Source organism: Miscanthus floridulus, chromosome 8, assembly GCF_019320115.1.
Source record: "Miscanthus floridulus cultivar M001 chromosome 8, ASM1932011v1, whole genome shotgun sequence".
In the NCBI taxonomy this organism is placed as follows: Eukaryota; Viridiplantae; Streptophyta; class Magnoliopsida; order Poales; family Poaceae; genus Miscanthus; species Miscanthus floridulus.
The window spans coordinates 158,545,446-158,603,846 of record NC_089587.1 but is presented as its reverse complement, the minus strand read 5'-3'; the positions used below and the strand labels follow the sequence as shown (position 1 = coordinate 158,603,846).

General features: G+C 45.2%; 2 protein-coding genes across 3 annotated transcripts; both read left to right on the top strand.

The window, feature by feature from the left end:
- Positions 1-18,220: 18,220 nt before the first annotated feature.
- Positions 18,221-42,269, top strand: LOC136477429 (sm-like protein LSM2). 2 transcript variants are annotated; one of them, XM_066475586.1, is made up of 6 exons: positions 18,221-18,340; positions 18,419-18,536; positions 18,642-18,730; positions 23,996-24,037; positions 24,125-24,283; positions 41,910-42,269. In XM_066475586.1, exons 4-6 carry the CDS (start codon positions 24,035-24,037, stop codon positions 42,027-42,029), a joined length of 282 nt encoding a protein of 93 aa, XP_066331683.1. In that variant the 5' UTR covers positions 18,221-18,340; positions 18,419-18,536; positions 18,642-18,730; positions 23,996-24,034; the 3' UTR covers positions 42,030-42,269. The 2 variants fall into 2 exon arrangements, with proteins under 2 accessions (XP_066331683.1, XP_066331684.1); XM_066475587.1 differs by lacking the exons at positions 18,419-18,536; positions 18,642-18,730 and having other exon boundaries at positions 18,291-18,340.
- A 1,645-nt stretch (positions 42,270-43,914) lies between these two features.
- Positions 43,915-52,350, top strand: LOC136477428 (uncharacterized). The gene is made up of 8 exons (XM_066475585.1): positions 43,915-44,445; positions 44,526-44,598; positions 46,111-46,253; positions 46,344-46,546; positions 47,851-47,955; positions 48,035-50,304; positions 51,767-51,839; positions 51,922-52,350. Exons 3-8 carry the CDS (start codon positions 46,160-46,162, stop codon positions 52,069-52,071), a joined length of 2,895 nt encoding a protein of 964 aa, XP_066331682.1. The 5' UTR covers positions 43,915-44,445; positions 44,526-44,598; positions 46,111-46,159; the 3' UTR covers positions 52,072-52,350.
- The last annotated feature ends 6,051 nt before the right edge of the window (positions 52,351-58,401 follow it).

Genomic DNA, 58,401 nt, shown 5'->3' with positions numbered 1-58,401 from the left:
TCTGATAGTAAGCGGTCATCGGGTTCGAGTTCTTCTGGGGCTCCGGTACCGGTCGCACCGCTCCTATCGTAGGGTGGTGGTGATGTTTTTGCCGCTGTGGTTCCCCCTACGAGGTCTTCTTTTGGTTTTATGAAGAAGATAGCTGAGTGAGTGAATTCTGGTTTTATTTCTTGGCTTCTGTTCCCCTTTTTTCTTATTCTTATCGGCGAGTTTCCTTGTCAACTTTCAGGCCTTCGTCTTCTCTAAACCCTCAGTCGACTTCTTGTCAGCCCTCTGGTGCGCCCTTATGTACTAAGTCTTAGGACTTGGAACACGCGGTCGTCGAGGTGGCTGTGGGGGTGACAGAGTATGCAACTGCTGATTTGCTGACTCCTAAGGTGACTGTGGCCATGGTGGTGGGTTCATCTGAGGGATTGGCCATGGCTTCCTAGGAGATTGCCCTGGTCATGCCTTCTTTGCCTTGATCGGCTTCTCCCTCTCCTCTTCTTGCTTCCGGTGGTCCGCCTTTGGCTGATGACATGGTGCAGCAATTTGATGCCACTCATTGATTGTCGGAGCTGATTGCTGCCTGGGGAAACTTGGCGACCTTCGCGACTTCTTTCGAGGAAAAGATCTAGGTAAGTTTTTCTAAAGTTCTTTCTTTGGATGTTCGTTTTTCTCCTATCCTTATGTCTTGTTTTCCTCTCTCTCTCTTTTTTTACTCAGTCTTTTTCTCATGATCATACCGGCTTCTTTTTCTCATCTAAAACTGAGAAAAGTTGTCTTCTGAGGTGAGCACCCTAAAGGCAGAGCTTGACCTCTGTCGGGCCGAGTTGGAGACCGAGCGTCAGACACATCAGAAGGAGGAGAAGGCTCTCCGTGCCCGGGTGGCTGAGGTAGAAAAGCAGAGGGATGCAGCTGCCTAGGAGGCCTTGAAAAATGTGGAGGCCATGAAGAAAGAGTGCCATGGTATCGTGAGTTCTTTTTCGCTTCCCTTTGTATTCAAATTTGCCTTTCTACTGACTTGTCTTTTGTTGCTTGGTCTAGCTCTCCGAGTTGAAAAGCAGAAGCTCTCGGAGGGTATCAAGGAGATGAAGACACTTGTTCGTACTAGCCATAATAAGGCTAAGGAGGTAATTACTCAAGCTGGAGAAGAACTCGTGCTTGCTAAGTTGATTAGGCGTAGAGCTGATAGAGATCTTGTGCAGGCCCAAAAAACCGTTGAGGACTTGAGTGGTAAGTTGGCAACGGTTATTGAGAACTGGAAAGCTTTATGGAAGTCTTTTCGATCAGTAGCCGACCTTCTCTGGACTTTAGCAGATGATGGTCATTCTTGGGCTCAGTTCATTCCCCAAGTGCCAACCCGTTTCCAGGAGTTCGTGAAGAGGTGTGCCCATCTGTGTACCAGGAATGTTCTTGCCCAGGTCTAGGTTCTTTCTCCGGAGTTTCCTTTGTCCAAGGTTGCTGATGAAGCCGAGAGTCAAGAGTATCTGGATGCTGTTGAGAAGTTAGAGCCTGAGGTCGATGATTTAGTCAGGAAGATTGTAAATAATCTTAACATTGATATTTCTTCTCCTGATGACAATGCTTGATGTAATCGACCTTTGTATTCCAGCTTCTGTAATAAAACACTATACTTGAAGACTGAATGGAGATTCTTTATTTTTTGTTGATGTCTTCTTTGTCTGTATTTCTTTGTCTCGTAAACAACCCGGCTTAGGTAAATCATTGTCTTGACAAACTTTCTTGATCTGTCGAGTGCTTTTCTGGCTTTAGTTTGTGCCTTGTAAACAACTCGGTATATGTAGATTGTTGTTTTGACAGACTTCCTTGATTTGTCGAGTGCTTGTCTGGCTTTTGTCTGTGACTTGTAAACAACTCAGTATAGATCGTTGTCTCGACAAACTTTATGTTCTTGTTAGTACTGAAAAGACTTGGGACATCCATAGCTTCTTTTCGGCTTAACTCAGAGTGTGGTCAACATCTGGTCCTATCTCTAGTTGCAAAAACATCCTAGGATCGACAAGCCCCCGAGCACTTCATGGTTGAGTTCTGGAAGCCTTGTCTTATTCCTTCAAGTCTTGTTGAGCAGGAACAAGCGTCGTCCGAGTGCTTTCTTGAGCGAAACCGTGTAGCGCTTCTTGGGATCTTCTGAGTGTAGCCCTCGAGCCATTTGGAACAAGGAGCTGGAGGGTCTTGTCTTGAAATTGCTCTGATTTATGCTCAGACTTAGTTTCAGTCATTTTGCTTTTTGGTTCGGGTGTTAGCTTATTAGCTACCCTCATCGGCGGGCTCAAGCATCTTTTCGGCTCATTTGCTCTCGGCCGGTATGCTCAGGCGTATTTTCAGCCATTTTGCTTTTTGGTTCGGGTGTTAGCTTGTTAGCTACCCTCATCGGCGGGCTCAAGCATCTTTTCAGCTCTTTTGCTCTCAGCCAATATGCTCAGGCGTCTTTTCAGCCATTTTGCTTTTTTGTTCGAGTGTTAGCTTATTAGCTACCCTCATCGGCGGGCTCAAGCATCTTTTCAGCTCTTTTGCTCTCGGCCGTTATGCTCAGGCATCTTTTGAGCCATTTTACTTTTTGGTTCAGGTGTTAGCTTATTAGCTGCCCTCATCGGCGGACTCAAGCATCTTTTTAGCTCTTTTGCTCTCGGCCGATATGCTCAGGTGTCTTTTCAGCCATTTTGCTTTTTGGTTCGGGTGTTAGCTTATTAGCTACCCTCATCGGCGGGCTCAAGCATCTTTTCAGCTCTTTTGCTCTCGGCCCATATGCTCAGACGTCTTTTCAGCCATTTTGCTTTTTGGTTCAGGTGTTAGCTTGCTAGCTACCCTCATCGGCGGGCTCAAGCATCTTTTCAGCTCTTTTGCTCTCGGTCGGTATGCTCAGGCGTCTTTTTAGCCATTTTGCTTTTTGGTTGGGCTCCTTGGAAACAACTCAGGGAAAGCCCTAATAAGACATATGTTGTCTAGAAAGAACCATCTTTATTGATCATGAACATTGATAAGTCATAATAGTACATATGTTGTCGATGAGCACCATCTTTATTGATCATGAACATTGATCTCTTGTGACTTGTATATATATTTTCCCTTGAGTTGTTTTCATGTGTAGAATCTTCTTAGCTGACTGATGTGCCATGTATTGTTGACTTTTTTTCGTCTTCGGTTATCAACTTGTATGTGCCTGGTCCGGTGACTTTTATGACGATAAAAGAACCTTCCCATGGACTGAGTAGTTTATGGCGCCCATCAATTTTTTGTATTCTTCTTAGTACTAGGTCTCCGACTTGTAGTGATCGATGCTGGGTATTCTTGTTGTAGTGGCATCTTAGTCCTTGGAGGTATCTTGCTGATTGAAGGGTAGCGTTTACTCTGACTTCTTCTGTACTATCGAGTTCTAATCTTCGGGTGTGTTCTGCTTCTCCTTCGTCGTATTGTTCTATCCTTGGTGACGTCCAGATCAAGTCGGCAGGTAGTACGGCTTCTGATCCATAAACTAGGAAGAAAGGTAAGTATCTGGTTGCTCTGCTTATTTGAGTTTGTAGCTCCCATACGACTTTGGGTAATTCTTCAATCCATTTTGATCCATTGTCCACTAGTTCTTCATACAATCTTGGTTTTAATCTGGCTAGTATGAGTCCATTAGCCCTTTCTACTTGTCCATTGGCCTCTGGATGCGCGACTGATGCATAATCTATGCTGAAGCCGCAGTCCTATGCCCAACTTTGGAATTCAGTGGCTGTGAAGGGAGAACCCAAATCTGTGATGATTCGATTGGGCATGCCAAAGCGGTGCATAATGTCTTGGATGAACTCGACTGCTTTGGCTACGCTGTATTTTGCGAGTGGTTTGTATTCAATCCACTTGGTGAACTTGTCAATTGCTATGAAGATGTACGCGAAACCGCCTTTTGCTTTCTTGAGTGGTCCTACTTGATCCAGCCCCCAGCAGGAGAAATACCAAGCGGGTGGGATGTAGATGAGGTTGTGAGCTGGCACATGAGCTTGTCTTGCAAACATTTGACAACCTTTGCATCTTTTGACGAGTTCTTCTACGTATTTCAAAGCGGCTGGCCAGTACAAACCGGTGCGGAATGCTTTGCCAACTAGTGTTCTTAAAGCGGCATGATTTCCACAGCAACCCGAGTGTATTTCGTCTAGGATATCCTTGCCCTCTTCAAATGAGACACATTTTAGGAGTACTCCTGATGATGCGGCTCTTCTGTAAAGCTTGTCTCCTACTAGGACGTAATTCTTGCTTCTGCGAACAACTCGGGTAGCTTCCTCTTTTTCCGCTGGCAACTTATTCTCTTTGATGTAATCAATAAAAACCTAGGTCCATGAGGTGGTGATTACTAAGATCTAGGTACCTTTAGCTAAGATTTCAGGGGTTATCTCACCGGGTTGTTTGATAGAGGGAGTTGATAACTCCTCTATGAATACACCGGGTGGGACCTTCGCCCTGTTTGATCCAAGCTTGGTGAGGACGTCTGCCGCGACATTAGAATCGCGCAGGACGTGTAGAATTTCTAATTCTTGAAAATGTTTTTTGAGCTTTCGTATTTCAGCATATTAGGCGCCCATGTTTTCTTTGGTGCAGTCCCAATCTTTGTTGACTTGATTGATGACTACTACTGAATGCCGCATACGAGTAAATGCTTGATTCCGAGGGTAATTGCCACTCGTTGCCCGTGGATGAGGGCTTCGTATTCTGCTTCATTGTTTGTAGCTTGCCATAATATCTGAAGGACGTACTTGAGTTGTTTTCCGTCTAGAGAAATGAGGAGAATGCCTACACCGGCTCTGCCTAGCTTGAGTGATCCATTAAAGTACATCTTCCAATGATCAAGGATGGTATTTGATATAGGTTGTTGAATTTCTGTCCACTCGACAACAAAATCAGCCAGGGCTTGAGATTTAATTACCTTCCATGGGGTGAAATTGATATTGAGAGCACCAAGTTCAACTGCCCACTTAGATATGCGCCCTGTTGCATCTCTGTTGTGTAGGATGTCTCCGAGTGGGAAATCTATCACTACGGTAATCTTGTGGCTTTCAAAATAGTGGCGAAGCTTGCGTGAAGTGATCAGGAGGGCATATAGTAGTTTTTGCACATGTGTGTACCAGATTTTTTATTTTGATAGTACTTCGCTGATGTAGTATATGGGGCGTTGTACTTTATATACATGCCCTTCTTCTTCTCTTTCTTCGACAATCGCTGTATTGATCACAGTAGAAGTTGCCGCAATGTACAACATCATGTCTTTGTATTTCTTCGGAGGTGTGAGAACGGGTGAGAAGGTGAGGTATGCCTTGAGCTTTTTGAAAGCTCCGTTGGCTTCTTTTGTCCACTTGAACTTGTCTATCTTCTTTAGCAATTTAAAGAAATGTAACCCTTTTTCGCCCAGTCTTGATATGAAATGATTGAGGGCCGCCATGCAGCCTGTTAGTTTCTGCACATCTTTGACACTTCGAGGAGGGCCCATCTCTATTATGGCTTGAATTTACTTGGCGCTTGCTTCGATTCCATGATGACTGAGCAAGAATCCAAGTAGTTATCCTGAAGGAACTTCAAATACACACTTGTTTGGGTTCAATTTCCACCTCCATCTTTTTAGGTTTTTGAAGGTTTGCTTTAAGTCTTCAATTCGTGTATCCGGGTTCTTTGTCTTTACTACTATGTCATCCACGTATGCTTCTACGTTTTCGCCGATCTGATCACCGAGGCATGTTTGGATAGCTCTTTGGTAAGTGGCTCCAGCATTCTTGAGTCCAAATGACATGGTTTTGTAGCAGTAGGCACCGAATGGAGTGATGAAAGATGTCTTGCTCTGGTCTTGTTCCTTTAATGCGATCTGGTGATATCCTGAATAGCAATCAAGGAATGATAATAGGGCAGATCCTGCTGTTGAATCAACTATCTGATCAATGCGTGGTAGCCCGAACGGATCTTTCGGGCAATGTTTGTTAAGATCTGTGTAGTCGACACACATGTGCCACTCGTCTGTATTCTTTTTCTATACTAGAACTGGGTTTGCTAGCCAATCTGGATGGAGGATTTCTCAGATGAATCTGGCTACCATTAGTTTTGTAATTTCTTTTTTAATTGTTGCCTTCTTGTCGGGTGAGAATCATCGTAGTCATTGCTTCATAGGCTTGGAGCCTTCATTGATATCAATTCTGTGCTCAGCCAACTCTCTTGGGACCCCTGGCATGTCGTCCGGCTTCCAAGCGAAGATATCTTTGTTGTTCCGAAGAAAGTTGGTGAGCGCGAGTTCCTATTTTGCCGATAGGTGAGCACTGATGGTTGTCATTTTGGAGGGATCACCGGTGCCCAGGTCGATTTGCTTGACGTCGGCTTCTTTTGGTGGTGCTAGGATGCTGGTTTTTTAGTTGGTATCACTAGCTCTTCTGGGCTCATTTCTGCTGCAACAGTAGCTATTTCTTTTCTTCCATCGGTGGCCTGTGCTTTTGCTGTAATTTGGATTGCCTGAACATCACAGTCAAAAGCGCGCTTCAAATCACTTCAAAGAGAAAGGACACCGTTAGGCCCTGGCATCTTAAGCAACAGGTACGGATAATGCGGTATTGCCATGAATTTTGCTAGTGCTAGGCGTCTGAGGATTGCGTGATATGATGAATCGAAGTCCGCAACTTCAAACTTGATGAACTATGTATGGTAGCTCGAGGGAGTCCCAAAAGTAACTGGTAGAGTGATTTGTCCAAGTGGCATTGCTGTCTTGCCGGGTACTATGCCATAAAAAGGCGTGCTTATTGGTGTAATCATCCCGACGAGTTGTAGTCCCATCTTCCTTAGAGTTTCTAAAAAAATGATGTTGAGTCCAGCTCCCCCGTCAATTAATACTTTCGTAACAGTCATACCGGCAATAGTTGGATCCAAAACCAGTGGGTAATGGCCTGCGTTTCCTATGCTAGTCCATTAGTCTTCTCTTGAAAATTGGATTGGATACTGTGACTAATTGAGATATCTTGGTGTAGCTAGTTCTGCTGCCATGATGGTTCGTAACGCTAGCTTTTCTTGATGTTTGCTTCTAGAATCTGGAACCCCGGGAAAGATTACTGCTATTGTCCCCCTAGATTTTTGGAATCCCTTGTCTTCATGGTTGTATTCTTCTTTTTTCTGATTGCCTTCTTTGGTATTCTCCTTACTATCTTTCCTTGTGTATCGATCTTTAAAGGTGTAGCAATCTCCGATGGTGTGATTTCCTTTGGGGTGCAAGATGCAACGCATGTTTTCAATGTCGTCATACCTCCTGGGCTTGGAAAACTTCCTTGATTTGTCAGTCACTGCTACGGTATTGTCTGGTCCACGTTTTCTTTCCTGATGTCTGTTGTTTCAAAGATTTTGCCTGTCCAAGTTGTCTCGGTTGTTTCTATCCAGGAATCTTTCTCGTGTCTTTTCCTCTGCGGTAATCATCTTTTCCACTGTTCGTCTGAATTCTTCATTGTTTCTTGGGTTTTCTTTGCAGAAGTGTTGAAATTGCCACCTAGCCATGATTCCATGAGAGAAAGCTTCGATTACTTCTCGTTGGGTGATGTCATGTACTTGAGCTCGTAGTTCGCCAAATCGTCGATAGTAATTTCTGAGACTTTCACCTCCTTTCTGCTTGAGTCCTTTTAACTCTGCGTGGGTGATTGGGTGTGTAATAATACCCACAAAATTTTCATAGAAAGCTCTTTGCAAGTCCTCCCAATTTCTGATTGATCCTGGATTCAATTTGTCAAACCACTAAAGGGGCATGGTTTCTAGGGCCATGGGAAAGAACAAGGTCTTGATGTCATTGTCTCCTCCAGCTAATTCAATCGATTGCAAGTAAATCATGAGCCACTGCCTTGGTTCGGTCTTGCCATCATATTTGGAGTGGTTGGACGGCTTGAACTTGTGAGGCAGTCATATTGAAGTAAGTCTGTTTGCAAAACAGGGGAATCTATCGTGCGTTCTGGCTTCTGTGTATTCTGATTCAGCGCCTCCTTCTTGCCAACTATTGTCTTGGTGAGAGTAGTTTTGCGTGGCTGTCCGAGTAGGTGCTTTGCTTCTAGCCTTTCTTGGTTGTTTGACTCAGTCATTTTGACTATGATTTCTTCTACTTTCTCTATTGTGACTTCCACTTGGTCCAAGTCTCTCGAAAGCGGACTTCCTTTGATTTTGATCTTCCTATTCATGAGATGTTGACCTATCAGGTAGTCTTGAGCGGGCCCTTCTATCGTGCGTCCTTAGGACTGTTGATCAGAGGAAGTCCTGGAGCTATTCTTGTTTTTCATTGGGATGTGAAGTCGCCCTGAGTTCTTCTAGTGCTTCTCAGATCTTATCGTAGGGTGTATTCGCTGCTCGTCCTTCTTCGACCTCTTGCTCTGATTTTCTTCTATTATACCTAGCTAGGTCTGACTCATATTTGATCCAAGCTTCCTTACGCTGCTTAGCACGGTGTTGACGTCCTTGTTTCAATTTGTTCTTTCTCTCTCTGGCTTGCCTCTGACTCTCGGTCTCACCATCGTGCCCCTAGGTAAATGGTGATATGTTGGATTCAGATTCATCTGAAGACCTGATGTCGGGTGCTTCTAGGGGGACCAATGGTGATCGAGGATGGCAAATCATGAATACTTCTCGAGCGTGAGTTGTTCTGTCATCGGCGTTTGTTTCCATACTGTCAGAGTTGTTGATAACTTCAGTAGAGGCTTCAAGGCCGTAGATCGAGTCTCCTTGGTAGGGTAGAGCTGTTGTCGTTTTGTCTGTTAGTTGGGTGCCACAATCCTCGGGAATGGAACCTGGCCAGTGGACGATGCAGTCTTGAGATGTTATAGTTAACATGAGACCATCCTGGGCTCCTTTTAGTGGCATTCTAAGCACTAGATTAAGAGACCTTTCGAGCTGTGCCTGATAAGACGTTCCCATGTTGTGGAGATCAAACAGAAAAGGACATGTCTTCTTTAGAGTATTCTGAGTGTACCCCGAGTTGTATTCTTGATAGGTTGATGTCGTGTTCCGGAGCCTTGTCGGAAAAGAACTTGGTTTTCCGACAGAACTCGGATAAAACTTCGCCTCAAAAGCGAAGCCCGAGTTTGAATCGGATGCGTGAAGTCACGAAATCTGAGTTGAATTGGACATCATGAGCTGTGCGAATCTTCTGGCAAGTTGATCTGTCGTTATTGCTGAAATGGAAAAGTCCTGATGATGATCTGAATCTTCGAGGAGACGGCCTTGGAGCTTGCCATCGTTGCCTGCCTCATAGATCCATGAACCGAAGATGAAGGTTGAATCCTTCGAGAAGATCATGTTGTCAAGGTCCATCGAGCTCTTGGGTGCAAATTCACCGAAAACCCCTACCTGGCGCGCCAGCTGTCGATGTTTGACCACCGATAGCCTACCACGGGGGTACCCGAGGCAGTATGTTTGGGCTTCAGCGTATGCAGAACTCAATGGTTAATGCAAGAGACAGTCGATTTATCCTGGTTCGGACCCTCGATCTTTGATCGAGTAATAGCCCTACGTCCAGTCGACGTTAGCCTTTGCATTGGATTAATTGTGAAGTGTTGTATTGCGTTATCTCCAAAATCACATCCCTAGGAACCTTGCCCTCCTTTATATAGTCAGGAGGTCAGAATCCTAGTTGGTTTACAATGAGAGTTCCTAGTAGAATTACAGAATAATACTACTACTAAGATTACAGGGGAAGAATCCTAGCTAGACTAGATCTTCTCCCTTCCTTGCGGGGTATCCCATGGGTCCCGCACCGACAAAGGTACATTAAATAATCAAGGCAAGTGAATCACGAAAAGTCAGAAGCAATTAATTTCTAGAGTGGCCATTTTCAACTAAGAAACGGATACATGCAGACGTTATCTAGGCACCCCTAATTGCTAAGCAGTCTTTGCATGAAGATTCTAAATCTATCAAAAACGCGGGAGAGATACCTCTTGTTAAATATTTTAGTTACATGCCACAGCCAGATTAAAATTTTCAAACCTATGGATTCTAGAGCTATCATATAAATGGGTGGTCCTGAGATGCAAGAGGATTGCGCTTACATCCCAACTACAAGTACTGTGCTACTGGCCATAGTTTGTAAGCATGCTACAATGGCAAGTGTTCAAAATGATGGATATCTTTGTGTTCATAACTTCTTATATATATATATATTTCATTAGGCTATGAAGCTAATAATGATGGTACAGAGTTAGCATAACCAAAAAATCATGGATGTAGAATAGATAAATATCAGCAGACATTTTTTTCCTTTTGCCTGTGTTAAGGAAAAGATGTGAGCTATGTCCAAATGTGGATCACTTACATACACACTACTACGAATTAAAGAAGATAGGGATGGGAGCAAACCTCAGTGCCAACTGGGAAAGCAGATAACCAGAGATCCTCCTGAACATAGCAACAAATCATTAGTCGGGACCAAAACACTACTCGAGGATACCAAAAACCTAACCCGAGCTAGGCCATCCTAGAAAACAAACTCACCAGGTTTCTCTTCTCGGGGAAGTAGTCCGTCTTGGGTTTTGGCTTGGGCTTGGGCTTGGGAGCAGGGACGCTGGGCGCACCAGCATCGGGGCCACCGATGGAGGGAGCGCGGACACTGGAGCGCACGGCGGGTACCAGAGCCATCGTGGTGGGAGCAGGGATGCCAGGACGCATTGGCATCAGGGCTGTCGACGGAGGGAGAGCGCATGGGCACTAGGGCCACTGGGGGGAGGGAGCACGGGCACCGGCAGTGGAAACCCTAACCACCATGGGAGGGGGAACGGTGGCAGAAACCCTAGCCGCTAGGGGGGATGGTGGCACGTAGGGCAAGAGACAGACCGTGGGTTGGAGGTGGATCAGGGGAGGTAGGGCGCGGTAGAGGTAGGGCACGGAGGCATAAACCCTAGCCACCGGGGGGGCGGCGGTGCGTAGGGCAGGAGACGGACTTGTGACTTGTTTTTAAGAAGCGCCGGTTCCTTAGGTAAACTATCTTCTTAGATGTATTCAGGAACACCCATGTAGTACCATCCAAGCAAACTAAGCATCCCGTCTTCCCTTTGATCTATCCAGACAAAGCAAAAAACACAGGGTAATCATTGGTAGTAACAAATATTATTGCTCTACATATGAAGTCCTCCTTTCAGAACGCATCATACATCGGCTCCCCATGCCCCATAGCCTCTCCATTTCTTGCATCAAAGCCTCAAGGAACACGGCTATATCAATGCCTAGTTGTTTAGGGCCAGAAATAAGAATAGTGAGAAGAAGATACTTTCTCTTCTGACACAACCACGTTGGGATGTTGTATAAGGTCAAGATCACTGGCCAAGTGTTGTGGTCTCTCATCCTCTCATTGAAGGGATTCATTCCATCGGTGCTTAAGCCAAACCGTATATTCCTTCGTTGAATTCTTTGTGCTTCTCATCGATCCTTTGTCACTGACTACAATCAGCCAGGTGTGCAATCTTATCATCATCCACCTTGCGCTCATCATCCCACCATGTCATGAGTGTGGCTTCTTTAGGGTTTAGGAAGATACGTCTCAAGTGGTCGGTCACTAGCAGGTATCACATTACCAAGGCAGGAATTTTTCCCAGCTTTGCATTGTTGCCTAATGGAGTGTCCTCTAGGGGATGAGATTCTTATACCACATTTTTCGTACCATTCTTATTTCTCTTTTTCCCCATAGAGGATTCATCCCCACCATAAAGGTCATTGTTCTTGTACCAGCTGGCCCCACATCTGGAACATTTATCCAGTGACTTGAATGTTTCGCCACGAAAAAGGATATAGTGGTTGGGGCATGTATGGATTTTTTCAACCCCTATTGTCAATGCACTTATGATCTTCGCTTGGTATGTGTTGGCGGGAATTGAGTTTGGTTGTGGCAGCACCCATGATAGGAGACGCAATAGATCATTAAAACTACAGTCTGATCGGTCGTACTTAGCCTTCAAGATGAGTAGCACAAGCACAAAACGTAGCAATGTCCAGTGTATCGGACAACCTTTTTAAACACAATACAAAGTCTTCTGCGATGCTTTTTTTTACCATTTTATAATTTTCTAGACCTTTCGAGCTCTTTAGTAAAATCTCTGGTCCAAGGGCTTGAATCATATCCTCCAAATCATCTTCATCCTCGACACGTGCACCACCATCATTATTGGCGCCACCTTCGTCGTTACCATCCCATCCACCAGCATCACCACCTTGTTCATTGCCAAACTCGGGATCCATTCGTGCATCAAGCTCTGCTGAATATTGAGACAGGGATTCTAGGGTTTCGTCATTATATTTTTCCTCATCCTCGTCGTTAACAATAACTGTTTTACCATGATGAATCAATACTGTGTAGTCCTCAATAAATTCTCGTATAATCAAATGTGATCTGATGATAGTCACATCTGTCCATGTCATACAGTTCTTGTAATCTTTACAGGGACAAATAATTGTATCTTTATTCTTTGTCACGTCGTTGCATGTTTCTCTGCGGCTTCAATAAATTTATCCACCTCTTCACAGAAACCTGCCTTGAACCTTAACGAACCATACATCCAAGAGTTTCTGTACTCCATCTTTTACAACAACAACAAAACAAACATTAAAGGACTATTTATTCAGATATATATAAATAAATCAAATTAATAATTACTTAAGAATAATTGTATATACTTCAGATATATATGAATATAAATCAAATATAATTACATGAAGCATACAAACACACCATGGTAGAGAGAAATTAATTAATGGCCTATTTATCCATAAATAATTAAAATACATATTTGTTGATTACAATAAACAATTTCAAAGTCAACAATTAGCAACAATTATATTTTACCCAATATCTTTCATGCAAACCCTAGTCCAATTTCACCAAACATAAATTTACAAAAACAAAATTAATAAAAGAACCAAACTCTAGATCTAGATCTAGATCTACGTGCACATGAAACATCCATAAAATTAACTAATTATTCACTAAAATCAAGAAACATGGACCAAATAAGGGTATGATCTTGTTCCCCTACCTAATTTACCCTAGTACATTCAAAACTTGGGTCTAATTTAATTCATAAATAGGTCAAGCACCATAGAAGAGAGAGAAAATTAAAACTCTAATTATTCACTAACCAACTATTAAAACTTAAAAAAGTGTGGAATAACATTTTTTTACCTTCTACAACCTCTCCACCAAAGAATTTAAGACCAAAATCTTCCCTTTTAGTAGAGCAATTTTTGGAAGGTGCCCAAGGCCTCCCAAACCTTTTTCTTGGGTAAGTGTGAGTGATCCAAGGAGAAAGAAGGGGGTTGCAGCCATTTATACAACAGACATTTGTAGGGACGACTGGTGATTGAGCTGCCCCTATAAATTGAACAGTAGTGGCGGCTGGTGAGTGAGCCGTCTCTACAAATCTACCTATTTGTAGGGGCGGCTCGTATCACCAGCCGCTTCTACTGTTAGATTTATAGGGGCGGCTGCAATCGTGGGACCCGAACTCACTTATTGTAGAGGCGGTTGGTGGTGGAGCCGCCTCTAGAAAAAATATGTTGCTAAAAATCGTTTTTTAGTAGTGGCTTGGGATCCGAGCGATAAGCACGCAACCACACGTCTCTAGTCTTTCCCGGAGTCTAGCTAGATTAACAAATGAGGCCGGGGCCGTGCTGGGGCTGGCCGGCCACCTCTCCGCCAAGATGTACAGCAGCACTGTGCGCAAACGAGCTAGGCAGCGATGGCGACTTAATTAACATCATATCGACCCATTGCATCCGGCCGATCGACTTCAGCTGATCCATTATAGATCGCGCCGTTGTTCTGACTTTTGGGTCGTGTGTTGGATATCGGTCGGTTTTAAAAACTCTCGAGCGATGCAGATATGCATGCATGGCACGCTTGTTGTTTTCCTGCGACTACGATGCTCATGCTACCTGTTCGCGCCTACTAGCTTTCTCCACGAAATCTAGTGGATATATAGATCACTGTGGACTGCCAGCTGCAAGTAACTAAGCGCACGGCTTTAAACGACAGTGGACATATATGGTGTCATGATACTAAATTACAGTATTATTACTGTACTATCTAGCTAGTCTCTAGTCAACACCCAACAGTACTGATTTGGCTTGTGCTGATGCGCACTTATGCTGATTTGTGTCCGTTCACTCGCTGAAAAATACTACTGAAGTAGTGTTGTAGAACATGACCTGCCAGTATGTATGCTTCGGCTGCAATTTGAAGATTGGATATATATAGTGTTCTAACGCTTCTTTTCTTTCTGCACAATTAAAGTGGAGAGTAGTAGTAGTAGTACGTGTGTTCACACTCTGCTGATGTGTATATTTTTAGATCAAAGCAGGCTGCAGTGCGCTCAGTTATTAACTTATTATATAGAAATCAATCACACCATCTTACAAGGTTAAGGCACCGGCCAACACAAAGTGACATCAAAGCTAACAACCTCACTGTAACTCTTGCTCAAACCTTGAGGCCACAAATTAAGGAAAAAATTCAGCTTAAATTTGATAGGAGTAGTTGAAAAGAGAAAATACAACTCTCTCATGTGTCGGATGCATATATACATAGACTCGTGTGAATCATAACAGGTGCCCACGGCACATCCACTACTTCAAAACAGTCAAATTAAAAACACTACTGACTAATAAACCTAGCCATAAACGGTTTTTAGAGCCAACAACAAGCAATTGACAGTGGAAAACACTACTACAGCATTTTTTACCGAGGCGGGCAAAAACGTTTAACCGAACCGCCTCGGTGGATAGGTCACGGTAAATGTGACATTTTTCGAGGCGGTTCCATGCCCGCCACGGTAAATTGGACAAAAAAAACGAAAAAACCCATATCCAGGCTCTGTTACTGCTGGAACTGGGCTGGCTCTGCAGCCCCTGCGCGCCGCCGCCGCTGGGGGAGCCGTGACCGCCACTTTCCGCGTCCACGGGGAGGAGAAGGAGCGCCGCCTTGGGGAGGCTGGATTTGGCCTCCATGCCACCAGATCCGGCCTCCACGCTGTCGTCTGAGTTGAAGGGGGAGGAACGCCGCTGTGGGGAGAGCGCCCCCGCCCCAGAGTGGATGAGGGGCACCGCCGCCGCCGCCTCGCCCACTCCCGGATCCGGCGGCGAGGGCGAGGAGGACCGCCGGATATGGGCTCCCCGCCTGCGTCGCCTAAGGGAGAGAGGGAAGGGAGAGGGACGCCACTGCCAGAGGAGGAGGAGGCGGCTTCGCGCGCCCCGCCGGAGGAGGAGGAGGCAGTCGTGCGCGCTCGCCTTGAAGGGCCTCCCCGCGCATGTCCTGGATCCATTGGAGGAGGAGAAGGAGGAGGGGGCCAGGGGCCACGCCACCGCCTAGGAGCGTGCATCGCTCTGAGATAGGAGGAGGAGAGGGAGAGGGTACGGGCCTGCGGGAGAGGGAGAGGGTGAGCACCTCTCTTGGTCTGGGAGAGGCGGAAGAGGATGCGGGGCTGTGGGTCTTGGGAGAGGGAGAGGAAGAGAGATGTGCTTTCTGAGAGTGAAAACACTAAGTCTGGTATATATATGTGAGTTCGGAACTGGGCAACTTAGGCCAGGGGCTGGCCCTGATTTACCGAGGCGGTTGAATTATAATGCCCGCCTCGGTTAATGGTTTACCGAGGCAGTTGCTGGCCCGGCTGTCCTGCCTTGAATAACCTAGGCGGGCAACCAGGCCACCCGCCTCCGAGGGCATTTGGTAAACGTCGGCCAACGGAATTTGTGTAGTAGTGAGAGTTGGATAGCAATGCTAGGTAAATAACCACCGGTGTTGCCCATTTCCAAAAGAAAAAAAGCTCCATCAGCTACCACCATCATCGACCATAGCTCCGACCGCTGCGGCCGCCACCACTAGCAGGGGCAAAACTAGCACAAAATTTTGAATGGTGACCTTTTACTGATGGACCACTATAACTACACGAAAGAATGCATATTTTCTTTGGAAACACAAAATTTGAGTGGGGGCACATGCCCCTGCTCCTTGTGTACTAGGTTCGCCCCTGACCATTGGAACCGTGAGCTTGTAGCTAGCGCCGTTGCCTCCACTAGACCCGTACCCCTTGCGTGTGCCACTGCGGCTGCACCGGTCGACGTTGTTCGCACGTCGTTGTCGCAGCGTGCTCTCATATTTCCACCCCGCACGCCTCTGTGCCACTGCCACCGAGCCCTATATAGCTCCTTGCGCGCACCATTGCCACCATACCGACTGACGCTGCTCGCACACGGTTGCCGTCATCGGGCCCACCACCCTACACCTCTTGCACCCACTACCACAAAAGCGATTTAGGAAATAACCTCTCTGATTGATAGAGGCGAGCACTTCTAGCGGCAGTTTCAAAAATGGTCTCTGGCGGCCTCTAGGAAAATGCTTGCCTCTGAAAAATATTTACAGAGGCGGATAACCTAAGGTGACTACCTCTTATCAAAACCATCAATTAACACAGACATCGCCTTAGGACCCGTGTCTTTGTAAATTGATTTTCAAAGGTGGGCATCTTAAGATGTCCGTCTTTGAAAATCGCTATTAACAAAGGAAGCCATTCTAAATGTTTGTCTCTAAAATTGGATTTTCAGCAGAGGTGTACATCATAAGATGTTCGTCTCTATAAATAGCTGCATCAAAAATAATTCATCACTTTTTCGTATAAACTCGGATGAAGATAAATTTTATATCAAAATTGTAACCCTTGAGGCAATCTACACATTTGTAGTTGAATTTTTTTTTATTTAAAACTGTTTATAGTCCAAAATATTGTTTTCAGTTCACAGATTTTAAAATTTAAAATTTAAAATTTCCGAACAACTTTGTATGTTGACATGATCTATACCACAGTTGTACTTACAACTTTGTAGTTGAAAAGTTTATAGTTTGAAGTCATTTAGAGCCACAAATATACGTTTTAAGCTCATTAATGAAATTCAAAATTTTGAATTTCTAAATGACCTTGAATGTTCACATAGTTAATACCAAAGTAATAGCACTATTCGTCTAAACGGTCGTTTAGCCCATTTAAACACCATGTAAACGCTACACGGTGGTGCGTCGTTTCCGTTTAATCACCCGTTTACCCCATTTAATTGGCCGTTTAGCCCGTTTAATGGGACGTTTTGCCCGAATAATGGCTAAACGGTAGGTGACCGACTGTTTACCGTTTAGCGTTTAGGAAAACACTGAGTAATAGTGGACAACGTAATCTATATTTTTTCTGTTGATAAGTTTTTTATTTAAAGTTGTTTATTGTCTCAATAAATTCGTATATTTTGATTTTTTTAAACAATCTCATATGGAGGCTGATCCTATATCAGTTGTAGCGCTTGACAAAATATAAAACTTTGCCATTAAAACTATCAAAATTAGAGTTTATTTTGTAGTCAAATATTCAATATAAAATTATGGAATATTTGTACAAATGATAGAATCAAGTGATCGTGTGGTGCTCTGCTAAGGATGTGTTAGTGCTAAATTGTAGGTTGTAGGTTTGGTTTTTTGCGTCCTATCCTGTAGCACTATTTTAGCAGAGCAAACAAACAATATTTTCCTCTCACATAAAATCAGTGTAAGCATCAGGATAAGCCAAATTTCAGTGAAACAAACATGGGTTTATCTTTAGGAAAATGTCCACATTACCTACCTCAACTTTCGCAAAAGTCCACTTTTCCTCCCCAAACTTCAAAACTGGGCAAAACACCTCCCTCAATTTTTAAAACCGTTCATCTTACCTCTCTGGCTCTGTTATAAGCGGTTTTGAAAGCGGTTTTGTCTTTTTCTTTTTTATTTATTTCGTCTGAATTTTTTTAAAAATCATAGTAAATCACAGAAAAATCATAAAATAAAAAATCTAATTTTGTTGGACTCTACATGAGTAGATCTACACAGTTAACGTATAATATGGTATTCTTTAGTACAAAGTTTTTGCTTTGTCTTTAGATTTTTGCTTTTCTGTAATTAAATGGAATAATTCATAGCTGCAGTTTCTATGGTCCAATTATGGTGAAATTTTTATGGTGGGCTAATTATTATATGTTTAAATTGTAGTAAAAAATTTATATTCATTGGATCATGTATAACTTAGTTATATATTTTATTTAGGTTTATGTTTGTTAAATATAAATAAGTCTATAACTAAGCCGTGGTGGTGGGCTGGCTAGTTGGGCTTAAAGCCTGCTCGTCTATTCTTCCTCCCGTTTACGGATAGAAGTGCCCTGTACTTTCCTCGGAAAAAAAAAAGATACACATCCCTGTACTCTCTCTCGTGGTCTTGTACTCTGTTTCCTGGCGGTGACGGCTGGTCGAGCGGCTCCGCCCTTGGCTGGGTCTTCGTTTGGTCCTTCGCCGGCGACGAGCGTCCATCTGGTACGCCTCTTCCTTCCTCTCCGCTTCCCGGTGCTGTTTGGTTCGTGCCGTAATCCATCGCAGCGGGATCGGTTACAGCCCTGTGGAATGCCGATACCGATCCTCCTCCGCTCCTCTCCTCTCGACTCCGCAATCTGTGCTCGCCAGGAACCTTCACCAGCCGGCGACTCCAGTAGCTAGAGCCGCATCCTTACCGGTGAGGGCCACCGGCCACCCCTCCCCTTCGCGACCCCAATCTTTTCTGAAAAACCCTAACCTTGGGTGCCCTTGTCCATGTTCTTGGTTTTGATCTGATTTCCAGTGAAAAACAAGCTTGGTGGATCGCGAGAGTGGCTCGGGGAGTAGGCGACCTTACATCAGTTGGATCGGATAGGATCAAATCAGATTAAGGTGCGTGTGTTCTAGTCATTTCCTTTGTTCCCAGCCAAACAGTGTAAAGGGAATGAAAAACGATTCCCTCTTTGGATCACAGGATAGGAAGCATGCATGTATAGGAAAATCATAGGAATTGAGGTGCTATGGTTCTCCAATCCTATAGGGTTACAAAACACAGGAATGTAAATGAGAGGCCCTTTGGCAACACCATAGGAAAAATAAAGGAATTCTGTATCTTGACAAGCATCTGTAGTCTCACGTTCGTCGTCAGCATGAACAAGCATATTTCAGTTGAGTAGTACCTCAGCACAGCATTGTTTCCCTTACATGAAAAATAAAATCTATATTAGACAAAAATAAGGCATGTTCAAGGGTTGATAAAATCTATTACAAATAAATCAGAAAATTAATTTCACAAAATAGTGTTGAGATCCAAATACCAGGTGTTAATTCAAGTGAAAAAAATTGAACATGGGTAAGTGATTCATAGAATCGTAGCTCCGAATCTTACCAGATAGATAGGATATGCATTCTCAGATTGGAAAAAAAGTGCATGCCTAGGATGCGCATCTTCCCAGATGAAAGATAGAATGTGCATTGTCAGATTGGGGGGAAACGGTGCGCGGCTCAGATTGGGGAAAAAAGACATTGTGTGGAAGATAGATAGAAGCTTACGGATAATTTGCAAGATGTAGTGCCTCCGTGCAACCTTTGCTGGATCCATGGTTGACGATGTGGATTGGGGAGGGTGGCGCCACTGGGATGGGGCCGACGTCGCGTGGTTGGCGAAGGGAGGGTCGCGTCGCCAGCCAGCGCACATGGTTACGGCGCCGGCGCCACTGCTGCTGCCGCTGGAGCACTGCCGCGCCGCCACTCGGGTTCCAGACCTCGCCTCCGCCACCGCCTTCTCGCCATCCTAGTCGTGGTCCTCAGACCTCGGCTTGCGCCTGGCTCGCCGCCGCACACTGCCCCCCCGGGTCTCCAGCCCGCGCTTCCTGGAAGGTCCGCGGGAGAGGGGAAGGGCGTCGAGGGTAGGCCAGGAAGGTGCACGGCCGAGGGGAAGGGCGTCATGGCTAGCGTGCCGGCTGCTAGCCCCGCGCCCGACAAGCCCTCTCTCCCTCCCCCGCTACTCTCCCCAGGAATCCGACGCCGCCGGCCATGGAGACCTGAGGGTCCGATTTGGATGTCATCTAAAATCAAAGCATTATAGAAAACAATTCTGAGACGGGGATCCAGAAGATGGGAAATCGTAGATGGGGAATCAAGAAGCTACATGACAGAAAGGGGAAAATCCAATGACCTGCACGCCGTGGGTGACTGCTTCGTGTGGTCAGCGTTGGGGGAGGACGGCAAAATTGGCACGAGGGGGCGTCAGCAGCGCGCGCAAGCCTTTCTCTTCGCGCCAGGAAAGTTACCAAGAGGTCTGAGCTCTTGGTTTGTTTCCTGTGAAATCGGCATCTGGAATGCCATCCTATGGAATTATTCCCATGACTTTCCTGTGAACCAAAGGGCATACATAGGAAAAAATCCATAGGAATGAAACCCTTAATAAATCCTGTGTTTCTCCTTCAATCCGGAGGGGGAATAAGGGAGCAACCAAACAAAATCTGTTTTCCTTTACATAGTGTAACAGGTAGCACCGACATTAACGTTGCCTTTGCCAGCATTGAACCAAACAGCACCTATCCCATCCCTTCACGGTCTGCTAAACCGAGCACCCTTAAGCCCTAGAGTAAGCTATTTGTGTCCTGATCTGAACCAATTTACATGCACATAATATGTATTATACCCACCAGCTTCAAAAATTTTTTTTGCAAGAAAATTATCGCGTGTACATATTCATGCGCATAACTCCGTCTATGGTGGGGCGCCTTTGGTGTCCCAGCATAGCAGGTCCCAAACCCTGGTAAAGGAGGAGGGTTGTGTTAGGTGTGGCTAGCCAATGTAAAAACTTAGCCACTTTAATGGAGATGAAACCCGAAAGAAAATCGTTGGGGCGTAATCCTCTTAGCGACGCGCCATATCGGAACCCGGGTATGGTGTTAAATAGGCAAGGGCCGGGTCGTCACCCCCGTGACGCGCCGTGTCGTGATCTGGACATGGTGTCAAGTGAGCAAGGATCGGGTCGTCGCTTCCTTAGTGGCGCGCTACATCGGCGCCCGGGTGTAGTGAAAAATGAACAAAGGTCTTCGCATCTGAGTCGACGGGTGCGAAGGGTAAGGAAGCTAGTCGAACCAACTAGGATCCGTTTAGGTAGTTGGAATGTAGGGTCACTTACAGGTAAGTTAAGAGAATTAGTTGATACCGCGACTAGGAGGCATGTAAATATATTATGCGTTCAAGAGACTAAATGGAAGGGTCAGAAGGCAAAGGAGGTGAACAATACAGGTTTCAAGCTTTGGTACACAGGGACAATCGCGAATAGAAATAGAGTATGAGTTTTGATTGATAAGAGCCTCAAGAATGGTGTGGTGGGAGTGAGAAGGCAAGGAGATAGGATTATCTTAGTCAAGCTTGTCGTTGGTGATATGGTTTTGAACGTAATTAGTGCATATGCCCCCCAAGTAGGCCTCGATGAGAGTGCTAAGAGACAGTTCTAGGAAGACTTAGATGGCCTGGTTAGAGCTATACCTAGTAGTGAGAGGCTTTTTATAGGAGGAGATCTTAATGGGCATGTAGGTACTACAAGTGCAGGTTTCGAGGCAGTTCATGGAGGTTTTGGGTATGGTAGTAGGAATCAAGAGGGGGAGAAAGTTCTGGACTTTGCGGTAGCTTTTGACCTGATGATAGCCAACACTTTCTTTAGAAAGAGAGAATCTCATCTAGTGACCTTTAGTAGCGGACAACACAGTAGCCAAATTGACTTTGTCCTCATAAGAAGAAAGGACAAACGAGCATGCTTGGATTGCAAGGTGATACCAGGGGAGTATGTTGTTTCTCAACATAAACTTTTGGTGGTAGATTTTCGTTTTCAGGTGCGTGCCCGTAGGGATAAACAAGCTAAGATTGAAAGAACAAAGTAGTGGAAACTGAAAGAGGAGGCGTCAGAGGTATTCAGGGAAAGGATTATCAAAGAGGTTTATTGGAAGGAAGAAGACGACATAAACAACATGTGGGAGAAGATGGCAACCAACATTCGGAAGGTGGCCTCAGAGGTGTGTGGAGTAACCAAATGAAGTGTAGGCGAGGCTAAAGATACTTGGTGGTGGAACGAGGAAGTTCAAAGGGCTATTAAGGAGAAGAAAGAATGCTATAGACGCTTGTACCATGACAGGAGTGTGGACAACATAGAGAAGTACAAGGTGGCAAAGAAGACTGTAAAGCGAGCTGTAAGTGTGGCAAAGGATAAAGCGTACGAGGATCTTTATCAACATTTGAGTACGAAGGAAGGAGAGAAGGATATTTATAGGATGGCTAGGGTTCGTGAGAGAAAGACACGGGACTTCAACCAAGTTAAGTGCATTAAGGATGAAAAGGAGCATCTCTTGATGAAGGAGGATGAGATTCGACATCGATGGCAAGAGTATTTTGACAAATTGTTCAATGGTGAGAATATGGACACAACCTTTCAGTTGGATGACTCTTTTGATGACACCAATAGGCGCTTTGTGCGGAGAATCCAAGAATTTGAGGTCAGAGAGGCATTGAAAATGATGAAAGGAGGTAAGGCGATGGGACCGGATGGTATCCCAATCGAGGTGTGGAGATGCCTCGGGGACATAGCTATAGTATGGCTAATCAAGTTGTTCAACCATATTTTTCGATCGAACAAGATGCCTGATGAGTGGAGGAGAAGTATATTGGTACCGATCTACAAGAATAAAGGGGATATTCAAAGTTGTACTAATTACCGGGGAATTAAGTTGATGAGCCATACTATGAAGCTATGGCAGAGAGTTATCGAGCATCGCTTGAGAGCAATAACGCGAGTCTCTATGAACCAATTTGGTTTCATGCCCGGAAGGTCAACCATGGAAGCTATTTTCTTAATAAGACAAATTATGGAGCGGTATAGGGAGAAGAAGAAGGACCTACACATGGTTTTTATTGATTTGGAGAAGGCTTATGATAAAATACCAAGGAATGTTATGTGGTGGGCTTTGGATAAACATAAAGTCCCAACGAAGTACGTCGGGCTTATTAAGGACATGTACAACAATATTATGACTAGAGTTCGAACAAGTGGAGACACGGATGACTTTCCGATTAGGATAGGACTACATCAAGGGTCAGCTTTGAGCCCTAATTTGTTTGCTTTAGTGATGGATGAGGTCACAAGGGACATACAAGGGGACATCCCTTGGTGTATGCCTTTCGTGGACGATGTAGTGCTAGTTGATGAAAGCCGGACAGGAGTGAATCAGAAACTGGAGTTATGGCGGGAGACTTTGGAGTCCAAAGGTTTTAGACTCAGTACAACTAAAACTGAGTATATGAGATGTGACTTCGGCACTACTACTTGGGAGGAGGAAGATGTTAGTTTGGAAGGTCAAGTAGTGCCTAGGAAGGATACCTTTCGATATTTAGGATCAATGCTACAGAGGGACGGGATATTGATGAAGATGTTAGCCATAGAATTAAAGCAGGGTGGATGAAGTGGCGGCAGGCGTCTGATGTCCTATGTGACAAAAGGGTACCACAGACGCTAAAAGGCAAGTTTTATAGGACGGCGATTAGGCCTGCTATGTTGTATGGTGCAGAATGTTGGCCTACGAAAAGACAACATGTTCAATAGCTAAGTGTCGCGGAAATACGTATGTTGCGTTGGATTTGCGATCATATAAGAAGGGATCGAGTTCGGAATGATGATATACGTGATAGATTAGGGGTAACGCCAATTGAAGAAAAGCTTGTCCAACACCAGTTGAGATGGTTTGGACATGTGCAACGGAGACCTCCAGAGGCACCGGTACGTAGTGGAATCATAAGCCAGGATAGTAACGTGAAGAGAGGCAGAGGAAGACCGAAGTTGACTTGGGTAGAGGCAATAAAAGGAGACTTGAAAGGATGAAATATACCCAAAGACTTAGCCTTAGATAGGAGTGTTTGGAAGACAGCTATTCATGTGCCTGAACCTTGATTGCTTCTGATGGGTTTCAACTCTAGCCTACCCCAACTTGTTTAGGACTTAAAGGCTTTGTTGTTGTTGTATACATATTCATGTGCATATCCTATACCAGATCCGTCTACCCGTGTCATCTAGTTGAGAGAATGAGGGGCGAACAGACTTTTGCTCTGGTCGGGAATTTGGGTGCTAATTTTGTTGTACTGATTTCCAAGGGTCGACTGAACTGAGCACAGGCAGTAGCAAGAGCTACTATGGTAATATTTCCTTGTGTATGTACTGATGATTTGCTTCTTGCTAGAGCTGTGCCAGAGTTCTATTGATGCACCTTTCTTCTGGTGCAGTTGTTCTTCTCCTACTTCAAGGAGCTCGTGGGGAAGGAGGTGATAGTGGAGCTCAAGAATGACCTGGCAATACGTGGGACGCTCCACTCTGTTGACCAGTACCTCAACATCAAGCTCGAGAACACATGTGTTGTTGATCAGGACAAGTATCCCCACATGGTATGCCTGTTGTTGTGTCTAATTGTTGTGCTAGCACAGAATTCATGCCCTTCATCTTAATCCTATCGGTTAGAGCTTGTAGGCTACTATATTGTTGCTCCTTGGTTGTTTAATGTTCATCCTTGTTTGATATCAACTTGGTGGGGAACTACACGGAAAGTGTAGAGACACACCTCACACCCAATATGGGGGGTTGACCTTCATATATATAGCCAATATGGTTGGGTATGTAAGGAATACAATCAAGTATACATAGAAGGTGCTAATCATGGCTAGTCACACATAGACTTGCCTAATACCCGCCCGTAGTCTAAGCGGGAGGATCCCGGATGCAAAGACTGGACCTAAACTCAGTAAATAGTTGTACAGGAAGGCCCTTGGTCATGATGTCTGCGAACTGGTGAGAGGACGGCACATGAAGGACCCGAACTTGGCCCAAGGCGACCTTCTCACGGACGAAGTGAATATCAATCTCAATGTGCTTCGTGCGACGATGATGAACGGGATTGGTTGTCATGTAGACAACGCTGACATTGTCGCAGTAGACAACCATCGCCGAAGCAATAGGAACATGGAGCTCCTGCAGGAGCTGGCGTAGCCAGCAACACTCGGCCACCACATGAGCAACAACATGCTACTCTGCTTCGGCACTGGAGCAGGAGACTGTGGTCTGACGCTTGGAGGACCAAGAAATCACATTGTCGCCGAGGTAGACACAATAGCCAGAGGTGGAGCGTCGAGAGTCGGGGCAGCCAGCCCAGTCAACATCGGAATAGGTGACTAGTGACTGAACAGGACCGACACCAATGTGGAGGCTGGAGGAGAGAGTGCCCTTCAGGTAGCGTAGAATCCGCTTGATCATCGAGAGATGCGGCTCGCGGGGATCATGCTTGAAGAGGCACACCTGTTGGACGGCGTATGCCAAGTCAGGACGGGTCAGCGTGAAGTACTGCAGTGCACCAACAAGGCTCCGGTACGCGGATGGATCAGCAACAGGGGCACCAGTGGTGGCAGAAAGCTTGGCATGAGTGTCAACAGGTGTCGTCGTAGAGTGACACTCAGCCATGCCGGTGCGTTGAAGGAGCTCAACGGCGAACTGTCGCTGTGATAAGAACAACCTGTCGACGGAGCGAGTGACGGAGATGCTGAGAAAGTGATGGAGTGCACCCAGGTCCGTCATGGCAAACTCAAAGAGGAGGCGCCCAATGATCTGTTGTAGCAATGCCGTCGAGGACGTAGTGAGGGCGATGTCGTCGACGTACAAAAGAAGGTAGGCGATACTGGTCCCGTCTTTGTAGACAAAGAGGGAGGTGTCGGAAGCCGAGGCAACGAAGCCGAGCTGGCGAATGTATGTCGCAAATCGCTGGTACCAGGCTCGGGGAGCCTGCTTCAGGCTATAGAGGGAGCGCTGCAACAGACACACTGTTTACACCGGAATTTGGAAGAAGGATTTCAGAAGCTCGGGAGCTTCCAAGATCATGACAGCAGGGGATCAGTTGCGTGCAGATCGAAACCAGCTGATTCAGATGCAACGCCAGAATCGACTTTCTTCAGATAGCGCTAGCAGATAATGACAGAGGCTATGATTGGCGCTGAGACGAGACATGCTGGACTCTACAAAAAGGGAAAGATTAGAGTCCAAGTTATCTTAAATTAGGAATATTTTCATTATGTCAGATTGTATTGAGTCGAACTTGAGTAGGGTTCGTTTTTAGACTCCGGGTAAAAATACCAAACCCCGGCTATTGTAAAGAATTAATCAATTAAATACAAGTCAATTACTTTTTTCGGCTCCGGCCACCTCTTAGTAGTAGGAGTAGAGTAGATCTTGGTGAGTTCTTCGGCAAGTACGACTACATCGATCTGGTCGACCTCCACTGCTTGTTGTAAGTACCGTCATGGTTTATACCTTTGTTCGTATGGCTGCATTGATCCGGTCGACCCTCACCGCGGCTCTGGTATAAGCTAGTTATTGACTCTTGCCTAATTCAAGTATGGCTTGTGTGATTCTGCCTCACACCTCACTGCTTGAATTGGATCAAGATCAAGTTATCGGCTCTATCTTTGAGTGACAGTCTTTGGTAGATTCATTAAATTATCGATATTGCTTATTGCTTTCATTGTTTATCTAATTACAGTAATATCACTATGCCCGATTGAGATTGATCTAGATCGGCCTTATATCTTGTTTAACTCATCGTTTGCTAATCTAGAACTGATCTAATCTACATCTTAAGCGATGAGTTATGTTTTTATTGACTGTTTTGCGTCAATCTTAATTGTGCACAGCGTGCGGTTAAGGCATGTTCAATCTTGAGTAGATCTATCGGTTAGCGAGAACCGTTTCATGGCCCGTCATCACGGCATGTGGGATTCTACCTCTCACCCCACTGTTGGCATCGTAGAGTGGGGATCGTTGGTTGATAGACCCGTTCCTGAGAAGACATGACCTTAATTGTGCGCTATGCCTGAATCGGCTGTTTAGCCGATATCGAATGCTTTTACGAATAGTTCACATTACGAGATCGTTGAAGTAGAGATAAATTGAAAGATGTGTTAGCCCCATGATCTTATTATTGTATTACGGCCTGCATAATTCTGCCTCATGCCCCACTGATATTAGTAATGAGTTAGGGTCGTCGAGTCTATTGTTATTTCTACGGGCTGCATGATTCTGCCTCATGCCCCATTGGTCATGGTGATAGATGAGATCTAACATGTTCATTAGATTTATCTTTATTAAATGATTAAGTGATGATGAATTATTTCTCTATATAAAAAGGAGTTCGGTTACTCGCAATCATTGGCTCAGCATGGACCGATCATTATTGATATCTTATTGGCGTTGATTAATATTCGTTTAAATGATGTTTATCCTGAATGATAACCGATTCTCTTCACACGACCCCAAGAACTCTAACTGACTTATTCTCATGAATATACTGGAATCGGCTATTTTACCGATTTCCTTTCATATCGGCTCTCACAGCTATACATTCGGGACTGTCTGGTAACACCGGCAAGTTTCGTCCTTAATTACTGATGAACTTTCTCTCCTTATCAATTGCAGGGTCAAATTGACTAGCACGCCTCGAGAGGATTGCGCGGGATCGACCACCCCTGCGCTGAAGCTAGGCGGATCTGCTCCATCGAGCGGACCCTTCCGGTTTGCTGCGTGTGTCCTCGGTACGGGACGAAATTCTGTGTCGACACATGTTCCTGGCACGTTCGGTGGGACCCCACAATCGTCATGGCGGTTCACAACAACGACAACATCCTTATGGTACATTATGAAGACCTGTCTGATGATGATAAGGATACCATCAATAAAGCTACGAAAGAATTTCAGAAGAAGTGTTTGTTGTCCTACACTAAAACATGTGACAGCACAATTATTCAGAAATTTTCACTATCAAGAGTTCTACTACATAGGCAGACAGATACGGTCGAAGCTGAAGACAGGCGTTTCTTTACGGAAGCCATAGACAAGTCTGTTCGTGATGCCATATCAAGCCGCAATGAAGCTTTCGTTGACGCGTTTCACAACGCCATGAAAGAGGCGATTCATGGAATTCCAGTTGCTCAGGTTGGATCGACTTGTTATAATATTCCAGATCCATTGATTCAAGGGACTAATCAAGTCGGTACCAGCCATCAAGAAGTAGCACTAGCTGGTAATGATGACGTCCAAACACTTCAAGGTTTATCTGAACAAACTCTGCGTACTGCTACAAATTAGATACAGTACAATCCTGGACCGTCAGTACAGTATGTGCAGCAGCCGGCGGGGCAAAGTCAGAACTAGATAATCAATTTTGGCACATCATGCCACATACCGTCGTTGGCTCAGAAGATAGCACCATCAATTCAAAGGATCCGTAGAGATATAGATCCTAATGTCTATAATCAGAGACTTCAAGCAGCAAGCCAGCAAAGGACCCAATAGATTGAGATTCCGCAAGGCTATTATTATGGCACGGATTATAACACCCTCCACATGATACCAAATCCAGGATATTAAGGCACGCGGAATTTCAATCCACAGATGGGTCAGCAAGTACTGAGAAATCTAAATCCGCAAGTTGACGAGTTGCTGCTCAAGGTGACCGAGATGATGAAGAATCAGTTCGGTTTAAAGTCAAAATAAATGATTTTTTCGTGCAAACGCCCATATCCAGAATGGTATGATTTGGTCGCTCTTCCTGCAAATTACAGGCTCCTAGAATTCGTCAAGTTCACTAGTCAAGATGGTATAAGCACCATAGAACATGTCAGTCGGTATCTTACACAATTGGGCGAAGCATCAGTTGAGGATGCCGATCGAGTTTGTTTCTTCTCCTTGTCCCTATCAGGGCCGACCTTCACTTGGTTCTCGTTATTATCAGTCAACTCCATTGCCAATTGGGCCGACCTAGAGAAGAAGTTTCATACATATTTTTACACTGAGAATGGAGAGAAGAAAATAACCGATTTGACAACCATGAGACAGAGGACTAATGAATCGGACACTGAGTTTCTTTAGAGATTCCGAGAGACTAAGAATATGTGTTTCTCATTGAGCTTGACCGATGATCAGCTAGCTGCTTTAACCGTTCAAGGAATGGTATCGATGTGGAAAGAGAAACTGCTGGGACAGTCGATCCTGAAATGCAAATATCGGCTGATGAGTACAGAGAAATTAGAAGACGTCGTGCTGAACAAAAGAGCCGATACGAGCAGAGGAAGATGTCGAAAGCAGAGACGTCAAAGCCGTGGGTCACATCTCGGATTCTGTTGAATAAATGGCAGCGGCAGAAGGAAAATGATTATCAATGTTGGTTAAAAGATCAAGCATACCAGCATCAATTAGAAGAAAAGAGGTATGAAAGGGAACAAGCTGAATTACATTGGAATTGTCCCTTCTTTAGGCATTGCTGGAATGAAGGTTTGAAGTTGCCTACTAGATACGACTGTCCAGAATATAGCAATCAATATTGGGAGTATAAGCAATCTCGAACCAACCGTCGGTCTATCCATGCTCAAGATGCATATCATCATAACAACATGGATCGGTGTTTAAAAAATGAAAGTGTTCATGATCGGTTGGGAAAAAGAGTCATTGAACAGGACTGGGCTGATCATGAAGAGGAAGGCACTGAAAGAAGATACACGTGGCAGGAAGGCCAATGGTGCCCCAGAGGACTAACAAGGAGCCAGAAGAGAAGGGTGCAGCGCCTAAGGAATAAGGAGTTAGAATAGGCTCAGGTATCCGGTAAACTCCAAGTATGGCGTGCAAAGCAAACAGCCGATAGAGGGCAACCATCAGCTAATATCCAAATGGTTTTTCTATTGCCACCCGAATTCAGAGCTCCGGCAGATCAGGAAGTTTATTCAGACTTCGACGAGTCAGAGTATGAAGAGATGGTTGTCAAGTTAACGGTTGTGCAGTAATCAATATTTGATAAGCCAGTCAAGCATCGGCACTTAAAGGTTTTATATATGAAAGGTTTTGTTGATGAGAAGCCGATGAACAAGATATTGGTGGAAAGAGGTGCTTCTGTCAATCTTATGCCATACACCACTTTCCGTAAGCTTGGCAAGGGACCAGGTGGTTTGCTTGAGACCGACATGATGCTTAGAGACTTCAGAGGAAATACATCCAAGACCTGGGGGGCAATAAACGTCGAACTGACAATTGGGAGTAAAACTCTGCTTACCACGTTCTTTGTCATTGATGGGAAAGGATCATACAGTTTATTCCTCGGTCGTGATTGGATTCATGCGAATTGCTGCATACCGTCGACCATGCATCAGTGTTTGATTCAATGGCATGGAGATGATGTCGAACTGGTTTGTGCTGATGAGTCCGTAAGCATCACAACAGTCGATCCAGTCTTTTGGGAACTAGGAGATTTCGAGCGTTTTTCTGCAAAAACATGGGAAGGAGGCTTTATTAAAATCAGCAATAAAAGCCAACAGCCGATGTAGGCGACCGACTCTGAGAGTTTGTTTTAGTAGAAAAGTCACAGCTTCACGTCGGCCGTTGGATCAAAGGAAAAATGAGTATTAAGTCTTGGAGATGGGTTTAGGCTGACGTATGTGAAGGCTGATTTAAAGTATGAGTACGATTCAGAGTTAATGGATTTTTTAAGAAAAGTTCTGTTTCGCTTAATAGGACGCTTGACCTGGGATGATTACTCGTCTGACATTTTATATTGAAAGTTCCGCGGGGCGTTATCCTAGCATCTGATCAACATTTGGTAGCCGATTCATTCTCGGCTCTAATAGCCGATGCCAGGAGGGTATCGTCTCTAGTTCAGTAAACATCTTCAAAGACAGTAATAGCCGATACGATATGTATCGCCTATAGAGCAAAGGAACAGTTGCGGATGGAGATGTGTTCGAGGCGAAAGACATTGGCTGGTATTTGAAGACATGAAGCGAAGGGACAGACGCCTCAGGACGCGCAAAAGGCAACCGCAATTAATAGGAGGCGAAGCGCCGCTTCACCAGTGTCGAAGAAAATACGGCACCAGATGACTGAGGATAGAAGATCGAGGGTCTCCCTTAATGAAGGCCATGTTTTTAGACTTGAGTGGGATTAAGATCGGAAGTCTGGAATCGGCTATTCTCAAAGGATTGGCTCTTTAGCCGAAGCGGGCGTACTCAGTCGACTATAGTGGTTCTTTAAACCTCTTGCCTGTTCAAGTGACCCATGGCCGAAAAGGGAGACGAGACTATAAGGAGGGCTGAGAATAGGTCGCCCTGGGTGACCAAGAGCGAAGGAGCTAATGTGATCGCCTTATGAACTTGTGCATGGACACAACGCAGTCTTTCTTTGGGAAGTTCAAACTGGATCAAGGCGTGTCACGTCGCAAAAGGATTTATCAAGCCGAAGTCTACCAGAATTTTGTGATGGATGACTTTGAAGACTTGGGTTGCCTTCGGCTGCATGCTCTTGAAAAATATTGAAGCCAATAAACTGAGAATTGCAAGATATTACGATTAAGAGGTCAGGGTTAAGCAATTTTCTGAAGGAGACTTAGTCTGGAAAGTAAAATCGCAGATCGGGTCAGGGAACAGCAGGTTCGGCGAAAGGTCACCCAACTAGGAAAGACCTTATCGGATCAAATATGCGCTTGGCAATACTTGTATTTTGGAGGTACTAAGAAGAGAAGGACAATTCGGCAGAGCAATCAAACGGGGAATATTTGAAGGAGTATTACCCTAGAATTTGGATTGATACTTAACAACCGATTTGCTCGGTCGTTAGCTCTAATGGCCGATACCGGGAGGGTATCGTCGCTAGCGCAAAAGTAGACCCGAAAGGGTGAAAGCCGGTACAATGCGTATCGATTATACAGACAGAGCGATACGTATGGTATGAAGCACAAAAACAAAAGGGAAATCGCTCAAGACGAAGAATTTTTTTTGCTAAATGTCGCCTATTACAAGTCATGGGCCGGAAAACACTTTGCCTACTATGTCATCGGTCAAAGTATTGAAAGTTACAGAATTGACGGTGCTAGAGAATTCCACAGTCAAACACTCATGATCCCTGGGGGGGCACTGCATCCGGGAAACCATGAGGAAGAAGCTGAAGATTGTGGCCAGAGCGGACTTATGCAGTAGCCAACGCTGTGGCAGCGCCATGACAAACACCATGGAGAGCAACCTCCCTGACACGGTTTGGAATGTCATGCAAACGGATTGCCAGAACAGCGCCCCTGGCATTGACAAACCACGCCGCCTGATCTGTGGCTGATCGAAGGCTTTCCAACTGAGCAGTTAGATCTAAAAATTCAAAGGAAGGGATGATCAGAAATTCTCGAAAGCAAAAGTTAAGAAAAGCTAAGAAGATTGTGGTATCCTTCTCACCTGTGATTCTGGCTTCAGCCTCGGCCAGCCGTTCCCTCAGGTCGGCCTCGGAGGACGATCGAATTTGAATCATGGCCAGAGCCGATTCCGCGAGGGAAAGGCAGTTGGATAGACTCTGATCAGTCCGATCGATGGAAGCGATTAGATCGACATTATCGATCTACCGCCTCGAATAACTAGGGAGCTGGCGATGAATCAGTGTTGAGGATGATCCAGACGGCTGAGCCGGGTTGACCCTATGCTCCGGAACGATGGGGACATCCCGAGTGGCACCTTCCCGGCGATGAAGGCGCTGGCGTGATGATGCGGGCTCGTTAAGAGCCTCCTCGGCAGGTCTCTTGCTGTTCTCCATGATCTCAAACCTACAGAAGAGCAGAAACTATCCTAAGGACGGAGAAGGTTTGAAACAAGACAGGTAGCGTTCTAAGCCTCAGCCATGGTCCGTATATATAGCCCGAGGAGGCAAAGAGATGGATTTCACCGAGGATGTGAAAACTGAAAACAGATACGGAAACGGATCGGCATTCTAGGAATTCAGGGGACGGATAATGGAAGGGTAACAAATTCGAACTTATTGTTTCCCCAAATTACGAAGCATCGTGAGATGGATACAAAGAATCTACATTGACTAGAGATCTACCCATCGAGGCTTCTTTGGATTGAAGGAAGTACGGATCCCCATAAGGCCGAGGGTCATCGTGAACCAAATCACATCGGCCCATTGATAAGATTGTGCAAGAGAAAGGGAAGAGCCGTCTACCTAACAGATACCCAGCTAATTCCTCGGTGACTGAGACCGCTGGAAAGAAGCTTGTGGCTTTCTCGGTAGGCATTTGATGGAACAAACAAGAGAAAAGTGTCCACACATTCTAGCCCTTGCAAACACTAGAACAGCTCTGCGAGCCTGGTGAGAAGACACAGGCGACATCACAAGACTTCTTCTAGCCGCAACAGCTGATTCTCTTGCTCGACAAGGTGCTAGAATGAGCGACACAATCACCCTACGCATAAGAATTCTTCTAACTACTCAAGATCTTTATCGCAAAGATATAGGCCATGGAGGGTCCAGCGGAGTTGGCATCACTCGGAAAGACGGATGGAAGAGAAACATGACTGAAACGGTGAGTTGCTCTCGTTAGGGGCGGGTAAGCGTTTTATAGCCGGCCCGGGAAGATAAATCCAAATGCCCGTGAAACAGAGGTACTCTTGAAAAAGTTTTGAGGCACAGACTCGTGAATGGACGCATGTGGCGACAAACGGTGGACCCCAGATCAAGGTTCTCTACCTGTGACTGTGGACCAATCAGGGATGCGGACAGGATAATTTTGGAATAAAATTATTTTTATCCTAAAATTGGGGGCATGTGTTTACACCGGAATTTAGAAGAAGGATTTCAGAAGCTCAGGAGCTCCCAAGATCATGACAGCAGGGGATCAATTGCGTGCAGATCGAAACCAGCTGATTCAGATGCAACGCCAGAATCGGGTTTCTTTAGATAGCGTCAGCAGATAACGACAGAGGCTATGATTGACGCTGAGACAAGACATTCTAGACTCTACAAAAAGGGAAAGATTAGAGTCCAAGTTATCTTAAATTAGGAATGTTTTCATTATGTCAAAGATTGTATTGAGTCGTACTCGAGTAGGGTTTGTTTTTAGACTCCAAGTATAAATATCAAACCCCAGCTATCGTAAAGAATCAATCAATCAATTAAATACAAGTCAATTACTTTTTTCGGCTCCGGCCACCCCTTAAGAGTAGGAGTAGAGTAGATCTCGGCGAGTTTTTTGGCAAGTACGGCTGCATCGATCCGGTTGACCTCCACTGCTTGTTGTAAGTACCGTCATGGTTTATACCTCTGTTCGTATGGCTGCATCGATCCGGTCGACCCCCACTGCGGCTCTGGTATAAGCTAGTTATCGACTCTTGCCTAATTCAAGTATGGCCTGTGTGATTCTGCCTCACACCCCACTGCTTGAATTGGATCAAGGTTAAGTTATCGGCTCTATCTTAGAGTGGCGGTTTTTGATAGATTCCTTAAGTTACTGATATTGTTTATTGCTTTCATTGTTTATCTAATTACAACAATATCACTCTGCCCGATTGAGATTGATCTGGATCGGCCTTATATCTGGTTTAACTCATCGTTTGCTAGTCTAGAACTGATCTAATCTACATCTTAAGCGATGAGTTATGTTTTTATCGGCTGTTTTGCGTCAATCTTAATTGTGCACAGCGTGTGGTTAAGGCATGTTCGATCTTGAATAGATCTATCGGTTAGCGAGAACCGTTTCATGGCCCGTCATCACGGCCTGTGGGATTCTGCCTCTCACTCCACTGTTGGCACCGTGAAGTGGGGATCGTTGGTTGATAGACCCATTCCTGAGAAGACATGACCTTAACTGTGCGCTATGCCTGAATTGGCTGTTTAGCCGATATCGAATGCTTTCACGAACAGTTCACATCACGAGATCGTTGAAGTAGAGATAAGTTGAAAGATGTATTAGCCCCATGATCTTGTTATTGTATTACGGCCTGCATGATTCTGCCTCATGCCCCACTGATATTAGTAATGAGTTAGGGTCGTCGAGTCTATTGTTGTTTCTACGGCCTGCATGATTCTGTCTCATGTCCCACTGGTCATAGCGATAGATGAGATCTAACATGTTCATTAGATTTATCTTTATTAAATGATTAAGTGATGATAAATTGTTTCTTTATATAAAAAGGAGTTCGGTTACTCGTAATCATTGGCTCAGCATGGACCGATCATCATTGATATCTTATTTTCATTGATTAATATTCGTTTAAATGATGTTTATCCTGAATGATAACCGATTCTCTTCACACGACCCCATGAGCTCTAACTGACTTATTCTCATGAATATACTGGAATCGGCTATTTAGCCGATTTCCTTTCATATCGGCTCTCACAGCCATACATTCGGGACTGTCTGGTAACACTGGTAAGTTCCGCCCTTAATTACTGATGAACTTTCTCTCCTTGTCAATTGTAGGGTCAAATTGACTGGCACACCTCGGGAGGATTGCGCATGATCGACCACCCCTGCGCTGAAGCTAGGCAGATTTGCTCCATCGTGCGGACCCTTTCGGCTTGCTGCGTGTGTCCTCGGCACGGGACGAAATTCTGTGTCGACACACACATGATCAGGAAAATCAGGATCGACGAAGCCTGGGGGTTGCTGGCAGTAGACGGTCTCCTCCCGATGTCCATGGAGGAAAGCGTTCTTGACGTCTAGCTGATGAATAGGCTAGGCACGTGAGGCAGCAATGCTGAGGACAGCCCAGATGGTTGCTGGTTTGACCACCAGGCTGAATTTTGTGGGGAGGTATATGGACACGAGAGGCGTAAATGAATACCATGGGAAGCAAAGAGAGTATGGAGGGTGTGGTTGACGAACTCAGTGCCGTTGTCGGTTTGGACAACTTTGATGGCAAGGCTGAATTTTAGTGTGGACATAATTGCAAAAATTTGCAATATGTGTGGAGATTTCAGATTTGCGAGTGAGGGGAAAAGTCCAACAGAAATGAGTAAAATCATCAAGTAGAACTAGATAATATTGATATCCGGATACACTTGCAACCGGGGATGTCCATACATCACAGTTAACAAGTTCAAAGGGCATGGAAGTATGTGAACTGGAATTAGAAAAAGGGAGGCACACATGTTTGCCAAGCTGACAAGAATGACATAGCAACTGCTCTAATTTATTATAGCTGATGGACGCATTACGACGAAGAATGTCAATGGTGGCGGAGCTGGGATGACCAAGACGGTGATGCCAGAGGTCGGTGGAGACGGCAATGTTGGCGTGTGGAGCGGAAGATGCAGCAGGGAAGGTGTAAAGATCATCAGCACTATTGCAGCGAAGCATCACGCGTCAGGTTGGGATATCCTTGACAGAAAAACCAAGAGCGTCAAATTTTATAGAGCAGTTGTTGTCCCTAGTAAATTGACGGACAGGTAGGAGATTGCAAACTAGAGATGGGACAACTAAGACATTATTTAGATGAAAATTGGACGTTGATGTATGAAGAACAGACTTGCCACGACAGGAAATAGGAAGATGTGCACCATTGCCAACTATAATGGAAGAGTGAGGAGGAGGATGACGAGAGAGGAGTATACCATCCGAGGAGCTCATGTGGGAGGAGGCGCCGGAATCCAGGACCCAGGGATGCTGGCCCTAGAGATGCATCTGATTGAGTGCAGCGACAAGACCGTCCTGGTTCCACATGGGAGCTGGCGGAGAGACGTGGAGCAGCGCAAATGTCGTGGGGGCTGTGTAGGCGCGAAGGCCGTATGAGCCTGAGGAGTGGCGCCAAGCACGCTTGGACGCCAGCCGGCCTGCTGAGCCGAAGGACCCTGTGGCGCCCATGGATTGTAGCAAAGCTAGGGGCCCATGGGGCGGTATTGACCAGTCTAGCCAACGCCGCCGCGCTGCTGCGCAGAGCCGCTGTTCTAGCGTCGGCCCTTGCCCTTGCCCTTGCTGCCACTGTTGTTGCCACTGCCGCCGCCCTTGGTGCTGTCGTAGCCGGTCACATGTGGGTTGTTTGGACCTCCAGAGGTGGTTGTGGCAGTGAGAGCACGGCACCCGCCCGGGCTGGTGCAGCCAGAGCCGGCGGTGGTGAGGAGGGCGGTGCTAGCGATCGTGTTTTCGTCATTGGCGAGACGGAGCTCCTTTAGGGCCAGCATGTCATGAGCCCTGGCGAATGTGGGAAGGACAGCGGAGTTGGCGATGTCGTCGGCGGTGTTGGAGAAGCGAGGATTGAGGCCGCGCAGAAGGGCGAGGACGAGCTGCGAGTCCTGGACAGGATGTCCGATGTCGCGAAGAGCGGCGGCCTTGATCTTCAGCCGCTGGCAGTAAGCTGATATGGTGCTGTCACCTTGCACCATGGAGTGAAATTTGTTGAGGAGGAAGATGGCGCGTGGCTCCCGGTTGGCGCGGAAGATCCCTTCAATGGCCACCCACAGATCACGGGCGGTGGGATCGGCACCGTCCATGGCGAGGTCGAGGACGGAGCCGGAGATCCAGCCTCGGACACAGCACTCCGCGGCATCCCACTGAGGATCATCAGGACGAGGGGGAGTAGAGCCATCGATGTGCGAGCGAAGGCCGAACTTGCCGCACAACGACTTGAAGAACAACGCCCACTTGGAGTAGTTGGATTGCAGGTCCAGCGTGAATGGGATGTGGGACTTGACATTGACTGTGGCGTAGTTGTGAGCCACAATCGGGGCAGCAGCGCCGGTGCTCATGGCAGGCATGGTTGGAGTGCCTGTCGCGGGCAGGGTGCCGGCACTGGTGGCCGAGGAGGAGGAAGAGGCCATCGGAGAGGAGAGAGGTAGTAGAACAGCCGGTGAGGGTGGACGGGCGCGAGGAAGACGCGCGCGGTGGGATGCTGCGCGAGCAGGAAGATCGCGCGTGGGAGGAAAGAGCAGGAAAAGAGGATCTGATAGGCTGATACCATGTAGGGACACACCTCACACCCAATATGGGGGGGTGACCTTCATATATATAGCCAATATGGCTAGGTATACAAGGAATACAATCAAGTATATATAGAAGGTGCTAATCATGGCTAATCACACATAGACTTTTCCTAATAGAAAGGCCATAGTAGTAGCTGTTACTCCCCTGTTCTAGCATCTTTGGGATTGTGGTGGAAGGTTCCTATGTTCTACAAACTAGCTAATGGCCCATGCGTTGCTACGGGCAAACAAAATTAATAAAATGGTTCACTACTAAGGCCCTGTTTGGATCCATAGAGCTAATAGTTAGCTGCTAATAATTAGGCCCTTCGAATCCAAACGGGTTCAACTAATAGGCTAGCTAATTGTTAACTGAATACCAACTAACAACTATCTCACTAGTTGGACCAAACCAGCTAATACTAGCTAACTATTAGTAGCTAATGAATCCAAACAGGGCTTAACACAACTGTTAAGCATGCTTTGAATTAAATGATCTAGTTCACATGCGTTGCAATGTGAGCCATAGAAAAATTCAATGCTTTGCTCTGGTTGAAGAGACCTCATGATGCCAAAATCAAGATGCAAGGATTCATGTTAATGTGTAGCTTGACGTCTTTCATGCAAATTTTTTAAGAAAAAAAATTCAGATCCAACAAGATTAACCTAATCATATTCTACCCATTTTTGGAATTGTTCTTGTTGGAATATATTAACCTAATCATATTCTACCCATTTTTGGAATTGTTCTTGTTGGAATATATAATTAATTGTGTCCACCACCGAGATATGCAACATCAACCTTTTACTTTATAGTGGTTAAAAAAATGAGAAAAGGGCAATTTCGTCCTGGTTTTGATTTAGAGTTAAGTGTTACAAATAAAGCTAAACAGCTTTGTGAGGCATACCAAAAGAGCTGCCTTATCGATTAACAACCTACCAGTCCACCGTTATACTAGCAAATCAGTAATATCATGCTAAACCAAAGGAAATTTATGCAGTGAGAGAAACAATGCCATGCTGCAGGAATTCATGTGGGCAGCTCTCATTTTGCTTTTCTTCTAGGATAAAAGCAGCTAACGAATTGATTAGATCCTCCCACTAATCCATGGCTCCAGGGATACCAATTTCAACTGAGATTGCTCAATCTGTTGGTTCAAAAATAATACACTTTAGTAGTTATCAATGTTTTGTTAAACATTAGCTTGAAATTTAGAGAGCTAGACAACATATCTAGTGAATATGCTAAAAACTACATATTGGGATACATGCATAGGTAAGATTTATGTGTCAAAAGGTAAAGAAAACAATTACTCTTGCTAGCACATATCATACAATTTTCTTCACTTCACTCAAGACAATAATCATTCCTTTGGGAAACAGGACAACTATGCTAGTTCATACTTTGGAGATGTTACAAAACCATAAGGCCTTTTGCACAATCTTCAAATACCGAGTACTCTAATTATGAATGACAACCTACCTTCCAAACCAAACAAATTGACTGATAGTCCAAACAAAATATGTATGAAGCGAAATTCACATAGAACTTACAAATACAGAAATATTTATTTTGCAAAACTGAGACTCCTCTTACGAAGAGTCATTTTCCCACTATTTTTCATGCCATGGTTTTTTTCCCACCCACGACATTGATATCCAATGTCGTCAGCATGTGCTCCTGCAACCAGGTCCTTCTAATCCCTTCAATTTTTCAGAAGTACCAAGACAGCAACAGCCTCACATGCTAGCAGCCAGCCCATGTTCCTAAAAGAACAAAGACTTCACATATTTGCAACACCCTAGAGCAAATATAGAAATTCCAACATATCGCACAACTGCAATTTTATTTTAATTGACCAACATCAATATAGTCTATGCTCCTTCATTGGTAAGTAGGAAAATTGTACCAAGCTTCATTTGTTCAGCACTTCCAAAGTCAAAGCAAATTTATAGACAGTTTCTTCCTTTTCAATATTTCACTAACAACATAAGTTATACATTCCATCAAAAAGTAGCTTGCATAGTGTCGGTGTTTCAAGTAAACATCAACGAATAAATTTGTGTTATTGTGCGTTGGACCCGGATGGTGTGCTAAAAGACACAAGGTTATACTGGTTGGGGAGAATGTCCCTACGTCCAGTTCGTGGCTGCTGCTCGTGTTATTAGCACTGAAAAGTTCGTAGCAGGGGTTACAAACGGGCGAGAGAGGGACATGTTCCAAGTCTCTGATGGAAATGTCGAATGGGCACTGAGAGCTTGGTTACTGCTCAGGTGTGTGTGATGTGATGCGTGGTGTCTTGAATTGATCGGTCGCCTTAGTGGGGTGCCCTGCCTTCCCTTTTATAGACCAAGGGGAAGCAGGAATTACAGATGGGAGAAAGAAGAAAAACAAGAGGTAAAGGAGGTCCTTCAAAGATGTCGGGTCTTCCTTTTCCTCTGAGCGAGCCCCGCTAACACGGCAGACGGTGCCAGGGATAGCTCCATGCTGGGTGCATGTCCGCTGATCCTGATAAGGCCGCGCTGGGCTTCTGTCCGCTGATGATGCCATGTTATGGTTTTGTCAGCAAGTGGTCACGTCTCATCCCGCCCCGGCGGGCGGCGCAACGGACCAGGGTGCTGATCCGAGACCCTACGGGGAGCAGACGACGCAGTGATCGCACGTCCGTTACTGCAGATGATGCGAGTTTCCTCCTGGACTGTAGTGGTTGTTGTATGCTTCCGTCAGGATCCGCGTCCGAGGGCAAATGGTGGCGTCCACAACACTGTAAGACAAATGTCGGCGCCTACAACACTGTTCGGGCCCTGACATGTCTGGAAGGGCTTAAAACACCCATCTTGTCATATCCTGACGGTACTTTCTTGCAGGCGTGTAGGGTATGGTCCTCGGTATTGCGGTTGACTTGAGTGCCCTGCCTTATCTGCGCGCGTAGTTATGAAGGAGCATCCCTCAGACGTCGGGCGAGGCGGAGCCAGCCCCCGGACGTCGGGCGAGGCGGAGCTAACCCTCGAGGGTCGGACGGGGCGGAGCCAGCCCTCAGGAGCCAGCCAAGGTCAAGCTGACCCTCGGGGGCCGGACGAGGCGGAGCCCGCGGCCTTGGTGGCTGGATGAGGCGATGCCCAGCAAGAGGTGCAGTCGTGCTCCTGATGCTAAGACGAATCAATGTTGACAGGTATTAACTTCTCTTTGGGCACCCTAGTATTGGTCCCCGACACATAGGAAGAGAAGGTAACTTGCCCAACGGCTTTTTAGTTGTAGAGATAGAGATTCATCAAGAATAGGTTGGTGTCGGAGGAGTGGGAAATGATTTGTACTGCCCTTGAGTTATCAAGAATATGACGGAAGCAGTGGCCTTCGATGGAGGCGGCACCTCGGTTGCCACCCCCACTGTACCCTCCGCTTCCTCCAATGGGCTGCTCATTGGGGACCTTGCTAACTCGTAAACGTCATCGTCACTCCCGCTACCACCTTCTCTGCCAGTGCCAATCACCCCCAATGCTGACCTTCAAACCAGCTAAACAAATAACTCTTTATTAGTAGCCACACAATGATATATTTCTCTATTTGAAATATTATATTTTCTTTGAATGTGCTTTGTCGAAATTTCACTTTGTAAACTGTGTCTATGTCCAAAGTGATTTGCATTTGAAATATTATGAGAACCATGCTGACGTGGGTTGCTGCTCAATCGGATTGTGGTTGCTACTTTCTAAACAAACACTGTAAAGTTGATATATCTGCTAGATTCTCCTTTTGATGCACTACTTATGGGTGTGTTGTGTAGGACCTTAATAATTAGTGCTGTTGGCAGGTACGGTGCTGGTATTTAGTTCTAGATGGCATTTGTTTTAGTTAGCCTTTTGTTTGGGCTACTGAAGTTGATTGGATTATATTTCTGCAAGTGGGTGTTTGTTCGGAACAATACTGTTTATGTCATAAACACATAGTATGAAGTATCGCTGAAGTGTGGTTTTCATACGTACAAGATGCTTGAAGTATTCTCAAAGCAAAGCAATCTTTATATACTCCTATCCTATACCATATTCTGTGGGCAGACGTTTAAGAATTTCCCCTTTTTTGTGGTCTGCGGTGAATGCACTATATAATGCTTACACTAGTGCTGCATCCTTTTGTGAGTACCCTATTGGTAGCATCCATTGTATTTGTTTTCTATACAAGGAAAAAAATAGGCGCACTAGCCAAGCTGTAGCAAGCAATTGTGAATTATTGATGTTGAACATGCTGTTAACGCTCAAACCATTTTCCTTTGGCAGCTATCAGTGAGGAACTGCTTCATCAGGGGCTCGGTTGTGCGGTACGTGCTGCTCCCGCAGGACGGTGTGGATATCGACATCCTCCACGACGCCACCAGGAGGGAGGCGCGCGGAGGCTGATCGACACCAGCTGCTTCCCCGGGAGGAGATTGCCTTGCCCTGATCTGATTGTACGAAACATGCATGCATGGTGGTGTGGTAGACACAGATGCTGAGTGGCCGAACACCCCTACTTATTTAATCGACCAGTTAGTCCCTGGTACTTGCCGTGACAAACATTGTAGGTTGGGTGACCATCTATATTTCCGATATTTAACCCAAATTTTGATATTTAACCCTCGATACGTGTGCCTCTCTACATTTGACATCCAATTCGCACGTCTTTAGAAATTTGACTCTGAGCATCAGAATTGTTTTGATTCATGGAATTTATCTCATTTTCTATTTTCAATATTCTCTTCTCACTGCTCATGCCACGGGAAAAGACCAAATTACCCCTGAGCGCGTCTTAGAACGATGCCCCACGGTGGGGCATGTGGAAGAGCGTGGGCTCCTCAGCGTGACGGCGACACCAATTGTCGAGGCTCGGGACGGAGAAGTCGAGCGCTGTGGCTGTCGACGGTGGAGAGGATGAGATAAAAGAGGTCCTCGAGGGTGGCCTCTGGGAGAAGGTCGTGACGGAGGAGGGTGGCGAGTGCGAGTTGGAGGCGCATGGTGGGGGAGGACTCGAAGCTGCTGACCCTATCATGGATATGAAAAAAAAACAACTTACCGACAATGTGTAGGGGTAATTTGGTCTTTTCCTATGGCCTAAGTAGTGAGAAGAGAGTATTTAGAGAAATCCCTTAGTTTGACGTTACTCAAAAAAAAAAGTAATGTTGTTTGACAAGGGGGCCTCACTGATTAGCTATGGTGTCCGCCCTTCTGGCTATGTTTTCGTTGAGACACTATTTATCAACGGGATGCCTTGCAAAAGCATTGTTAATTGACCGGTTGGATATCAGTGATGTTGGAGCTGAATGTATTAGGGGGGTGACTGTATCCTGTCCGTTAAAGTTAAAACGACGGCACCGGTCCATGTTGGATTGTCATAAACTCTAACGGAACCTACGGTACACAAGACAAATGGGATTAGAGGTAGGTTTAAGGGCATAGCTTGTTGGGATCACCAGTACGTCTAACTTGTAAGAGGATGGGTCTCGAGACTCGATTCCATTCTGTATCGTCGTTGGGCGTATGTTTTCTAATTCGTAGGCAGCCTGTTTCGCTCGTTCGATAAGTCGCTTGTACTGGTTTGTACGGCTGATTTGTTGTGAGAGAAAAATATTATAACATGACTGATAAGCCCTGACTGAAACCAACAAGCAAACAAGCTGATAGACGATGAGTCCACACTGTGATCTATAAGTAAAAAAGATAGATGAAAGAATCACTTGCTATTTAATTTTAAGGGTAGGTATAAATATAGATATAAATATAAATTAGATATATTATTATATATCTCTGTCTATATAGGCTCTGTTCGGCTGCCATTATAAGCTAGCTTTTCAGCTATGATACAATATTTTTCTCTCCAATAAATCAGTCGTATAAATCAATACAGACGGCTTATATACCAGCCGAACAGAGCCATAGATAGATACATACATACAGATAATAATAACATTGATTAGATAAGAAGACTGCTTGCTTTGAGATCTGTGCTCGGAAAGCGGTCGACAGTTGTTTGATTTTCTCGGAGAAGCGTCTCCATCACGAGCGTTTTGCAATTCATTCATCTACCTACCCTATAATACACCAGTTAGAATAAATCTACAGCCACGCAACAAATGTCTGCTCTATAGTCATGACCTATGCTACATCCACAACCATGAATGCACCCAGAAAATATAATACCATCAAAACGAATGCTCCAGATTATCTCTTAGCCATTCTCTCTCATTACTCATCCAAATCCGCCGGCTAATATTTAGTGGATCGCCCTCCATCGCCCTCCCACAACCAGCCGCCCACGCCCGCGCCCTCGTTGGCCACGGTTCGATTCCACACCCATGCCCATTGTTTTTCTTTTTCCCCTTCTATTCCGTCCGCACTTCCTCTTCTCGTCGCGGGGAAACGGCGCGCGACTAGGGTTCGTCGGCGTCGATCGCCTGGGCCTCCTCTCCGAGGTCTTCGCTGTGCTGCACGACCTCCGCTACGAAATCGTCGACGCCAAGGCCTGGACGCACGGCGACTGCGTCGCCCGCGCTCGTGTTTGTGAGCGACGAGGAGACGGGCACGCCGATCGACGACGCGTCGTGGGTCAGGCGCGTGGAGTCCCGGCTCAGGCACGTCCTCCACGACGGCGCGGGCAGCGCGACGATGGTCCGGCCAGACGCCGCGACGTCAACATGGACCGGAGGCTCCACCAGCTTCTCAACGAGGACGGGGAGGCCCAGAGCTGCATCGACATAGTGGAGGCGCCCACAGTGATTGCCAATTCCAACTTCGCCTGTTACTTCCGTTTGCTCGTCCGTTAGGCCGTGTCCGTCACCAGGTCGACTCTCGTCATGTGCTCGATGGAATGCACTAGGGATTTAAGGTAGTTTTAATTTAATGTATTTTATCTTCGTGCAGGTACAAGCCAGATGTAATTAAAGGGAAAATAGACTCAATAAGGCCAAAAGTGAAGGAGTATTATTTCAATTTGGTAACTACTGTATTTTTTAATATTTAGCAGGGTTGAAAATGATAGGCTAATGCTTGGTAGCTCGTACATGAACATTATAGTTGTTCTGCATTTAACAACTGTCAAGGACAGCTTCGAGTGCACATGTACAATACTATCAACGTCTTGCCATCTGTTGTAGAACATCTGTTTGTCAGATATTCAGTTTAACCATTAATAAGTCAATGATTCTGTAGATTGAGAACATAGAATTAGTACTCCTAGATTCTTCGTTGAGAGTACCTTTACGTTGTGGGAGGGTTATGTGGCTGGAGGAGGCAGGTTAGAATGCTGCTCCATGAGGTTGTGAGTTCGGTAACAGTAGGTAGCAACATTTAAAACTTCTGAAGAGTCCAGGGCTCTCTTTAGTCCTACTTTTCTTAAAAATATATATAGCATATATATTTTTTTATTTGAAACTACATATGTTCTTACAAATCACAAGTCAAAATGTCACATTTAGGACTGTGTCGATGTCCTAGAATCTACGTTTGTAATTGAGGTAATTGTTCGTTAAAATTGCTTTATTAATTACAGTAGTATGTGGAGTGAAAGGGAAATGCTGAAATTAATTACATAAGTTAGGCATAGCAACTGTCCAAACTTCCTAATCTGGAATAAGCTGTGCCTTGTTTTGTTTTAGATTCTTGTCTAGAGAATCTGTATCTAGGAAAAAATAAGTATGCAAGACATGCAAACATAATCCTCTATATTTTTTCGTTAGTTGATTGTAGTTTGAATACTGCACCTCCGTTATTCATATACTTTGAATATCCTTGGGAAGCTCATGGGCTAAGGAATTAGACACTTTGATATCCCCTGTATTTTGTTTCTGATGTACTGCCTTTGGAGAAAATTCATAGAAGCCATTGGTAAATTGAGTGTGTACACGCTGCTTTTAAGATTCTGCCTCCTGTTCCTGCACCCTTGATCCTGTCTTAGTAGGCCCCGTTCGGCTGGCAGAATTTTGGTTGAAACTGGCTGAAAAACTCTGTTCTGGCTGAATTGTTGTGAGAGAAAAATATTGTTCCGGCTGAAAAAAGAAGCCGAATCAGCCGAATATGGGATAAGCCGAACGGGGCCATACTGGAAGCACTTTTGTTGACCGGGAACTATGCAATGTCAAATTAACAGATTTTATTGTGATTTCTCTAATTGCATCTGTGTATTCTTGTTCTTAGTGTACTTGGTATGATTTTAACAAAAAAACAGTAACTTTGGTATATCTAAATTGAATTTGTACCTGCCGCTTATTTTGGTAAGGATATGTAACTTCAGCATATACCATTATGAAACTGCAAAGATATAACTCTGTCCATTGAGAACTTGTATTTAAACTTGTTTGATATCTTCGTATTGCTATTTGAGTAACTGACCTGGATGCAGCCTTCACAAGGGAGGAACTTGATCATCGAGAAACGTGAATTTTAATAAATTTTATTGTCGTTTTACTTTTTTTTTATAAATTTTATCAATTTTTTTATTTTACCGTAGGGTTACACGGGCAATATACTAGTCCCCCCAAAGTTCGCCGGTGTTCGGGATGCCGCCCCCCTCCTCCGCGGAACGCCTCGCCGCCCACTGGGTCGCTGATGCCCTCGCTGCCGATGAGGACATCGATTTCTCCGTAATAAAGAGTAAGCTACAAGCCTTGATCGCGTGTGTCGCGCACTCGGTTCTCCTTCACTCCTTCGTTCTCTCACCTAGGGTTCCTGATGCTCCGCCAGCGCTGGTGGACCTCTCGCCTGAGTACCTCATCGGCGCCCCAGATTCCGTGCGGGAGCGGGTGGCGCTCCGGGGCCTCGAGGAGCATGCAACCTTCGCCGACGCCGCCGAAGGTGGTGCTGCGGTGGCGCCACCTCCGTCGAAGATTCTTAGGGTTGACGCCGTCCGCTCTTGCGAGGACTTGCTGGTTGAGCTCACCGAGCAGGTATTTAGAGCCTATGCAACCATGTGCATTTTCGATGTGGGTGTTTCTGACTTCTGATTTGTCTATCCATTTTATTAAGTGAAGAGCTTGCATTTCTGTTGATGTTGATTATTTTATCCCGTCACTTTTGAAACATTTCGAAGGAAGCTATATAGTTATTTGTTGTAGCCACTTGGTTTCTGTTTCAGTTGAAACTGTCCTGATTTAGTTGTGAATTGTGATTGGTAGAAACTTTGCGATAGAGCAGGGAAATTCACTAAAACTGGGAAGCCTGTGTTTAGTGAGGATAAACGAATGTATAGATGCCATTTCTGTTTTCAAAACTTAATAAACTGGACAGAGTATCTGATCACAAGCTATTCTTGTTGACCAATGTCATCGTCACAATGGGTTGAAAGAAAAACAATTGGGATAGATCTGTAGCGTTTTCATTCCATGATAAAAACTGAAATTTACATTTTAACATTGACTATATATATCCATTTTCAGCTAAACTGATTCAAAGATTATCTTCAACAAGTAACTGAATCTGTAATTTTTATTGATGATTCAAGAGTGATCATATGATGTCTGATCATTTTTTTATTTGTTTGTCATTATGATATTGAAATTCTGGAGTGTACTTCATGAAAAGTGCGAGTTCGATCTAAAATGTGGAGTGTACTTCATCAAAGTTCGCCGATCCCCATCTTGCAGCTCTCGCTGCCTTCTTTGGATGTAAAGCTGATGACAGCTTGTAAGTCCATTCAGCAGAGTTGTTGGCTGAATGGACAGCCGTGTATTGGCCGGGTCGTTCATTTTATTTTGTCTCCATGACGTGGTCGTTTAGTCCTCTATAGCAGAGGTGCTGGTGGTGGTTGTTTGTAGTGATTGGTGGCGCGTCTTTAGCTAATCCCTTGCTAGGTGTGCATGTGCTGGGTTTGGGAGAAGGTATTCTGCATCTATCCCTTGTATTATTCACCTTTTTCTTCTTAATTAATGAAATGACACAGCTCTCATGCATAGTTCGAGAAAAAAATATATGATTCCGATTTTTAAAAAGAATTACTGCATTTGCATAAGAAGTCATGGATACCTACCGTGGAAATTTTACAAGTATGTGGCTACCGGCTACTGCTTATTGGTGGTTCTTTGTGATTCAAGTGTAGCTTGGCTTATCATTTGTGAAACAATCTTCAAGCATTTTAATTTTGTTTATTGTCTTCCAAAACTAAGACATTTTGCAATTTGGTTGTCAATTGTCATCAAGTCGTTCCAAGTTTCCAGATTCAAGGTATATGTTACTTAGAGTGTAGAATTTGCAGGTTGGAAGCTCTGGAATTCGGGATATAATTCTGCCTTTTAGACAAGATATTCAAAACTTTATTTGTATCAAGAAACCTACACTACCAGAATCTTCTTTGGAATTGGTAAGTTGCAAATGTATTTTCAAAATGAAAAATTTGGAGGTCTCCCCAAAATATTACCAAGCTGTTGTTTTATATGCAGCTCAGAGAAGTGGACCCAGAGATCCAATCTATGGCTGCACCATCATCAGTGGAGCAGAATGGTATCAAGAAACACGACAATCATCAATCCTTATGCAATGTCCACCATCTTAACTCAAATATTGATACACCTAGGCCCCCTATTGCCAGTACTGAGCTTCAGCCTGGGAATTTAACAAATTTAGTCAACAACCTTGAAAAAGGTAATTTCAAGCAGTGTCCAATCGAATCAACTGTTGATCTTGATAAGCCACTTGAAACAGACAGAAGGTTCTACAATCAACCACGGGAATATGCTATAAATGCTGCTAGTGTTGGCACAAGGGCTTCAGAAAAGGATCCTTCTAATGTGGACAGTAACATGTCAGGTTCTTCTACTAGCGGCAATGCGACTTTGCAGGGAAACATTGCAGAACCCTTATCAAAGAAGAGTATGGTAGATGAAACTACTGTGGTTCAAGCACAACCTTGTAAAGGAAAATCACCAAATCCACCAGATTATAATAATGTGATAAAGAGACCAAATGATGATGGTATCAGTTATCAATCATCGAAGGATCCCAGACGTGAAAGCAAAACCTTGCAGGCTACGATGACTCCAGCTTTTGACAGAAGCAATGATGTTTTACCAACCAATACACCTGAAGCGAGCGACTTCCCTGAGCCTATTGCTACAGAGGATACAACAATGGTTCAACAGCTGCATAGCTGCAAAACTCACCTCAATCATCTGCAGCATGACAGTGGTCAGAAGGTAAACCAAGACCTGGATGGCACCGTCAGCATTCAGCCTGTTGAAAAGTATTCCATTCATGAGGAGTCAACTCTGCGGGCTACTAGCGTTATACCCTCTGTAAGCTGCAATGGTGCTATGCAAGAAGACAAATCTAAAACCAACTATCCATCAGGCAATAGTACTGAGCATCCTGCAATTTTTGAAGAGCAGAACTGTGACAAGTCTCAACTGGAAGTTAGTTGTGCCGACAAAAACAAACACACTCTGCATGATGATGCCACCATGTTGGGAAAGAACAAGGTCGTCTGTGGTGGTCTGAATGTGCATGGTGCTCCAGAGTCTCATAGCTGCAATCTAACCTTGCATGATAAGGTTTCAGAAGCCCACTGTTTATCTGATCAGAACATTGGAAAGAGCACAAATGACATCCAGAAACGTAGTTGCAATATATCTGTTTCAGTCTCTTGTCAGGATGGATACAGAAAAACAGCAAAACAAGATTCAAACAAGCATACCATTGGGAAAACTGCGGCAGAAACATCACATGCACATTCCTCAGATGATAGTATCAGTGGATTTGCTGCTGCTTGTCTGCTGTCAATGAGTGGCAAAATTCCACTATGCAGCCAGGATCAAGAAGCCAATGATTCCCTCAGGGTCTCACCAGAACAAGATTTATGCAGAAAATGTGGAAAAGGTGGCCAGCTGCTTCAATGTAGCAGCTGCTTGTTATCTGCTCATGACAGCTGTTTTGGTTCATCATTGACATTTGAAGACCCTGGACAGTTATATTGCCCAGTATGCATCTGTGCTAAAGCCACTGAAGAATACAAAAAAGCAAAGAAAACATATATTGAAGCTAAGAAGAACCTAGCTGCTTTCCTTGGTGCAGAGCAATTGCTCAAGCAACACGAGCAGCAAACTAGACTGCTTCCAAGAGCCGTCTACAGCGAGGGCCAATTGAATGGACATAATAACTCATCAAAAAAGCAAACTAGCGTCAGTGAAACCACTGTTGATGACCTTGCTCATCAGGGTGAAGAGTCTAATCGGCAGCGGAAGAAACAGAAAATAAATGTTACAAGTGATGCTTGTAATGAGGTAGTCATTGAAAAGTCATCTTCGGTTGGGAATTCTGATGTGGCACCCATGAATGCTTCTGTGCTCCAGAACAAAAGCAATCAACTTCAGGATGCAGAACAAGACCATGTGGAAAACGCAGAGGCTCATGAGGGAAGTTCATCTCAGAACAGATGCAGTCCTGCTGCAAATCCAGAAGTTGAGACTGACAAAGAGGATGGCCCCACACATTCTCATCACCAGTCTAAAGACTCTGATGAAATAGAATTTACATCTTCAAGTGACTCTGGCAAGCCATCATCACCCCCTTGGCGTACCATTAAGCATCACAGAGCAAGACTACAAGAGAGGGAAGCAACAGTATCAAGTAATTCTACAAAAGCATTTGGGCAGAAGGATCAAAACGAGCCTTTACCATCAAGGAAACGGAATTATGCATACCCACCCAAGCGTTAGTAAGTTTTTGAATGATGCTTCATAAGCACTTCTTTCCCTACTTGTATGCACACTTACTGCAGTTTGCATAATGCAAAAAGTTCTTTCTTTTTCAAGAACGACTTTATTAGTTTAAAACCAAATGACATTAAGCCCACTGATTTAGATGTGCGATAAATAAACCTCTTGTAGATAAGGCTCTGCCATGGGCGTTTGCTTAAACCATTTCCACAGTTCCGCTATTTGGAACTCTTAGTTCAGCCTCCTTGAATGGCATGAGTAACATGCTACGGCTCCACTTTTAGATTGCTTCAACTTGAATGTCTTAAAATGTTTCTGATATGACATTATATAATGTCATCATAAATTCATAATGATATGGAGTCATTTTTATTCTTCGTGAGCATAGTTATTAAGGCGTCGCCTAGGCGTCGCCTAGTCGTCGCCTAGGCGTCGAGGCGCTAAAAGAAACCTGGGCGTCCCCGACGCCACGACCAAAAATCAGCTAAACAAGAGAGGAGGGGAGGCAGAAGAGAGAGGAAGAACTGGGGGAGGACTGGGAAGGCCAAGCACTTGTCTCTGCTCCATCCCCATCGGCTCCAGACCCTATGGCCGTCGCAAACTTCTGCGACATCGGACATCTGGGAGGGGCTGCAGCAGTCAGCAACCCTCGATCTGCGATCTACAGGTGACTGGAGAGGATCTGGAAGGGGGCGGCACCAGCAGTGAGGACGGGGAGAGGAAGAGGTAGGGAGGAATGGTTGCAGGCAGCAGCGGCGCAAATGGAGAACGGGAGAGGGAAGGACGGAGAGAAGAGTCCCGCACGGGCAGTGGCGGCGGACACGGAATGAAGGGCTGAGGGAACTCACCAGGAAGGATATATGGGCTGGCTGGTGGGCTGGGCCTTTCTTAGTGTCTTGTCCTTCTTCTTTTCTTCTTTTCTTCTTTTCTTTTTCTTTTTCTTTTTCTTTTTTTCCTTCCTCTGTGCTGCTGCTTTGAAGTTTCTTATAATCATATGGCGTCGCCTTGCCTCGCCTTATGATCGCCTAGGCGTCGCCTAGGCGATTGGAAGGGGGTGGCTCGCCACGTCTCGCCTTAGCGCCTTAATAACTATGTTCGTGAGTGATTTCACATTCGTGACACTATCTACATGAGTTATTATGAATCGACTCTTCACACTAATGGAGTAAATGCGGAGTTTTTGTGAGTTAACCAATCATTTTTGTGAAATTTTGTTTAGGCTACTGAAGTTAGGTTGCATATGGGGATGATATAGCCAATGCATTTCTGTTGGGTGTCAATAATTGTTTAATAAAGTATCGAACAATGACACCTTTAGGAAGTTTATTGTCATTTTTGAGTGATCTGTTTATATTATGATGAAAAATATGTATATGAAAATGTACCATTTTACTTGTGTCAAAAAAATGTACCATTTTAGTGTGTACTTTCTCCCAATAATTGAGCATGTCCATGTGGCAGTTCCAATCCTGCTGTGCCGACTGGAAGGCGATCCAAGCTTTGTTGGACAGTAAAGGAAGAAGCAGCTCTAAGGGTAATAATGATTCTTTTGTTGTGGGTTTCTATTTGATTTGCTCGCTTGTACTAGAGATTTACTTTTCATTGTGCTGATCCAGGAAGCAATGGAAATATTCACCCCACGGGACAACGGGCCTATTCCATGGGTTCAGATACTGGAGCACGGCAGAGACGTATTTCACAGGACACGCCTCCCAAGTGATCTGAGGGTCAAGTGGAGGAACATGAAAAATAGAGGAGACGTGTGACGCTGACAGTTTCACCCCCTGATCTAACCAACAAACCACGTCTAACCCTTCCCTCACCTCATTGAATATCCTCATGTAACAATGTAAATGCATGTTCTCGCCAAGTAGGGACCAGAAAGTCTTCGTCGTCCAGCAGTTGATGTTCATGCATGCTAGTCGATGATATATTTTGTTTTGGATCCTTAGGAAACTAGGAGAATTGTTTTTCTGTTGGGAAGCTCGTCGGACTGTCATCCGAGCAACATCAGGCAGTTGATTTTTTTCCAGTCTTTTGCTCTATTTTGATCTAGTGGTATTGTTTTTTTTTTTCTATAACTTAGAAATATTTCTGTGGTTGCTGCCAGTTATAGCATGGCGGGTTTTGGTGCTTGCGCAACCAGCATGCTCTTACCCTCAATTTGGTCAAAGGCGCGATGATGGAGCAGGAAACAACGAATTGATGGTGCCATCGTTGTGGACGATGATGTGTGCCTTGACGTTGGGCCATCAAACAACCTGTTCACTTGTTGGTTTCAACTAGGGTTTATCAGTCAGTGTTTTTCTCTTATAATAAACCAGCACCAGCTGGACTTATCAGCTCATAAATCAACCAGCGAACAAGCTCAATTTCTAAAATTTACGATGGACAAAGAAAACTACTTCCTCTTTCAAATTATTATAAGATGTATTGATTTTATAGATATATTGTTTTTATTATTTATTTAGACAGTGTATGTCTAAGTGTATAAAAAAGTTATGTATCTAGAAAATCTAAAATGTCTTACGACTCCTTTGAAACATAGGCATTTTGTAGAAAATGTACCAAATTTTGATAGAAATTAAGTTACTTTCACATAAAAAGCACAGCAAACATGCAAATTTCGTCGGTTCCTAGGGTCTTAGGGTATCTTCAATGTATAGAACCGTCCCCTATTCCTATACTATGATGTGACTTTACATGCTAAACTGGTCAAAATTTGTCAGTGTATAGAAATATACTCTGACTCTATACATGGGATCCACACCAATAAAAAAGTACATAATCCGCTCTACCACCTCTTTCCCTGTCTCCCACCTCTCGTCTTCCATCGTTCTTCTCCGCCTCCTCCCTCCTTGCGTGGCTCCTCCGACGTCTCCTACCTCCTCGTGTGGCTAGGCGCCCCCATTTACTTCCTCCTCGTCGGATCTAATGGAGCTGCCACCATCGCTTGGAGCCTGCCACCACCTCGATGTATGCTGCTTGGAGCCTAGAGCCTGCCGCGCGCCCTCCAATGCTGCCCTTTCTCCCCATCCACAAGGTTGGGTGATGTCGGATCTGGTGAGTAGCACCATACCTGTCTCCATCGAGGCTGCAGATGGCCGGATTTGTTGGGGGCGGCAGGTGCCACCGATGCGCGTGGAAGGGGAGGGCGAAGTCCTCGATAGCCCTGAAGTCCCCCTGAAGCTCCTCCAACTTCCTCTCGGCAGCAGGAGCAGCAAAAAAAGAAAGAGAAGAGACGGTGAGAGAGAGACCATAATGCGCGTGGAAGGGCAGGGCGAAGTCCTCGATAGCCCTGAAGTCCCCCCGAAGCTCCTCCAACTTCCTCTCGGCAGCAGGAGCAGCAAAAAGAAAGAAAGAGAAGAGACGGTGAGAGAGAGACCATAATTTTTTATTGGATCCGGGTTCGATAGATGAGAGTAGCTCCTTTTATGAAGTCGGCCGCACAGTGTGAAGGAGCATATTTTGATGGGTACCATTACAATTTTCAAAGTTTTGAGAACTATCATTACTATTCACCTATTTTGAGACGAGCCATTATAATTTTTCAGCACTCTAAAATATATCATTATATACGTTTGGGGAGACCTTGGGCCCAGCTGCAGGTGTACATGACGTCATCATATTTTTGAATGGACAAGACTACCCCTCCACCTTCATCTATATATGTCACTGACATGTGGATCCCACTGATCATCACCTTCCTCCTTCCCTATCTTCTTCCCCTAACTCCCTGTGCAGCCGTTCAGCCCTGTCCTGCTGTCGCACGTCAGGCTACCAGCGGCGGCAGCGCCCGGGCTCACGATGAGGTGCCGAAGCGAGGCGTCGAAGTCCTCGGTGGCGAGATCAAGTGCTACCCTATGAGCGAGAGTTGCCGGAGAAGAGGAGCGAGGCCTCAAGGTCCCCGGTGGTGAGCGGCAGCGCCCCACGGATGGGTAGGTGGCGGAGCCTAGCCTCGACCCGCGCGGCCTCGGCGTGCGGTTCCAGCGCGCCCGTGAGGCAGGCGGCCGCGGCATGTCGTCTTTGTCGGAGTCAGGCTCGTCCGCCTCCAGGATGGAATCGATGGCGGTGGTAGGTGGAGGAGGCAAGAGGTCGGACGTGAGCGAGTGGTGGTTGTCGAAGCCGGAGAGGATGCAGATCATGTTGGCGGCGGCGTTTATGGAGCTAGCGAGCGAGTTGACAATGTGCTACGTCGCCGTGATCCTATTCTCCTGTCCATTCTACGGCGGTGTCGCCGCCATCCTCGGCTGTTGTGAGCTACGGGGATGAGGCTGGCAACAAGCGGTGCAGCTAACGTAGGCTTCGGTGTGGGCGCTTGGTCAGTATGCTGCAGAGGGAAGAAGATGGGGAAGGAGGAAGAAGATGACAGACGGGACCCACACGACAGTCATATGGAGGAAGAGGAGGACAGAGGGGTACTCTTGTCAATATGGAAATACGTTGGTCTGCATATGGGCCCAACAGCATCCAAAGCGTATATAATGGCATATTTTAGAGCGCTGAAGAATTGTAATGGCTCATCTCAAAATAGGTGAATAGTAATGATAGTTCTCAAAACTTTGAAAATTGTAATGGTACCGATCAAAATAACCCTTCCTCTTACCATTGTTTCGAATAGAGGATCAGTCTTTGTCTCTCGTTTCTGGGAGCAACTCAAGAAATGTCTTGGTACTCGTCTCCTCATAAGTTCAGCTTATCATCCATAAACTGATGGTCAGACAAAAAGAGTCAATCAGGTACTTGAGGATATGTTGAGGGCTTGTGTCATCTCTTTTTCAGAAAACTGGGACGAATGCTTAACTTTAGCTGAGTTTTCTTATAGCAATAACTATCAAGAAAGCATTCGTATGACACCTTTTGAGGCCATGTATGGCAAGAAATGTAGAACACCTCTTCACTGGGTTGAAGTGGGTGATCGTGGTTCCTTTGGACCTGATTTTATCAAGGAAGCTCGAGAGCAAGTTAGTGTTATTCAGAGTCATTTGAAGGCAGCTCAGAATCGTTAGAAAACTTATGCGGATAAGCGAAGAAGACCCTTGCAGTTTGAAGTTGGTGACCATGTGTACCTAAAGGTATCCCAGATGAGAGGTGTGCATCAGTTCGGAGTTCATGGAAAGTTAGCTCCTCGTTATGTTGGGCCTTATAAGATTTTGGAGCGATGTGGTGCGGTTGCTTATCGTATCCAACTTTTAGATATTTTATCAGCAGTACATAATGTCTTTCATGTTTCCCAATTAAAGAAGTGTTTACGAGTTTCTGAGGAAGTGGTGGAAATTGAAGGACTATCTCTGCAACCTGATCTTTCTTATATTGAGCATCCTGTCAAAATCTTGGATGAAAAAGAGAGTTACTAGAAACAAAGTGGTGAAATTTTATAAAGTCCAGTGGCAAAATCATTCGGTGAATGAAGCAACTTGGGAGAAGGAGAGTTATATTCTGGAGCATTATCCCCATCTTCTCCCCAGTGTGCTAAGGTAATAGTTTATGTTAAGAGCTTGATCTTACCCTTTTTCCTACCTAGGCACTCACATGAAATCTCAGGACGAGATTTTGTTTAGGGGGGGGAGAGTTGTAACACCCTAAATCATTTACTAAAACACATCATGAACATCATGTTTATGTGTTAGTGCATGTGATAAAGTGTGTAGATCAATTTCTTATAACCTAAAATGACTAATAAAAATGTTAAATGAAAGTTGATCCAATAGTTCATGTATATCAAGTAGGGTTTGAAACTAATTTTTATTGAACAAAAATACTATAGAACATGTGTGTGATACTTAAATAAAGTTTGAAGTACAAACTTTGTAGATAATAGTAAAATACTTGCTGTTGAAAAATGATATTACTAACTAATATTTTTACTAGCCTAGAAATTGCAAATTGAAATCAAGTTCAGCTCAAAAACTTAGAAAATTTCTAAGTTTGTCAACAGCTAGACATTGCTATGTTTAACAAATTATTTTGAGAGATTGGGTGAAGGGGTGGTGTAGTGTTATAGCTCGATTTGGTAGTCTCATATGCCATCTTGAGTATGGTGAAGATGGTTCAGGTCCAGAAGCAACCATTTAGTTTTTATAGACACTTTAAAATTCGTGCACAACATGTTCTCAGGCTGGCTCACGAGGTGGATGCGGACACCAGGCTCGGGCGCTCGGCATCACCACGCTGGTCGCGCGTGCATGTGCTGCTTCAAGTGGTCGGTCGTGGCTGCCTCTGGCCTGGCTATGGCCTGGCCGCCGCTAGCCCCGCCGCGCTGAGCAGCTACTGCTGTCGCCTGCCCTGCCCCACGCCACGATGGAGCCACTGCCGGCACCACCACCTTGCCATCATGTCCACACTGCTGACCTGCCTCGTGTTGCTTCTACCGATGCCACTACGATGTTGTGCTGCGCTGTCGCTCGCCTTGTCCTCGCACGCACGTGGGCTGTCCCGGCTGCCTTGCATCGTCGCCTCGCCTTAATGGCGCTGCGGCCGTGCATGCCGCGTCCCACCTACCTCCGCTTGCGCGCAAGTGGTCTGGCCATGTTGTCGTGTAGCGGGTGCGCATACGCCGTCTCAGGTTCGACTGGCCGCTTGCCACCAAGGCGAGGACGAGCCAAGCTAGACCTGCCCCGCCCTCTCTGCCACCACGACTGGCCGACCCCGCTCACTTAATTCGGCATGGTTGAGTCACCATTGCTCGATTCATCATGTCCCTAGATTCTCCATTAAACCACCTGACCCCTGACCCCCACCCAGCCTTGAAATGAGCAAGACCAAGCTCCAATTTGGAGTTTTTTCCCGCCGCCGTGCCGATAAGGCCATGTACGGCCGTGGATGAGGGCATCCCTCCTACTGTCCCTCCCGAACAAATTCACTTGCACCACTAGCATAGCCTTGACTCCCTCTTCACCCTACGTGCCTTAGCCGAACCGCTACCACCTCCCTGTCGTCCCTAACGTGACCTTGCTGCCATGGTGCACCACCGCATGGCTCGACCGCACGTGGCCAGCCCTCCTCTGTCATCCTCCGCCCCAACTGTCACCTCGGCCTAATCCATGGTAGCCTCCTGTTGCTCACAAGCTAACCAATTAGGCCAGTAGCTACCCGAGCCCACCAAAACAGTGGCGCCGTCATCGTGGATTGACGCGCGCCGCTACAGCCTTCCCCGGCCAGTCGGGTCACCGTGCACCGCCGCTTAGCATAGCCGCTCAGGTCATAGATGGTGATCAACCTGTTAGGTGGGGCCGCATAGGTCCCTGTTGGCCGATGTAGGCACCCAGTGCCGCCGCTCGCCACGTCGCCGTGCAATGAGTTTCGGGGGTGCGCACATGGGAATTCCAGGAAAGCTAGGGGGTTAAGCGAGAAGGTTTGAGGAGGGGGAAATAGCATTAGGACTTAGTTGTGATTTGGGAGAAGTGCGAGGTCTATTTTGCAAAAATGCCAGCTCATGTGGGATTTCCCCGCCGCGGGCCGTCCTCGCGTGGGAGAATTCGTTTTTCTTTTTTCATAAGGAATTAGAAATAGCTTTCTAATTTAATTTCTGAGCTGATCTTTGGTAAATCATATAAAATCATGTAGGTGTCCAAAAATTATGAAACAAATTTGTTAGGTTCCTAAAATTGTGCTCTATCTGTTAGTGTATTTAGTTCATATATACAAGTTGATACCAGAGGCTATTAAATTATTTGAGAGTGCTCAATATTATTAGGTTAAATGTTGTATGAATTTTTGTGGTAAATTGGTGATAGCTTTAGTCCTAAAATGTTTATGGTAGCTTCATTGTATTATTATGTGCTCACTGTAATTTTTGTAGCCTTAGAATAGACTAAGCATTAGGGTAGTTAATTGCTATTTGTTTCAATATACATTAAATCATTAGTAGAAATAAAGATATATCCTTCATTTATAAAGCTAGGTGTTTGTTAGTTGAACCCAACACTTTGCTTGGTAAAGATGATAGTTAGCTTGGTACCTTAGTCATTAGAGCTAGCTTAGTAGCTTAGTATGCGTATTCTTAGTTTAGGAGTTGCTATTGCTTAAATGCTAAGTGTTGCATCATCATCGCATGCATGTAGAGAATGAGTTGGCGGAGATCATGACCACCGGCG

Excerpts from the sequence above, each read along its gene's own strand:
- LOC136477429 (XM_066475586.1), top strand. Across the intron at positions 24,284-41,909 it reads AGGACAAGTATCCCCACATG|CTATCAGTGAGGAACTGCTT; the intron begins GTATGCCTGTTG and ends TTCCTTTGGCAG.
- LOC136477428 (XM_066475585.1), top strand. The coding sequence starts at position 46,160 with ATGCCGCCCCCCTCCTCCGCGGAACGCCTCGCCGCCCACTGGGTCGCT. Across the intron at positions 46,254-46,343 it reads CGATTTCTCCGTAATAAAGA|CGCTGGTGGACCTCTCGCCT; the intron begins GTAAGCTACAAG and ends ATGCTCCGCCAG. Across the intron at positions 46,547-47,850 it reads TGGTTGAGCTCACCGAGCAG|GTTGGAAGCTCTGGAATTCG; the intron begins GTATTTAGAGCC and ends TAGAATTTGCAG.